Below are 70,565 nucleotides of genomic sequence, written 5' to 3'. Positions count from 1 at the left end.
TCAGGGTTATTTTTGGCATTAGAATCAGGGTTTTGGTTAAATTCATAATTAGGTTTACTTTTGTCATTAGTATCAGGGCTGAGGTTGTCAGTTAGGTACTTGTCGGGGTTATGATTAGAGTCAGGGTTAGGGTTGGAGTCAGGGTTGGGGTTAGAGTCAGGGTCATTTTTTAAGGTAGAGTCATCGGGAATTTTGGGGTATGAGTCGGTGTTTGGGTTGGAGTTAGTGTTGGGGTTACGTTTGTCACCAGTGTCTGGGTTTGGGTTGTCATGTGGGTTGGTGGAATTGCGGTTAGAGTCGGTGTCAGGGCTTTGGTTGGAATTGTGGTTCTTATCAGTGTGGGAATTAAAGTCAGTGTTAAGGTAAGAGTCAGAGTTAGGGTCAGAGTTGAGGTTTGAACCAGGGCTTTGGATAGAGTTACTGTTGGGGTTTGTTTTGAGTTTAAAGTCAGGATCAGGTTGGCCATTGGGGTTGGGGTAAATTTCAAGTTTAGGGTTGGAGTCAGTGTTGCGTTGAGCATTGGGGTCAGAGTCAGGGATGGGTTTGGAGTTAAAGTTAGGGATAGATTTGGTGTTAGAAACCGGGTCTTGGATGAATTCATAGCTTGGGTTACTGTTGGTGTCTGTGTCTGGGCGTGGGTTGTCAATTGGGTTAGTGGGGTTGTGGTTAGATTCATAGTTAGGGTAGGAGTCCGTGTTGGGCTTAGAGTCAGGGTTATTGTCGGGGTTTTGGTTGAAGTTAGTGTTGGGGTTACTTTTGTCATTAGTGTCAGGGCTTGAGTTGTCATTTGGGTTGGTGGGTTTGAGGTTAGAGTTTGTATCAGGGTTAGGGTTGGTATTGGGGTTCTTGTCAGTGTTGGAATTAGAGTCGGGTTTTGGGTTAGAGTCAGAGTTATGGTTAGACTTGAGGTTTGAACCAGGGCTTTGGTTGGAGTTAGTGTTACGACTTGTGTTGGGTTCAGAGTCAGGGTTAGCTTTGTCATTATGGTTGTCTTGGTTAGGGGTGGAGTTAGTGATAGAGTTGGGGTTGTAATCAGGAATTTGGTTGAAGTTAGTGTTGGGTTTACTTTTGTCATCAGTTCCTGGGCTTGGGTTGTCATTTGAGTTGGTGCTGTTGTGGTTAGAGTCAGGGTTATGGTTGGAGTCCGTGTTGGGCTTAGAGTTAGGGTTATTTTCGGGGTAAGAGTCGGGGTTTTTGTTGGAGTTATTTTTGGGGTTACTTTTGTCGTTAGTATCAGGGCTCAGGTTGTCACTTAGGTTTTTGTCAGGGTTATGGTTAGAGTAAGGATTAGGGATGGAGTCGGTGTTGTACTGAGCGTTGGGGATATAGTCAGGGAAAGCGTTTGAGATAAAGTGAGGGAAAGAGTTAGGGTTATAATCCGGGTTTTGGATGATTTCATTGTTAGGGTTACTTTTGTCGTCAGTGTCTGGCTTTGGGTTTTCATTTGGGTTGGTGGGGTTGCGGTTAGAGGCAGGGTTAGGGTTGGAATCCGTGTTGGGCTTAGAGTCAGGGTTATTTTTGGCATTAGAATCAGGGTTTTGGTTAAATTCATAATTAGGTTTACTTTTGTCATTAGTATCAGGGCTGAGGTTGTCAGTTAGGTACTTGTCGGGGTTATGATTAGAGTCAGGGTTAGGGTTGGAGTCAGGGTTGGGGTTAGAGTCAGGGTCATTTTTTAAGGTAGAGTCATCGGGAATTTTGGGGTATGAGTCGGTGTTTGGGTTGGAGTTAGTGTTGGGGTTACGTTTGTCACCAGTGTCTGGGTTTGGGTTGTCATGTGGGTTGGTGGAATTGCGGTTAGAGTCGGTGTCAGGGCTTTGGTTGGAATTGTGGTTCTTATCAGTGTGGGAATTAAAGTCAGTGTTAAGGTAAGAGTCAGAGTTAGGGTCAGAGTTGAGGTTTGAACCAGGGCTTTGGATAGAGTTACTGTTGGGGTTTGTTTTGAGTTTAAAGTCAGGATCAGGTTGGCCATTGGGGTTGGGGTAAATTTCAAGTTTAGGGTTGGAGTCAGTGTTGCGTTGAGCATTGGGGTCAGAGTCAGGGATGGGTTTGGAGTTAAAGTTAGGGATAGATTTGGTGTTAGAAACCGGGTCTTGGATGAATTCATAGCTTGGGTTACTGTTGGTGTCTGTGTCTGGGCGTGGGTTGTCAATTGGGTTGGTGGGGTTGTGGTTAGATTCATAGTTAGGGTAGGAGTCCGTGTTGGGCTTAGAGTCAGGGTTATTGTCGGGGTTTTGGTTGAAGTTAGTGTTGGGGTTACTTTTGTCATTAGTGTCAGGGCTTGAGTTGTCATTTGGGTTGGTGGGTTTGAGGTTAGAGTTTGTATCAGGGTTAGGGTTGGTATTTGGGTTCTTGTCAGTGTTGGAATTAGAGTCGGGTTTTGGGTTAGAGTCAGAGTTATGGTTAGACTTGAGGTTTGAACCAGGGCTTTGGTTGGAGTTAGTGTTACGACTTGTGTTGGGTTCAGAGTCAGGGTTAGCTTTGTCATTATGGTTGTCTTGGTTAGGGGTGGAGTTAGTGATAGAGTTGGGGTTGTAATCAGGAATTTGGTTGAAGTTAGTGTTGGGTTTACTTTTGTCATCAGTTCCTGGGCTTGGGTTGTCATTTGAGTTGGTGCTGTTGTGGTTAGAGTCAGGGTTATGGTTGGAGTCCGTGTTGGGCTTAGAGTTAGGGTTATTTTCGGGGTAAGAGTCGGGGTTTTTGTTGGAGTTATTTTTGGGGTTACTTTTGTCGTTAGTATCAGGGCTCAGGTTGTCACTTAGGTTTTTGTCAGGGTTATGGTTAGAGTAAGGATTAGGGATGGAGTCGGTGTTGTACTGAGCGTTGGGGATATAGTCAGGGAAAGCGTTTGAGATAAAGTGAGGGAAAGAGTTAGGGTTATAATCCGGGTTTTGGATGATTTCATTGTTAGGGTTACTTTTGTCGTCAGTTTCTGGCTTTGGGTTTTCATTTGGGTTGGTGGGGTTGCGGTTAGAGGCAGGGTTAGGGTTGGAATCCGTGTTGGGCTTAGAGTCAGGGTTATTTTTGGCATTAGAATCAGGGTTTTGGTTAAATTCATAATTAGGTTTACTTTTGTCATTAGTATCAGGGCTGAGGTTGTCAGTTAGGTACTTGTCGGGGTTATGATTAGAGTCAGGGTTAGGGTTGGAGTCAGGGTTGGGGTTAGAGTCAGGGTCATTTTTTAAGGTAGAGTCATCGGGAATTTTGGGGTATGAGTCGGTGTTTGGGTTGGAGTTAGTGTTGGGGTTACGTTTGTCACCAGTGTCTGGGTTTGGGTTGTCATGTGGGTTGGTGGAATTGCGGTTAGAGTCGGTGTCAGGGCTTTGGTTGGAATTGTGGTTCTTATCAGTGTGGGAATTAAAGTCAGTGTTAAGGTAAGAGTCAGAGTTAGGGTCAGAGTTGAGGTTTGAACCAGGGCTTTGGATAGAGTTACTGTTGGGGTTTGTTTTGAGTTTAAAGTCAGGATCAGGTTGGCCATTGGGGTTGGGGTAAATTTCAAGTTTAGGGTTGGAGTCAGTGTTGCGTTGAGCATTGGGGTCAGAGTCAGGGATGGGTTTGGAGTTAAAGTTAGGGATAGATTTGGTGTTAGAAACCGGGTCTTGGATGAATTCATAGCTTGGGTTACTGTTGGTGTCTGTGTCTGGGCGTGGGTTGTCAATTGGGTTGGTGGGGTTGTGGTTAGATTCATAGTTAGGGTAGGAGTCCGTGTTGGGCTTAGAGTCAGGGTTATTGTCGGGGTTTTGGTTGAAGTTAGTGTTGGGGTTACTTTTGTCATTAGTGTCAGGGCTTGAGTTGTCATTTGGGTTGGTGGGTTTGAGGTTAGAGTTTGTATCAGGGTTAGGGTTGGTATTTGGGTTCTTGTCAGTGTTGGAATTAGAGTCGGGTTTTGGGTTAGAGTCAGAGTTATGGTTAGACTTGAGGTTTGAACCAGGGCTTTGGTTGGAGTTAGTGTTACGACTTGTGTTGGGTTCAGAGTCAGGGTTAGCTTTGTCATTATGGTTGTCTTGGTTAGGGGTGGAGTTAGTGATAGAGTTGGGGTTGTAATCAGGAATTTGGTTGAAGTTAGTGTTGGGTTTACTTTTGTCATCAGTTCCTGGGCTTGGGTTGTCATTTGGGTTGGTGTGGTTATGGTAAGAGACGGTTTCAGGGCTTTGGGTGGAATATGGGTTCTTGTCATTGTGGGAATTAGAGTCAGGGTTAACTTTGTCATTAGGATTGGATTGAGGATTCGGGTAAGAGTCCTGCTGAGGGTTGGATTGAGTGCTGGGGATAAAATCAGAGTCGGTGTCAGGGATAGGGTTCGTGTTGAGGTTCTTGTCAGGGTTCCGATAAGAGTCTGGATTAGGGTTAGAGTCAGTGTTTGGGATAGCATTGTCATTTGAATCAGGGTTTTGGTTGGAGTAAGTTTTGGGGTTCGTGTTGGGTTCACAGGGAGGGATAAGTTTGCCATTATGCTTCTTTTCGGGGTTGGGGTAAGAATCAAGGTTATGGTTGGAGTCAGTACTTTGGTTAGCACTGGAGTTTGCGTCAGGGTTATTGTTGGCGTTAAAGTCAGGGTTAATGTTGGGGTAAGTCTCAGGGATTTGGTTGGAGTTAGTGTTGGGATTCGTGTTAGGTTTAAAGTCAGGCTCAGGTTTTTCATTGCGGTTGGGGTAAGAATCAAGATTAGGGTTGGAGTCAGTATGGCTTTGATCATTTGGGAAAAAGACAGTAATGGGTTTCAAGTTAAAGTTAGGGATAGAGATGGGGTTAGAATCCGAGTTTTGGATGAAGTTGGTGTTGGGGTTACTTTTGTTATCAGTGATTGGGCTTGAGTTGTCATTTGGGTTGGTGGTGTTGCGGTCAGAGTCACGGTAAAAATTGGAGTCGGTGTTGGGGCTCGAGTCAGGTTTAATGTTTGGGTAAAAGTCAGGGTTTTCGTGGGAGTTATTGTTGGGGTTACTTTTGTAGTTAGTGTCAGAGCTAGGGTTGACATTTGGGTTATTTTTGGGGTCACGGCTCGAGTCAAGGATAGGGTTGGAGTCAGGGTTGGGGTTAGTGTCAGGGTTATTTTTGTAGTTAGAGTCATCTTTAATGTTGGGGTAAGAGTCGGGGTTTTGGTTGAAGTTCGTATTGGGGTTACTTTTTTCATTAGTGTCAGGGCTGGAGTTGTTATTTGGGTTGATGGGTTTGAGGTTAGAGTTGATATCAGGGCTAGAGTTGGTATTGGGGTTTCTGTCAGTGTAGGAATTAGAGTCAGAATTTGGGGTAGAGTTAGCGTTAGGGTTAGAGTTGAGGTTAGGTTTGTCATTATGGTTGTCTTGGTTGTGGGTTGAGTTAGTGTTAAAGTTGGGGTTATAATCGGGGATGTCATTGAAGTTATAGTTGGGGTTACTTTTGTCGGCATTGTCTGAGCTTGGTTTGTTATTTAGGTTGGTGGAGTTACGGATAGAGTCAGGTTTAGGGTTGGAGTTAGTGTTGGGGATTGTCTTGGGTATAAAGTCAGGCTCAGGTTTGCCAGTGAGGTTGTGGTAAGAATCAAGGTTAGGGTTGGAATCAGTCCTGTGTTGAGCATTGGGTTCAGAGTCAGGGAGAGGTTTGGAGTTAAATTTAGGGTTAGAATTGGGGTTAGAATCCGGGTTTTGGATGGATTCATAGATGGGGTTACTGTTGGTGTCTTTGTCTGGGCTTGGGTTGTCATTTGGGTTGGTGGAGTTGCGGTTGGTGTCGGTGTCAGAGCTAGGCTTGGGATTGGGGTTCTTTTCAGTGTTGGAGTCAGGGTTATAGTCAGAATTAGGGTTAGAGTTGAGGTTTGAACCAGGGCTTTGGTTGGAGTTAGTGTTGGGTATTGTGTTGGGTTCAGAGTCAGGGTTAGCTTTATCATTAAGATTGTTTTGAGGATTGGGGTAAGTGTCCTGCTTAGGGTTGTAGTGAGTACTGGGGATAGAATCAGAGTTGGTGTCAGGGAAAATGTTGATTTTGGGGTTAGGGTCAGGATCCCGGTGAGAGTCGGGTTTAGGGTTGGAATCAGTGTTTTGGATAGCATTGTCGTTTGAGTAATGGTTATGGTTGGAGTTAGGGTTAAAGTTTGGGCTTGAATCAGTGTTTTGGTTAGAGTAAGTTACGGAGTTCGTGTTGGGTTCACAGTTAGGGAATAGTTTACCAATAGGGTCTTCTTTGGAGTTGGGGTATAAATCAGGGTTAATGTTGGAGTCAGAACTTGGGTTAGCACTGGAGTTTGCGTCAGGGTTATTGTGGGGGAAAGAATCAGAGTTTTGGTTGGATTTAGCGTTGTGGTTTGTGTTCTGTTCAGAGTCAGGGTTAGCTTTGTCATTAGGGTTGTCTTGGTTAGGGGTGGAGTTAGTGATAAAGTTGGGGTTATAATCAGGGATTTGGTTGAAGTTAGTGTTGGGGTTACTTTTGTCGCCAGTGTCTGGGCTTGGATTGTTATTTGGGTTGGTGGGGTTATGGATAGAGTCAGATATAGGGTTGGAGTCTGTGATGGGCTTAGAATCAGGGTTTATATAGGGGTAAGAGTCAGAGTTATGATTGGAGTTAGTGTTGGGGATTGTCTTGGGTATAAAGTCAGGCTCAGGTTTTCCAGTGAGATTGGGGTAAGAATCAAGGTTAGGGTTGAAATCAGTGGTGCGTTGAGCATTGGGGTCAGAGTCAGGGATGGGTTTGGAGTTAAAGTTAGGGATAGATTTGGGGTTAGAAACCGGGTTTTGTATGAATTCATAGATTGGGTTACTGTTGGTGTCTGTGTCTGGGTGTGGGTTGTCAATTGGGTTGTTGGGGTTACGGTCAGATTCAGGGTTAGGGTAGGAGTCAGTGTTGGGCTTAGAGTCAGGATTATTATCGGGGTAAGAGTCGGGGTTTTGTTTTGAGTTTTTGTTGGGTTTACTTTTTTCGTTAGAATCAGATCTGAGGTTGTGACTTAGGTACTTGTCAGAATTTTGGTTAGAATCAGTGTTAGCGTTGGAGTCAGGTTTGGAGATAGATTCAGGGTTATTTTTTAACGTAGAGTCATCGATAAAGTTGGGGTAAAAGTCGGTGTTTTGGTTAGCGTTATTGTTGAGGTTTATGTGGGGTTTAGAGTCAGGGATAGGATTTTCATTAGGGTTGTATTGGAAAGGGGTGGATTTAGTGATAGATTTGGGGTAAGAAGTAGGGTTTTGCCTGAAGTCAGTGTTGGGGTTACTTTTTTCGTCAGTGTCTAGGATTGGCTTGTCGTTTGCATTGGTAGGGTTGCTTTTAGAGTCAGATTTAGGGTTGGAGTCGGTGTTTGGCTTAGAATCAGGGCTAATATAGGGGTAAGAGTCAGGGTTATTGTTGTATGAAGTGTTGGGGTTCATGTTTGTTTTAAAGTCAAGCTCAGGTTTGCCATTGAGGATGGGGTAAGATTCATGGTTAGGGTTGGAGTTAAAGTTAGGAATAGAAATCTCGTTAGAATCAGGTATTTGGATGAATTCATAGTTGGGGTAACTTTTGGCTTCAGTTTCTGGGCTTGAGTTGTCATTTGGGTTGGTGGGTTTGAGGTTAGGGTTGGTATCAGGGCTACGGTTGGTATTGGGGTTCTTGTCAGTGTTGGAATTTGAGTCGGGGTTTGCGTTAGAGTCAAATTTAGGGTTAGAGTTGAGGTTTAAACCAGGGCTTTGGTTGGAGTTAGATTTGGGGTTACTTTTGTCGTCAGTGTCTGGGCTTGGGTTGTCATTTGAGTTGGTGGTGTTGTGGTTAGAGTCAGGGTTATGGTTGGAGTCCGTGTTGGGCTTAGAGTTAGGGTTATTTTCGGGGTAAGAGTCGGGGTTTTTGTTGGAGTTATTTTTGGGATTACTTTTGTCGTTAGTATCAGGGTTCAGGTTGTCACTTAGGTTCTTGTCGGGGTTATGGTTAGAGTAAGGATTAGGGATGGAGTCGGTGTTGTACTGAGCGTTGGGGATATAGTCAGGGAAAGCGTTTGAGTTAAAGTTAGGGAAAGAGTTAGGGTTATAATCCGGGTTTTGGATGATTTCATAGTTAGGGTTACTTTTGTCGTCAGTGTCTGGCTTTGGGTTTTCATTTGGGTTGGTGGGGTTGCGGTTAGAGGCAGGGTTAGGGTTGGAGTCCGTGTTGGGCTTAGAGTCAGGGTTATTTTTGGCATTAGAATCAGGGTTTTGGTTAAATTCATAATTAGGTTTACTTTTGTCATTAGTATCAGGGCTGAGGTTGTCAGTTAGGTACTTGTCGGGGTTATGATTAGAGTCAGGGTTAGGGTTGGAGTCAGGGTTGAGGTTAGAGTCAGGGTAATTTTTTAAGATAGAGTCATCGGGAATTTTGGGGTATGAGTCGGTGTTTTGGTTGGAGTTAGTGTTGGGGTTACGTTTGTCACCAGTGTCTGGGTTTGGGTTGTCATGTGGGTTGGTGGAATTGCGGTTAGAGTCGGTGTCAGGGCTTTGGTTTGAATTGTGGTTCTTATCAGTGTGGGAATTAAAGTCAGTGTTAAGGTAAGAGTCAGAGTTAGGGTCAGAGTTGAGGTTTGAACCAGGGCTTTGGATAGAGTTACTGTTGGGGTTTGTTTTGAGTTTAAAGTCAGGATCAGGTTGGCCATTGGGGTTGGGGTAAAATTCAAGGTTAGGGTTGGAGTCAGTGTTGCGTTGAGCATTGGGGTCAGAGTCAGGGATGGGTTTGGAGTTAAAGTTAGGGATAGATTTGGTGTTAGAAACCGGGTCTTGGATGAATTCATAGTTTGGGTTACTGTTGGTGTCTGTGTCTGGGCGTGGGTTGTCAATTGGGTTGGTGGGGTTGTGGTTAGATTCATCGTTAGGGTAGGAGTCCGTGTTGGGCTTAGAGTCAGGGTTATTGTCGGGGTTTTGGTTGAAGTTAGTGTTGGGGTTACTTTTGTCATTAGTGTCAGGGCTTGAGTTGTCATTTGGGTTGGTGGGTTTGAGGTTAGAGTATGTATCAGGGTTAGGGTTGGTATTCGGGTTCTTGTCAGTGTTGGAATTAGAGTCGGGTTTTGGGTTAGAGTCAGAGGTAGGGTTAGACTTGAGGTTTGAACCAGGGCTTTGGTTGGAGTTAGTGTTACGACTTGTGTTGGGTTCAGAGTCAGGGTTAGCTTTGTCATTATGGTTGTCTTGGTTAGGGGTGGAGTTAGTGATAGAGTTGGGGTTGTAATCAGGAATTTGGTTGAAGTTAGTGTTGGGTTTACTTTTGTCATCAGTTCCTGGGCTTGGGTTGTCATTTGAGTTGGTGCTGTTGTGGTTAGAGTCAGGGTTATGGTTGGAGTCCGTGTTGGGCTTAGAGTTAGGGTTATTTTCGGGGTAAGAGTCGGGGTTTTTGTTGGAGTTATTTTTGGGGTTACTTTTGTCGTTAGTATCAGGGCTCAGGTTGTCACTTAGGTTTTTGTCAGGGTTATGGTTAGAGTAAGGATTAGGGATGGAGTCGGTGTTGTACTGAGCATTGGGGATATAGTCAGGGAAAGCGTTTGAGATAAAGTGAGGGAAAGAGTTAGGGTTATAATCCGGGTTTTGGATGATTTCATTGTTAGGGTTACTTTTGTCGTCAGTGTCTGGCTTTGGGTTTTCATTTGGGTTGGTTGGGTTGCGGTTAGAGGCAGGGTTAGGGTTGGAATCCGTGTTGGGCTTAGAGTCAGGGTTATTTTTGGCATTAGAATCAGGGTTTTGGTTAAATTCATAATTAGGTTTACTTTTGTCATTAGTATCAGGGCTGAGGTTGTCAGTTAGGTACTTGTCGGGGTTATGATTAGAGTCAGGGTTAGGGTTGGAGTCAGGGTTGGGGTTAGAGTCAGGGTCATTTTTTAAGGTAGAGTCATCGGGAATTTTGGGGTATGAGTCGGTGTTTGGGTTGGAGTTAGTGTTAGGGTTACGTTTGTCACCAGTGTCTGGGTTTGGGTTGTCATGTGGGTTGGTGGAATTGCGGTTAGAGTCGGTGTCAGGGCTTTGGTTGGAATTGTGGTTCTTATCAGTGTGGGAATTAAAGTCAGTGTTAAGGTAAGAGTCAGAGTTAGGGTCAGAGTTGAGGTTTGAACCAGGGCTTTGGATAGAGTTACTGTTGGGGTTTGTTTTGAGTTTAAAGTCAGGATCAGGTTGGCCATTGGGGTTGGGGTAAAATTCAAGTTTAGGGTTGGAGTCAGTGTTGCGTTGAGCATTGGGGTCAGAGTCAGGGATGGGTTTGGAGTTAAAGTTAGGGATAGATTTGGTGTTAGAAACCGGGTCTTGGATGAATTCATAGCTTGGGTTACTGTTGGTGTCTGTGTCTGGGCGTGGGTTGTCAATTGGGTTGGTGGGGTTGTGGTTAGATTCATAGTTAGGGTAGGAGTCCGTGTTGGGCTTAGAGTCAGGGTTATTGTCGGGGTTTTGGTTGAAGTTAGTGTTGGGGTTACTTTTGTCATTAGTGTCAGGGCTTGAGTTGTCATTTGGGTTGGTGGGTTTGAGGTTAAAGTTTGTATCAGGGTTAGGGTTGGTATTGGGGTTCTTGTCAGTGTTGGAATTAGAGTCGGGTTTTGGGTTAGAGTCAGAGTTATGGTTAGACTTGAGGTTTGAACCAGGGCTTTGGTTGGAGTTAGTGTTACGACTTGTGTTGGGTTCAGAGTCAGGGTTAGCTTTGTCATTAGGGTTGTCTTGGTTAGGGGTGGAGTTAGTGATAGAGTTGGGGTTGTAATCAGGGATTTGGTTGAAGTTAGTGTTGGATTTACTTTTGTCGTCAGTTCCTGGGCTTGGGTTGTCATTTGGGTTGGTGTGGTTATGGTAAGAGACGGTTTCAGGGCTTTGGGTGGAATATGGGTTCTTGTCATTGTGGGAATTAGAGTCAGGGTTAACTTTGTCATTAGGATTGGATTGAGGATTCGGGTAAGAGTCCTGCTGAGGGTTGGATTGAGTGCTGGGGATAAAATCAGAGTCGGTGTCAGGGATAGGGTTCGTGTTGAGGTTCTTGTCAGGGTTCCGATAAGAGTCTGGATTAGGGTTAGAGTCAGTGTTTGGGATAGCATTGTCATTTGAATCAGGGTTTTGGTTGGAGTAAGTTTTGGGGTTCGTGTTGGGTTCACAGGGAGGGATAAGTTTGCCATTATGCTTCTTTTCGGGGTTGGGGTAAGAATCAAGGTTATGGTTGGAGTCAGTACTTTGGTTAGCACTGGAGTTTGCGTCAGGGTTATTGTTGGCGTTAAAGTCAGGGTTAATGTTGGGGTAAGTCTCAGGGATTTGGTTGGAGTTAGTGTTGGGATTCGTGTTAGGTTTAAAGTCAGGCTCAGGTTTTTCATTGCGGTTGGGGTAAGAATCAAGATTAGGGTTGGAGTCAGTATGGCTTTGATCATTTGGGAAAAAGACAGTAATGGGTTTCAAGTTAAAGTTAGGGATAGAGATGGGGTTAGAATCCGAGTTTTGGATGAAGTTGGTGTTGGGGTTACTTTTGTTATCAGTGATTGGGCTTGAGTTGTCATTTGGGTTGGTGGTGTTGCGGTCAGAGTCACGGTAAAAATTGGAGTCGGTGTTGGGGCTCGAGTCAGGTTTAATGTTTGGGTAAAAGTCAGGGTTTTCGTGGGAGTTATTGTTGGGGTTACTTTTGTAGTTAGTGTCAGAGCTAGGGTTGACATTTGGGTTATTTTTGGGGTCACGGCTCGAGTCAAGGATAGGGTTGGAGTCAGGGTTGGGGTTAGTGTCAGGGTTATTTTTGTAGTTAGAGTCATCTTTAATGTTGGGGTAAGAGTCGGGGTTTTGGTTGAAGTTCGTATTGGGGTTACTTTTTTCATTAGTGTCAGGGCTGGAGTTGTTATTTGGGTTGATGGGTTTGAGGTTAGAGTTGATATCAGGGCTAGAGTTGGTATTGGGGTTTCTGTCAGTGTAGGAATTAGAGTCAGAATTTGGGGTAGAGTTAGCGTTAGGGTTAGAGTTGAGGTTAGGTTTGTCATTATGGTTGTCTTGGTTGTGGGTTGAGTTAGTGTTAAAGTTGGGGTTATAATCGGGGATGTCATTGAAGTTATAGTTGGGGTTACTTTTGTCGGCATTGTCTGGGCTTGGTTTGTTATTTAGGTTGGTGGAGTTACGGATAGAGTCAGGTTTAGGGTTGGAGTCTGTGTTGGGCTTAGAATCAGGGTTAATGTAGGGGTAAGAGTCAGAGTTATGGTTGGAGTTAGTGTTGGGGATTGTCTTGGGTATAAAATCAGGCTCAGGTTTGCCAGCCGGGTTGGGGTATGAATCAAAGTTAGGGTTGAAATCAGTGTTGCGTTGAGCATTGGTGTCAGAGTCAGGGGTAAAGTTGGAGTTAAAGTTAGGGATAAAGGTGGGGTTAGAATCCAGGTTTTGGATTAATTCATAATTTGGGTTACTGTTGTTGTCCGTGTCTGGGATTGGGTCATCACTTGGGTTGGTGGGGTTGCGGTTAGATTCAGGGTTAGGGTTGGAGTCTGTGTTGGGCTGAGAGTCATGGTTATTTGCTGGGTAAGGGTCGGGATTTTGGTTGAAGTTCGTATTGGTGTTACTTTTTTCATTAGTGTCAGGGCTGGAGTTGTTATTTGGGTTGGTGGGTTTGAAGTTAGAGTTGGTATCAGGGCTAGAGTTGGTATTGGGATTCTTGTCAGTGTAGGAATTAGAGTCAGAATTTGGGGTAGAGTCAGAGTTAGGGTTAGAGTTGAGGTTAGGTTTGTCATTAGTGTTGTCTTGGTTAGGGGTGGAGTTAGTGATAGAGTTGGGATTGTAATCAGGGATTTGGTTGAAGTTAGTGTTGGGGTTACTTTTGTCGCCAGTGTCTTGGCTTGGATTGTTATTCGGGTTGGTGGGGTTATGGATAGAGTCAGGTTTAGGGTTGGAGTCTGTGTTGGGCTTAGAATCAGGGTTAATGTAGGGGTAAGAGTCAGAGTTATGGTTGGAGTTAGTGTTGGCGATTGTCTTGGGTTTAAAGTCAGGCTCAGGTTTGCCAGTCGAGTTGGGGTAAGAATCAAGGTTAGGGTTGGAATCAGTGTTGCGTTGAGCATTGGGGTCAGAGTCAGGGGAAAAGTTGGAGTTAAAGTTAGGGATAGATGTGGGGTTAGAATCCAGGTTTTGGATTAATTCATAATTTGGGTTACTGTTGTTGCCAGTGTCTGGGCTTGGATTGCTACTTGGGTTAGTGGGGTTACGGATATAGTCAGGTTTAGAGTCTGTGTTGGGCTTAGAGTCATGGTTATTTGCGGGGTAAGAGTCAGGGTTTTGGTTGAAGTTCGTATTGAGGTTACTTTTTTCATTAGTGTCAGGGCTGGAGATGTTATTTGGGTTGTGGGGTTTGAGGTTAGAGTTGGTATCAGGGCTAGAGTTGGTATTGGGGTTCTTGTCAGTGTAGGAATTAGAGTCAGAATTTGGGGTAGAGTCAGAGTTAGGGTCAGAGTTGAAGTTTGAACCTGGGCTTTGGATGTAGTTAGTGTTGGGGTTTGTCTTGGGTTTAAAGTCATGCTCAGGTTGGCCATTGGGGTTGGGGTAAAATTCAAGGTTAAGGTTGGAGTCAGTGTTGCGTTGAGCATTAGGGTAAGAGTTAGGAATAGGGTTGGAGTTTAAGGTAGGGATAGAAATCTGGTTAAAATCAGGATTTTGGATGAACTTCGAATTAGGGTTGCTTTTGTCGTCAGTGTCTGGGCTTGGGTTGTCATTTGAGTTGGTGGGGTTGTGGTTAGAGTCCGTGTTGGGCTTAGAGTTAGGGTTATTTTCGGGGAAAGAGTCTGGGTTTTTGTTAGAGTTATTTTCGGGGTTAATTGTTTCGTTAGTATCAGGGCTCAGGTTATCACTTAGGTTCTTGTCGGGGTTATGGTTAGAGTAAGGGTTAGGGATGGAGTCGGTGTTGTACTGAGCATTGGGGATATAGTCAGGGAAAGAGTTGGAGTTAAAGTTAGGGAAAGAGTTGGGGTTATAATCCGGGTTTTGGATTATTTCATAGTTAGGGTTATTTTTGTCGCCAGTGTCTGGCCTTGGGTTTTCATTTGGGTTGGTGGGGTTGCGGTTAGAGACAGGGTTAGGGTTGGAGTCCGTGTTGGGTTTAGAGTCATGGTTATTTGCGGGGTAAGGGTTGGAGTTTTGGTTGAAGTTCGTATTGGGGTTACTTTTTTCATTAGTGTCAGGGCTGGAGTTGTTATTTGGGTTGTTGGGTTTGAGGTTAGAGTTGTCATCAGGGCTAGAGTTGGTATCGGGTTTCTTGTCAGTGTAGGAATTAGAGTCAGAATTTGGGGTAGAGTCAGAGTTAGGGTTAGAGTTGAGGTTAGGTTTGTCATTAGGGTTGTCTTGGTTAGGGGTGGAGTTAGTGATAGAGTTGGGGTTGTAATCAGGAATTTGGTTGAAGTTAGTGTTGGGTTTACTTTTGTCATCAGTTCCTGGGCTTGGGTTGTCATTTGAGTTGGTGCTGTTGTGGTTAGAGTCAGGGTTATGGTTGGAGTCCGTGTTGGGCTTAGAGTTAGGGTTATTTTCGGGGTAAGAGTCGGGGTTTTTGTTGGAGTTATTTTTGGGGTTACTTTTGTCGTTAGTATCAGGGCTCAGGTTGTCACTTAGGTTTTTGTCAGGGTTATGGTTAGAGTAAGGATTAGGGATGGAGTCGGTGTTGTACTGAGCGTTGGGGATATAGTCAGGGAAAGCGTTTGAGATAAAGTGAGGGAAAGAGTTAGGGTTATAATCCGGGTTTTGGATGATTTCATTGTTAGGGTTACTTTTGTCGTCAGTGTCTGGCTTTGGGTTTTCATTTGGGTTGGTTGGGTTGCGGTTAGAGGCAGGGTTAGGGTTGGAATCCGTGTTGGGCTTAGAGTCAGGGTTATTTTTGGCATTAGAATCAGGGTTTTGGTTAAATTCATAATTAGGTTTACTTTTGTCATTAGTATCAGGGCTGAGGTTGTCAATTAGGTACTTGTCGGGGTTATGATTAGAGTCAGGGTTAGGGTTGGAGTCAGGGTTGGGGTTAGAGTCAGGGTCATTTTTTAAGGTAGAGTCATCGGGAATTTTGGGGTATGAGTCGGTGTTTGGGTTGGAGTTAGTGTTAGGGTTACGTTTGTCACCAGTGTCTGGGTTTGGGTTGTCATGTGGGTTGGTGGAATTGCGGTTAGAGTCGGTGTCAGGGCTTTGGTTGGAATTGTGGTTCTTATCAGTGTGGGAATTAAAGTCAGTGTTAAGGTAAGAGTCAGAGTTAGGGTCAGAGTTGAGGTTTGAACCAGGGCTTTGGATAGAGTTACTGTTGGGGTTTGTTTTGAGTTTAAAGTCAGGATCAGGTTGGCCATTGGGGTTGGGGTAAAATTCAAGTTTAGGGTTGGAGTCAGTGTTGCGTTGAGCATTGGGGTCAGAGTCAGGGATGGGTTTGGAGTTAAAGTTAGGGATAGATTTGGTGTTAGAAACCGGGTCTTGGATGAATTCATAGCTTGGGTTACTGTTGGTGTCTGTGTCTGGGCGTGGGTTGTCAATTGGGTTGGTGGGGTTGTGGTTAGATTCATAGTTAGGGTAGGAGTCCGTGTTGGGCTTAGAGTCAGGGTTATTGTCGGGGTTTTGGTTGAAGTTAGTGTTGGGGTTACTTTTGTCATTAGTGTCAGGGCTTGAGTTGTCATTTGGGTTGGTGGGTTTGAGGTTAAAGTTTGTATCAGGGTTAGGGTTGGTATTGGGGTTCTTGTCAGTGTTGGAATTAGAGTCGGGTTTTGGGTTAGAGTCAGAGTTATGGTTAGACTTGAGGTTTGAACCAGGGCTTTGGTTGGAGTTAGTGTTACGACTTGTGTTGGGTTCAGAGTCAGGGTTAGCTTTGTCATTAGGGTTGTCTTGGTTAGGGGTGGAGTTAGTGATAGAGTTGGGGTTGTAATCAGGGATTTGGTTGAAGTTAGTGTTGGATTTACTTTTGTCGTCAGTTCCTGGGCTTGGGTTGTCATTTGGGTTGGTGTGGTTATGGTAAGAGACGGTTTCAGGGCTTTGGGTGGAATATGGGTTCTTGTCATTGTGGGAATTAGAGTCAGGGTTAACTTTGTCATTAGGATTGGATTGAGGATTCGGGTAAGAGTCCTGCTGAGGGTTGGATTGAGTGCTGGGGATAAAATCAGAGTCGGTGTCAGGGATAGGGTTCGTGTTGAGGTTCTTGTCAGGGTTCCGATAAGAGTCTGGATTAGGGTTAGAGTCAGTGTTTGGGATAGCATTGTCATTTGAATCAGGGTTTTGGTTGGAGTAAGTTTTGGGGTTCGTGTTGGGTTCACAGGGAGGGATAAGTTTGCCATTATGCTTCTTTTCGGGGTTGGGGTAAGAATCAAGGTTATGGTTGGAGTCAGTAATTTGGTTAGCACTGGAGTTTGCGTCAGGGTTATTGTTGGCGTTAAAGTCAGGGTTAATGTTGGGGTAAGTCTCAGGGATTTGGTTGGAGTTAGTGTTGGGATTCGTGTTAGGTTTAAAGTCAGGCTCAGGTTTTTCATTGCGGTTGGGGTAAGAATCAAGATTAGGGTTGGAGTCAGTATGGCTTTGATCATTTGGGAAAAAGACAGTAATGGGTTTCAAGTTAAAGTTAGGGATAGAGATGGGGTTAGAATCCGAGTTTTGGATGAAGTTGGTGTTGGGGTTACTTTTGTTATCAGTGATTGGGCTTGAGTTGTCATTTGGGTTGGTGGTGTTGCGGTCAGAGTCACGGTAAAAATTGGAGTCGGTGTTGGGGCTCGAGTCAGGTTTAATGTTTGGGTAAAAGTCAGGGTTTTCGTGGGAGTTATTGTTGGGGTTACTTTTGTAGTTAGTGTCAGAGCTAGGGTTGACATTTGGGTTATTTTTGGGGTCACGGCTCGAGTCAAGGATAGGGTTGGAGTCAGGGTTGGGGTTAGTGTCAGGGTTATTTTTGTAGTTAGAGTCATCTTTAATGTTGGGGTAAGAGTCGGGGTTTTGGTTGAAGTTCGTATTGGGGTTACTTTTTTCATTAGTGTCAGGGCTGGAGTTGTTATTTGGGTTGATGGGTTTGAGGTTAGAGTTGATATCAGGGCTAGAGTTGGTATTGGGGTTTCTGTCAGTGTAGGAATTAGAGTCAGAATTTGGGGTAGAGTTAGCGTTAGGGTTAGAGTTGAGGTTAGGTTTGTCATTATGGTTGTCTTGGTTGTGGGTTGAGTTAGTGTTAAAGTTGGGGTTATAATCGGGGATGTCATTGAAGTTATAGTTGGGGTTACTTTTGTCGGCATTGTCTGGGCTTGGTTTGTTATTTAGGTTGGTGGAGTTACGGATAGAGTCAGGTTTAGGGTTGGAGTCTGTGTTGGGCTTAGAATCAGGGTTAATGTAGGGGTAAGAGTCAGAGTTATGGTTGGAGTTAGTGTTGGGGATTGTCTTGGGTATAAAATCAGGCTCAGGTTTGCCAGCCGGGTTGGGGTATGAATCAAAGTTAGGGTTGAAATCAGTGTTGCGTTGAGCATTGGTGTCAGAGTCAGGGGTAAAGTTGGAGTTAAAGTTAGGGATAAAGGTGGGGTTAGAATCCAGGTTTTGGATTAATTCATAATTTGGGTTACTGTTGTTGTCCGTGTCTGGGATTGGGTCATCACTTGGGTTGGTGGGGTTGCGGTTAGATTCAGGGTTAGGGTTGGAGTCTGTGTTGGGCTGAGAGTCATGGTTATTTGCTGGGTAAGGGTCGGGATTTTGGTTGAAGTTCGTATTGGTGTTACTTTTTTCATTAGTGTCAGGGCTGGAGTTGTTATTTGGGTTGGTGGGTTTGAAGTTAGAGTTGGTATCAGGGCTAGAGTTGGTATTGGGATTCTTGTCAGTGTAGGAATTAGAGTCAGAATTTGGGGTAGAGTCAGAGTTAGGGTTAGAGTTGAGGTTAGGTTTGTCATTAGTGTTGTCTTGGTTAGGGGTGGAGTTAGTGATAGAGTTGGGATTGTAATCAGGGATTTGGTTGAAGTTAGTGTTGGGGTTACTTTTGTCGCCAGTGTCTTGGCTTGGATTGTTATTCGGGTTGGTGGGGTTATGGATAGAGTCAGGTTTAGGGTTGGAGTCTGTGTTGGGCTTAGAATCAGGGTTAATGTAGGGGTAAGAGTCAGAGTTATGGTTGGAGTTAGTGTTGGCGATTGTCTTGGGTTTAAAGTCAGGCTCAGGTTTGCCAGTCGAGTTGGGGTAAGAATCAAGGTTAGGGTTGGAATCAGTGTTGCGTTGAGCATTGGGGTCAGAGTCAGGGGAAATGTTGGAGTTAAAGTTAGGGATAGATGTGGGGTTAGAATCCAGGTTTTGGATTAATTCATAATTTGGGTTACTGTTGTTGCCAGTGTCTGGGCTTGGATTGCTACTTGGGTTAGTGGGGTTACGGATATAGTCAGGTTTAGAGTCTGTGTTGGGCTTAGAGTCATGGTTATTTGCGGGGTAAGAGTCAGGGTTTTGGTTGAAGTTCGTATTGAGGTTACTTTTTTCATTAGTGTCAGGGCTGGAGATGTTATTTGGGTTGTGGGGTTTGAGGTTAGAGTTGGTATCAGGGCTAGAGTTGGTATTGGGGTTCTTGTCAGTGTAGGAATTAGAGTCAGAATTTGGGGTAGAGTCAGAGTTAGGGTCAGAGTTGAAGTTTGAACCTGGGCTTTGGATGTAGTTAGTGTTGGGGTTTGTCTTGGGTTTAAAGTCATGCTCAGGTTGGCCATTGGGGTTGGGGTAAAATTCAAGGTTAAGGTTGGAGTCAGTGTTGCGTTGAGCATTAGGGTAAGAGTTAGGAATAGGGTTGGAGTTTAAGGTAGGGATAGAAATCTGGTTAAAATCAGGATTTTGGATGAACTTCGAATTAGGGTTGCTTTTGTCGTCAGTGTCTGGGCTTGGGTTGTCATTTGAGTTGGTGGGGTTGTGGTTAGAGTCCGTGTTGGGCTTAGAGTTAGGGTTATTTTCGGGGAAAGAGTCTGGGTTTTTGTTAGAGTTATTTTCGGGGTTAATTGTTTCTTTAGTATCAGGGCTCAGGTTATCACTTAGATTCTTGTCGGGGTTATGGTTAGAGTAAGGGTTAGGGATGGAGTCGGTGTTGTACTGAGCATTGGGGATATAGTCAGGGAAAGAGTTGGAGTTAAAGTTAGGGAAAGAGTTGGGGTTATAATCCGGGTTTTGGATTATTTCATAGTTAGGGTTATTTTTGTCGCCAGTGTCTGGCCTTGGGTTTTCATTTGGGTTGGTGGGGTTGCGGTTAGAGACAGGGTTAGGGTTGGAGTCCGTGTTGGGTTTAGAGTCATGGTTATTTGCGGGGTAAGGGTTGGAGTTTTGGTTGAAGTTCGTATTGGGGTTACTTTTTTCATTAGTGTCAGGGCTGGAGTTGTTATTTGGGTTGTTGGGTTTGAGGTTAGAGTTGTCATCAGGGCTAGAGTTGGTATCGGGTTTCTTGTCAGTGTAGGAATTAGAGTCAGAATTTGGGGTAGAGTCAGAGTTAGGGTTAGAGTTGAGGTTAGGTTTGTCATTAGGGTTGTCTTGGTTAGGGGTGGAGTTAGTGATAGAGTTGGGGTTGTAATCAGGAATTTGGTTGAAGTTAGTGTTGGGGTTACTTTTGTCATCAGTTCCTGGGCTTGGGTTGTCATTTGAGTTGGTGCTGTTGTGGTTAGAGTCAGGGTTATGGTTGGAGTCCGTGTTAGGCTTAGAATCAGGGTTAATGTAGGGGTAAGAGTCAGAGTTATGGTTGGAGTTAGTGTTGGGGATTGTCTTGGGTATAAAATCAGGCTCAGGTTTGCCAGTCGGGTTGGGGTAAGAATCAAAGTTAAGATTGGAATCAGTGTTGCGTTGAGCATTGGTGTCAGAGTCAGGGGAAAAGTTGGAGTTAAAGTTAGGGATAGATGTGGGGTTAGAGTCCAGGTCTTTGATTAATTCATAATTGGGGTTACTTTTGTCGTTAGTTTCAGGGCTCAGGTTGTCACTCAGGTTCTTTTCGGGGATATAGTTAGAGTCAGGGTTAGGGTTGGAGTCAAGGTTGGGGTTAGGGTCAGTGTTTTTTTTTAAGGCAGAGTCAAATGTAATGTTGGGGTCAAAGTCGGTGTTTTGGTTGAAGTTAGTGTTGGGGTTTATGTTGGGTTTAGAGTCAGGGTTAGATTTGGCATCATGGTTGTCTTGGTTAGGGGTGTAGTTAGCGATCGAGTTGGGGTTAGAATCAGGGTTTTGGTTGAAGTTAGTGTTGGGGTTACTTTTGTCATCAGTGTCTGGGTTTGGGTTGTCATGTGGGTTGGTGGGATTGAGGTTAGAGTCGGTGTCAGGGCTTTGGTTGGAATTGTGGTTCTTATCAGTGTGGGAATTAAAGTCAGTGTTAAGGTAAGAGTCAGCGTTAGGGTCAGAGTTGAGGTTTGAACCAGGGCTTTGGATAGAGTTACTGTTGGGGTTTGTTTTGAGTTTAAAGTCAGGATCAGGTTGGCCATTGGGGTTGGGGTAAAATTCAAGGTTAGGGTTGGAGTCAGTATTGCGTTGAGCGTTGGGGTAAGAGTGAGGGGTAAGATTGGAGCTAAAGTTAGGTATAGACGTGGGGTTAAAATCCGGGTTTTGGATCAATTCATAATTGGGGTTACTTTTGTCGTTGGTTTCATGGCTCAGGTTGTCAATCGGGTTCTTTTCGGGATTATAGTTAAAGTCAGGGTTGCGGTTAGAATCAGGGTTATTTTTTAAGGTAAAGTCATTGGTAACGTTGGGATAAGAGTCGGTATTTTGGTTGGACTTAGTGTTGGGGTTTGTGTTGGGTTTAGAGTCAGGGCTATGTTTGTCATTATGCTTGTCTTGGTTAGGGGTGGAGTTAGCGATAGAGTTGGGGTTAGAATCAGGGTTTTGGTTGAAGTTATTGTTGGGGTTACTTTTGTCATCAGTGTCTGGGCTTGGGTTGTCATTTCGGTTGTTGGGATTGTGGTTAGAGTCCGTGTCAGGGCTTTGGTTGGAATTGGGGTTCTTGTCAGTGTTGGAGTTAGAATCAGGGTTAGGGTAAGAGTCAGAGTTAGGGTTAGAGTTGAGGTTTGAACCAGGGCTTTGGATGGAGTTAGTGTTGGGGTTTGTGTTGGGTTCAGAGTCAGGGCTAGCTTTGTCATTGTTTTGAGGATTAGGGTAAGAGTCCTGCTTAGGGTTGGAGTGAGTGCTGGGGTTAGAATCGGATTTGGTGTCTGGGATAGGGTTGGTTTTTGGGTTCTTGTCAGGGTTCCTGTAAGAGTCAGGTTTAGGGTTGGAGTCAGTGGTTGGGACAGCATTGGCATTTGAGTCAGGATTATGGTTGGAGTCAGAGTTACTATTGGGGTAAGAGTCCTGGTTATTGTGGGAAATAGTGTTGGAGTTATCATTTGGGCTCGAGTCAGGTTTTTGATCAGAGTTCGTTTTGGGTTTTGCGTTGGGATTATATTCAGCGTAAGGTTTGCTATTGGAGATGTTGTTGGGGCTAGCATCAAAGTTAGGTTCGATGTTGGTGTTAGTGTTGCGGTTAATATCAGGTCTAGGGTTGTCATTGGCATTGATTTTAAAGTCAGGGTTAGGGTTGGTGTAAGCCTTGGGATTTGATTCAGGGTTATTGTTGAAATTGGGTTTATTGTTGGGGTTGTGGGTAAATTTAGCGTCTCGGTAAGAGTCTCGATAATTGTTAGGGTCATTGTTGGTTTTATCATTAGGGCTATAGTCCGGGTGTTTGTTGGAGGTCGTTTTGGAGTTCGTGTTGGGAGTGGAGTCAGGGTATAATATGCCACTGGATATGTTGTTGGGGTCGGGGTTAGTTTTAAGATTGGAGTTTGTGTTAGGGTGAGTGTCGGATTTTTTATCTTTGCCTTTTAATTCATTTTCTAGTGCTGATGTGCTACCTTCAACTGACACATCTACAATATTTTCCTGTTGCCTCTGTTTTCCTCCAGATTTAGCTTCAGTCTCAGATGGCTGACATTTAACCTGCGATGGCCCTATTGCCTCTTTATCAGTTTTCTCCTCAATGGCCCGAGAATCATCTGATTTCCTGCGAACAATAACATTTACAAGTGCTGTGATCACTGCGGTCCATGAACTTTCTTGTGGATTTGACTTTTCCTCCGGTGCCTTCTGCCTTGGGGTATGCGATTCATCCTTTGGTTGCAAATTGCTTGTGCAAGAATATTCATTTTCTGCTCTTCCAATTTCTTGCTTCTTCAGAATATCATATGTTTCCAAACCACGGACCCCAGATTCAAGGTCAATAGTTGGGTCAGGCTTAACATCAGATACTGCTATGGTCCCTTCTTCTAGGGTCTGTCCTGGTTCAAAAACTATTTGCAGAAACTGGGAACTGTTCAATAGTGGTTGTACCATGGGAACAGACGCTTCCAGTTCCTGAATAGCCCATTGTCTGGCCGTTTTATTTGGATTCTGCTTCTCACTCTTAGACTGGGTGTCTTCTCTTTCTTCTGTAAATCGAGTGAATGTCCTATCTTTATTCATGCTTGTCGTCATTTCAATGTCCCCATTAAATGTCTCTGATGCTCTTTGTTTTGACAAAATCTCTGATTCCCAGTTGTACAGAAGAGAACGTTTTTCATCACCACCTAGAAGACCTGCATATTGATGATTATCAGGAACCTGGACTTCTTGTTTCGTGTATGGTACACTTAAATTTGTTTCAATTTGTCCAAATCTCCTTGAATATTTCCGACGATATTGGTATGTCTCATTTGAAGCACTTAGTCCCTCCATGGTCATCGAAGAGTTTTGGTCATAAAGCGTTGCATGAAGATTCTTGTAATCTTCCTGTGAGCTTGCTACATGCATGGGAAGAGTTGATCCTACCGTGTCATTAACCAGTTCTTGAATAATACTCGTTTCAAGGATTTGTATGACTTCTCCTCTTCTTACACTGTGTTCCTGACCTTCCTCAGTTGCTCGCACACTTACCAACTCTTCAGCTTGTTGCCTCGGTTCTTCTGGAGTGTTGAGAGTATTTCCTTGAGGGGATAGCATTAGGTTAGTGCCATTGGCACGGTCTTCATCGACTGTTAGTGATGTAGTTGAAGTATTTAAGATATCTTCATTACGGGTTAATGGTGGTTCGAGTGCTAATCTTCTGAAAGCAATGGGAATTGCAAACCAAGTTCTGCGTGGAGTTGTACCATGCACACACAGACATGAGCACACACGACACATACAAATAAACACAGAGAACTACAAATATAAATATATAAACAACGGTGTCCATGATAGCCTACAGATACTAGTGACACAAGTTATTTGGCAGATATTAAGAACTATTAAGAGGGGGTGGTGTGGCTAGCACCACGCCCATTTGATGTTTACATAATGCACTTGATACCACTTAAAATATATAAAATCGCAATTGATAAGCACAGAGTCAAAGGGCCAAACCGTCAAGTGGAAAGAAACAAGCTAATCATATTGAAGTTGTTATTGATAATTCATCTCTTTCTTTCATTGAGCATAGGTTATGAGAACTCGAAAAAGGAGATCATGGGAGGGAATTCCAAAACTATTCAGTGCAAGGAGTGAAAACATGTTTGGATCAGCAGCATGGTTGAACACGGTATGAATGAGAAAAAAAATATTCAGCCTGCAATAATCTGAGTCTTCAATATGGGTGGAGGAGTCAATGAATGAAAGCCACGGTAAGCATAACGTATTTGGAATAGGATTTTTTCAGGATGAGTCCACCTATGAGAGGACCAGAACTGGTTCTGATATCGCTCACCACCGATAGGCGTTTGTTCACTGGCTAGTTGCCGAGATGATCCAGAACCAAAGCTCAGGACCAAACAGAGCCATGCATGGGATTAATCATTTTACTGTCATACATTGCATTGTTCAGTGTGTGACATGAGCTATGGTTCTGCAATGGAAAAAAAAAACAACCTTGTTGTCTTGGCACGGCACTGGCATGGCTCAGTTGTACAGTGGAAATAGGTATAGGAGGACTCACCTGTTCTTCAGTTGTGGAGCCAGGGGATTTTGAGACGTAGTGGGTGTTGGGGTGAGCGGCGAGCAAGTGATCCCTGTGGTCCCGCATAGTAAGAGGATGCATGCAGCCATGGGAATGCTGCCGATCCAGACCTGACTGGGTCGCCTTGGCCTAAAAAAATTGGGGATTCAGACTCAAACTTTAATTCCAGCTGGCAAGGGCGCATTGAGCTCTAGACAGCTGTTAAAAGGACGACCACAGTCCAAGTCCGTCGGCAGCGGCAGCAGCTACAGGACATTGCGAGTGGAGGGAATCTACAAACGAACAATACCAACAATATTTTTCTCTCACAATCCCATGCCAGAACTTACTGCAACAGGATACACAATAATCCGTGCATAAACACAACTCAATAATGGTGTTAGAAAAATCACCATTACAGACATTAATTTAAATAAACCATCTTAGACATAACGGAGATTAGTTATAGCATTCACATTTGTAGGAGAGGTAATTCTGCAGCATGGCTTTAACACACATGGCTATATGAAGTGAATGTGGATTGTTAAGATTGGTTATGAGGATATTAAAAAGATAGGCATGATGCACGAGAGAAGGCCCTTGAAACACTTATTTCTCGGTCTGGAACAGTCAAGATGCAATTAGAGGTCATCCTAAAGTTTACAGATTTGTTTGTATGGATGTATGTCAGTTCAATATTGATCTGATCTGAATGTCGGACTTTGTAGATGAAGATCACCCAGTGTATATATTTGTATAGCTCCAGCAAGGTTAAATTATGATTCATAATTGAGTTTTTTTGGGGGGGTTAGGACATGTAAAAATATGTGTCGTAAACCCTCCTATACCCAACAGAATTGACTGTCTTCTTGGTTCTTTCGGTAAAGTCACGTAGAAGGGAAGTAATAAAATAATAAAAATAAAACATAATAAAACAATTCTCACAATCGAAAAAGAATTGACTGTATTAAATAACAACATAACGTACAGTTACTCACGAAACCTCAATCAACCATTATGATTACATCTTGTCCATGCTTAAATGAGAATCACAGTAGCATTAACATTTCAGCTTCGTTACCAATAATATACAGCATCATCATCACAATTTATGGGCAGATAGCTCATAAGTGTCGACTGCGCATTTAATCATTTGTTTCCATATTCCTCTGCCTTGCGCCAATATGCTCACGTTATGCACATCTTTCTGGCACCAATCTCTTATGTCGTCAAGCCATTCTCTGGTGGGTATCCCGCTCTTTCTGGTTCCTTCCATTTTTCCGAATAACAACACACTTTTCAGTTTCCTGTTGTTGTCCATCCTACATACGTGTCCAAATAGTGTCAGTTTCCTTCTCATCACTACCTGCATCAGGTTTCTTCTATGTGCAGCCTTTTACTTACTTCTATGTTGGTCACTCCTACGTTGGTCAGTGTCAATACTGTACACCTTCAAATAATTAAGCATAGCCTATTTTCACTAATCGCTAAATATTTTCACCTTATTACACCCACCTAATCTTCCACTCACAACCAATCAACTGGGAATCAACTCATTATTCGCTCACGTGCATAACTCTACCGATGACGTCATGATATCTACTTAAAGTTCCAGATCAGGAAGCGCTATCCAGATGTTGCAGGCTGCTCCATCACGGCTCATCACTTTGGTCTTGTCCACATTGATGAGGAGGTTTAACTTGCGACTAACCTGATCTAAGCGATCTGTCAATTCCTGCAGCTCAACCTCGGAACCAGCAAGCAAAATGTCATCGGCATACAAAAAATGTGTGACTCGTCACCCTCTGATCAAGATTCCTTCGAAGAAACCATTAAGTATCTTTCTCAGTACCATTTCAGCCAGGATGTTAAATAAGTATGAAGAAAGGACACAACCCTCTCCGACTCTCTTTCTGACACAGAACCATTTTTACAGTGTCCCCGCCACTTTGACTCGAGCAAATTGTTTGTTATTAAGTTTGGCCAGTAAGTCAATCAGATGTCGTGGGAATCCCATGTCCATCGTGGTCTGCCAGAGCTTATGATGCGAGACCGAGTCAAACGTTTTCCTGAAGTAGACAAAGCACATAGTATAGAATAGCTGATGTTTTCTTGCCGTGTGTATAAGGATTCTGAGATCGGTTAAATGGTGTCTTGTCCATCTCCCTTGCCGTAATCCAGCTTGCTCGTCCGCTCTCTCATATTCTGTTTTTAAGCAGATCCATTCCAGGATGATCCTAAGAAGGACTGTACTAGCATGAGAAACTAGTGCTATTGTTCTGTAATTTGTGCACTGTTTAAAAATCACCCTTCTTCGGAAGAGAGATAAACGTAGAGTATATCCAATAATCTGGCCATTTACCAGTTTCCCAGATTGCCACACATATTATCTGCATCTTCTCAAATACCGTCTCTCCTCCTTCTTTAAACAATTCCACGGCGATGTCATTTGGACCCGTAGACTTGTGACTTGCTGTCTGTTGAATGGCTCGAGCAACTTCTGAACAAAGGGGAGGAGGCTCGCACTCCTGGTAATCTCGTTCCAGACTTCCCCCTCCCCCGCCCCCGTTGTCATCATATAGGTCTTCAAAATACTCTCACAACTGCTTAGCAAATTGTGAAGCTTCTGTGACACTTTCCCCAGTCGCATTTTGGATGCATTACAGTCGAGGTTGAAACTACATTGTGATTGATCTGCCTGCTTTAAAACATTTCCTTGCGTATCCTTTTCGGTTTGCTGCTTTCAGTTCCACACAATACTATCCAACTGCTTCTGCTTATCCATTCATAGCTTCCTCTGTACTTCGGCCTTCAACTCCTGATATCGTTTGAGGTATTTGCTCTTCACTTCCCTTTCCTCTTTGATTAAGGTCTCATTATAAATCCACGTTTTCCGTTTTCTAAGCTTGATGAATCCAAGTGTTTACTTTGCAACATCCAAGATAATTATATTCTTTGGGTCTTTCGGTAAAGCCACGTAGATAGAAAAATAATAAAAATATCACGACGTTTCGATCGCAACACAAGCAATCGTCATCAGGTGAAAAAATATAGCGGGAGAGCTGCTGAGGCAGGAAGAAATATAGCTAGCAGGAAAACTGCTGAGGCAGGATGTTATAAAGGTTTGAGATGGGTGTAGCCCAAGGGTCATACGCGAAAACCACGTGGTGCTTGGTTTTGCGTGTGATGTGTGTGGCATGTAGTGTTGTGTGTAGTGTGATGTGGCTGTGACTGTGGTGTGTGCAATGTGATGTGGGTGTGAGTGTAGTGTGTGTTGTGTGTAATGTGATGTGCGGTTGTGAGGCGTGTGTAGTGTGATGTGTGTGCAGCATGGTGTGGCTGTTCCAGCCAGTGGCGGCTCGTCAATAGAGGGCGCAGGGGCGCCGCCCCCATCAATATTCCAGAAATATACATATACAAAATTTATATAAAAATACATAAATAAAATATTTTTTTCATACGATGTGCCGGCTGGTAGTAAGAAAAGCATCAGCATTTAATAAAAACTGGCTTTAATCGGTCAACTATTTTCTATGTTTTTCAATGTGTTTTATGCGGGGCGCCGGACAAATGGATGTCTATGTGAGACTTTACATTTTCGGACAGCATGTGACCTGAAGCTGGTCTCTAATTGGTTTCTTAAAGATTCTCCTCGGGGCGCAAGTCGTTGCGTCCCTGGCCAATCAGAATTGGATACATGTTATTTTATCCAATCTGATTGGTTCTCGTCACCTGTCATTCAAATTTACGCTGTAGGCCACTACTGCGAGTGCGAAGGCGACACCACTTTGACACTTGCTAGGCTGATCAAATTTTTTGTGTAAACAATGGCAGCAGTTCATCCAAATTCTGTAATTTATTTACAAAAAAAACCCTTTCACAAGGCTTTCGCTGGAAGAAATAAAAAAGATAAAGGATCTCGGACCGGACCAACCCGATTTACAAATCCAGCAGCAGGCCAGTGACAGAGGACGAAGCTACACACGAAGCTTCACCCGCGCTTGTTATGAGAAACGGAGGTGGCTGGCTGGATGTGATGTTAGCAATTCTCTTTTTTGTTTTCCCTGCCTTTTATTTCAAAGTGTCGGCACTGAAGTTTTGTGGACAACGACGGGGGTAAGAGACCTCAAACATCTCTCTGACAAATGCAAACGTCATGAAAGTAGCCGCAGCCATATTGATAATAGCATGAAACTAACGTTTTTATGTTCAAGTAGGAAACATGCTTTTTGGTACTTTGGTCTGAAATGTATATAAAAGAGAAACATTTATGTTCAAGTAGGAAACATGCTTTTTGGTACTTTGGTCTGAAATGTATATAAAAGAGAAACATTTATGTTCAAGTAGGAAACATGCTTTTTGGTACTTCTTTTGGTCTGAAATGTAAATAAAGATCATCAAAATTTATATTCAAGTAGTCAAAATGGCTTTTGGTACTGCTTTATATTTATTTGCCCCCCTCAATAAAATTTAAAAAATGCGCCCCCCCAAAAATAAATATCACCAGCCGCCACTGGTTCCAGCCTAATAGGTATTGGCTAACAGCACGAGCCCCAACAGTCTGTTAGAGGCTATACATTTTAATGCATGTGCGTTGTATAACTTTGTCTTTGAATGTATATGCATGCATGCGCACATGCACGCCTATAAGTGTTTGTGTCTGTATATATTTGTATGTGTGTGCACGCGCTTATCTATATATATAAAAGGGAAATTTGTGATTACGTGTGTCTGTTCAAAATGTTTAGCGTACTTCCCGACATGCAACAAACTTGAAATTTGCCATGTGGGTACTTTCCAGACTGTACACCATGCAAAAATTATAACAAGTAAACCCATAAAAACAAAGTTTTTCACTATAAATCCTTTATATGCGTGGCGGCTAGAGTCCTCTCGTCTTCTGGCTTGAGATGGCTGCCACCTATGAGTCAGATGATTGTCTGCCACCATTAAGCAATTGGTAATTAAATATTAAATTTGTTTTCCCTAAACAGTGTAAAATTTTGGATTTTTTTTCACGAAATTTAATTGTCACACAACGAGTCTGTGTGGAAAATGTCAGCTCGATTGGATCACGGGAAGTGGGTTAAAAAACGAGCGAAAGATTTGCACGGTCCTAAGCAAGCAAGCGAACTTAATATAAAGGATTTAAAAATACGTTCGCCTGTGGAGGACGCGGGGATCGATCCTGCGACCTTTGGCATGGGAAGCGAGGGCGCTACCAACTGCGCTACTCCGCCACGGCCTGTGGAGGGGTTACGCTCTGGGCTCTTACACTCTGACGTTCAGCCAAAGCCATGAATGAGTTCTATTTGAATATATGTAAAATATTTTTTTTTGCCTAAAAAGTGTAAAATTTTGGGAATTTTTTTTTCACGAACAATAATTGTCTGGCATAACGAGTCTGTGTGGAAAATGTCAGCTCGATTGGATCACGGGAAGTGGGTTAAAAAACGACCAAAAGATTTGCACGGTCCTAAGCAAGCAAGCAAGCACGCAAGCAAGCAAGCACGCAAGCAAGCAAGCGAACTTAATATAAGTATAACCCGTAAAAATAAAGTTTTTCACTCTAAATCCTTTATATGCGTGGCGGCTAGAGTCCTCTCGTCCTCTGGCTTGAGATGGCTGCCACCTATGGGTCAGATGATTGTCTGCCAGTATTAAGCAATTGGTAATTAAATATTTAATTTGTTTTCCCTAAACAGTGTAAAATTTAGGAATTTTTTTTTCACGAACATTAATTGTCTCGCACAACGAGTCTGTGTGCAAAATGTCAGCTCGATTGGATCACGGGAAGTGGGTTCAAAAACGACCGAAAGGTTTGCATGGTCGTAAGCAAGCAAGCAAGCACGCAAGCACGCAAGCAAGCAAGCAAGCGAACTTAATATAAAGGATTTAATAAAGGATTTAAAAATAGACTTTGGTATTTTGGGGGGGGGGGGTTGGGGGCACAATAATTGATATATTTTGCACGGAAAGTGAGCGGTGACGTCACATCTGTGATGTCACCCGCATGCGGCAGGGTCACACAGTGTGCCTGCTGACGTCACCCCCCCCCCCCCCCCCCAAACCGCGTAGGCCGTGTATTAATCCAAAACAAGAATCCTAGTCCCGGGCGAAGCCGGGTAGTAAAGCTAGTGTTATCCAAGCTGTACCCGGCGAAACATACTGCGATCTAGTAAATCTTAAATAAAGATTCACGCATTGTTTTACTTATATTTTCAAATAAAAGATGCATATAAAATATATAGAAGATATAGATTGAAGATATAGATAGAAGATAGACAGATAAAAAAGAAAGATATAAAATTAAAAGACATAAGATAGATATAAAAGAAAAAATGTCACTTAAATACATCATGGATATCGCCTCCATAGTGTCTTGCTGAGGTACGTAATAGTTGAAAAATTTAACATTTCGTAAAAATGAAATCTGAAAGAGATTAAACCCCTTTAAAATTCGACAGAAGGTTATTCGAATACAGTAGACATTGATAATTATCCAGCTGCTTCGGGGGAAATGGGGCGCCGGATTTGCAAAAAACACGGGATAATCACTAATCATTTTAAATAGCTTATTTTTGCACATTCTTGCACAATATGTGTGTATGTGTTGTGTTTTTTTAATAGATGAAATGGGAATTAAACATACAAATAGGCACAAATATATTTTGAAAAAGAAACTGTATTTACTGTATCGTACTTTCCACTGCAATCTCGAAGACTCTGCATGGGGTGATGTACGTACTACTAACGCTCTTGTTAAAATAACATGTGTTTGATGGTCGCCGGACTGATGCCAACGTCGAATTACACGCACTGCATATTTTCTCTTGATTTGAAGCTTTCGTGAATGCATGAATCCATACTCTTTTGGTTCTTTCGGTAAAGTCACGTATTTTATTGTATACCTACGCGACTTTACCGAAAGAAACAGACTATATATATTTTCAGTTTTTATTACTCTATTTATTCGTCATGAAAAATGTATACACGCGCAGTATTTGCATTGTTAAAGTTGTATGCATTGTGTAATGTACTATATAATATTAAAACACTGAAATCAAGGATATCTAAAAAAAATTTGTCATGCACATGCTGCCGAAATGGTTAGGACAGGGGTCTCCAACCCCCGGGCTGCGGACCGGTACCGGCCCGTGGCCTGTTAGGAACCGGGCCGTACAGCAGCAGGTGAGCGGTGAGTCCGCACGTGGCCCGCCCCCATTATTTTATTTTTTAGCACTTCCGTCCGCGCCTCTTTCCCGCAATGCGCACTTGTCTCAGTCACAGTTTTGGTGAGCCCACAAGCTGCTAATCCCTAGCCAACATGAGTAAAAAACAAACGTCGCTGGAGAGCTTCTTTGAAAAGGGGGAATGACCCAATGATGACCCCCCCCCCCGGTCCGTGAAAAATTTGTCTTCCACGAAACCGGTTCCTGGTGCCAAAAAGGTTGGGGACCGCTGGGTTAGAGCACGTGGAGCGGTTTTGGTAGTTTTGCCGGACAGCCGGATAATGGTGGAAGCCGGATGATGATCAACTGTATCGCTAAAATGTCACTATTCAAGGAAATACATCACGGATAGTTCTTCCATCGTGTCTCGTCTCCGGAGGCAAAGCAGACGATTCCAGAAGCACCGTCTTGGGAGCAGAAGCTTATCTATCCAGAAGCACCGTCTGAGGAGCCTAAGTAGACTATCCAGAAATACCGTCCCAGAATCAGAGCAGACGATCCAGGTACAGGAAGCCAGCTGAGGTGTTGTAGACATCCTTAGACTTATATATATTAACATACACACACTTACCGAACAGAAGACTTTATCTCGTCACCATCGCCAGCATCATCAGCACCACGACCACCACCATCACCACCGCCAGCAGAACCAGCATCGCCCAACGCTAAAACACTAATCTTCATGGTGTATTAAATTGGACGGAGGCACACGCGCTATTGAAGGGACACCACCAATGATAAACTATCTTTTATCCAGAGAAGCCCTCGCTGAGTCTTCAGGACTGCTTCTCAGGATGATCTTGATTTGAAAAAAAATTAATTTCTCTATGCATCAAGTGGCGTTTTGGCTACACGTTGGGAGGAAACCCACCACGCATACAAACGAGGGGAGGGAACAACGCTCAGCATTGACATCTGTCAAACGAAACTCTTTGAGAACGGGTCAGCAACCCAGGATCTGTGCAGCCATCTGCATGGAATACAGCCCGGAGATTCCTCACGTGGATTCTACAGTCCTGGGCACCCAGCCTCCGGACTGAAATACACTCTGCTCCGGGCGTCCTTATAAAGGCAGGGACTGTCTGGCTTAATTATACGGACCGATTAGGTATTGTGACTACGCGCTCATTGTTGTTGACGAGACAATGATAATAATGACGTCTTGTAATTAATGAGATTCCGCTATTTGGCTTATTGGAATTGTTTTAGGTCGCAGTCACCAGGGCCGTGCATAAGGTGGGGGGGGGAGCAAATAACGCAGTGTGGGCCCCTTGAGGCCTTCAAACTAAACCGGGAGTATTACATCTGACATGGTGACGTCGAGGCCCCCCCCCCACCCCCTCCCAAAGCGCGGAACCTGGGGCGGTCACCCCGAATCGCTGAACCCATGAACGGCTCTGGTGGTCACTGTTCTGCAGGCTACAGACTGCTGACCCATTTGTCCATGACGCGACAACTTTATTTTTTTGTCTGTGGCGGAGAGCGATTCGTTCTCATTGGTATTATACCAACACAATATGACCCAAGACATTAGGAATTAGACTATGTGGTTTGCGCAATATCACGTTTTCACGATGCGATACGATATTACATTTCACGATGTGGCGATTGTCGTATAACGCAATTTTATATTTTTCCGATTTTAATGCATTTCGATATGCTACACTTCTGATTATGAATAAGGATTGCTCTTGGGGTGGTGTCGCTATGGTCCGGCAAGGCCGCCTTGATTAATACCACGGGTGTATCAACCCTAAAATACTACACTGTGGAACCTTTTTTTCCCCAATATCATACTTTAATACTGGCAAAAAAAGGTCCTATAGACAGAACTGCTCAAAGTCAGCTATACATGTGTAGAGGAGTATGTCATGCGCGCTGGGCGGGGCGATGATGTCATGTCTCACCAGGGTACTTAAGGGGGACCCCGTGACGAAAGCGGGGTCGTTGTTGGAGCCCGGGATAGAGAGCGGTGGAAGAGGCAGCCAAGGGTAGAGTTCACTGAGTCTGGAGAGAAGCCAGCTGTAGTCATAGAAGGTGCTGCTCTCCCCAGTCGGTCGGTGTTGGCTGAACCCCCGATCCAACTCGAGGGAGAGAGCCCTGGAGCTAGCCGAGCTAGTAACAGACAGAGTGAAGGTCCAGGTAAAGGACATAGTGTAGGACCCCTACCCCTGGGGAAGTTATCCGAAACCCTTAATAAATAACTGGCGCTAGCCCTTAACTGAAGACCTGCCTCCGCGTTGTCATTTGCACCTCAACACATGCTCTGATACTTGCATTATCTGTGTCCTGTTCACTTTTGGCGTTCTCTGGTCTGACACTGGTGAGACTAGGCCATAATGAAGGCTGTCTGGTGTAGGCCATTCAGTGTCAAAAACGATGCATATATTATCAGAACATGTTTGTTTATATGTTTTTGCTGCAAGTACTTGTGGTTAGTGCGGACTTGCTTCCTTGCAAAAGGTATCTATTTTGGTGTTTGATCATCTTAACACCTGTTTCATTGGCAGAAAGTAAAACCAATTCTTATTTTTGCATACTACAGTCCGTCTGCTTCACATGGGACTTTAAAGATCCCGTGACGTCATTTGAAGCGAGTAGGCCATTGTGTGCTGGGAAAATTTGCCCAATTTCCTGCCGACGACTAAATTGGGATTACACACAGCAGCAACATCGCCCCCCTACTACTTTGAAACGTATTTCAGACTGCCTGTGAAACGTAACAGCACGTTCCTTTGTGATGATAGCCCAGTGCTACAAGAATGATAACATGACATGTCCATACTAAATTATTATTCCTGCAATAGTTATTCAATTGCATATCATTAATAAGCCTGCCATTACACTTTGTAATCATTGTAACTCTATAATCTATAGCACGTTAAAAACGCACATGCTGCCAGGAAATGATTCCGTTGTATAATCCCCCTGCTGACAATTACTCAGAATGATTTTCACAAACACTGAATTAATGGCAAATAGCAATTTTCTGAACTATTAATATTTCGGCAGGAAAATAAATCCGAAAAATAAACAAATATGCAATCGGGATAAGCCAACAATCACCGCAGAACGACGATACGATTATCGTGGATCGTGTATATCGTATGCTCACACACAGGGCCTGCTCTATTTGGAATAACTTCGTGTGATATTTAACATTCGCCGTTACCAAAGGGGGCTATCGAGACATCAACATGCTGTGCTTCAAACTCTTTACATAGTTGCAAGAAAGACGATCTCGGCGAATTGGAAAGATCATGAACCCCTTGCTTGTGGTATTTTGGCGCATAGCTCTCCCTTGCCTTAACAGGGTTGGAAAACCTGATCGATAAGCTGAAAGGGAAGGAATTGGGAGTACGAGGCGACATGGTACCCATTTTCTATTGAACCCGACGTGAGTGTTCGGAGCAATGGGGGCTGGGGAGAGACGTGGGAACTCGGACGCGGAAACATTAACGTGAGAGCTGAGTGATCGTTACTCCTAGGGGAGGAACAAGAATAGTAAATCTGGACATGGCGTTTATATTATTTTATTACGTTATTCCCCTTCCTCCCGATCTTCCCTTCCCCATTAATCTGCTGCTCCTGATCGTTGTCCCTGCTGTGGTCAGGTGACGAACCCAAGTTGTTAACCGATCTTCATTTGGAGTTTTGTACTGGTTTTCGTTATACGTGCGTGAACTGTTACGTTTGGTTTTTGAACTTCATAAAAAAAAAACATCCACTTTTAAAGTGGAAGGGACGTCAATGGTTGATATGCATACCCGCGGTATTATCGATGTTTAATACGCACACCTGTGGTATTATTGATGGTTCATACATATGTAGTGGCGGTACGCGCTGGCAGGGGGGGGTCGTGTGAGAGCGTGTCGGGTGTGGCTACATCGCGGTCCGCAGGCAGATGTCCACATCGCGGTCCGCATAGGCCCCGCCTCCTGGAGTGGAGGACTATATAGGGCGATGTGCAGCAGCACTCGGGGAGTTGGTAACCAGTGAAGACAGAAGACGGAGGAGGAAGAGATAGGGCCCTGAGACCCCTAGCCCCGCTGTCCTTGTAAGGGCCGGGACCCTGTGTGGCTCAGAGGCGAGACCTTGGGACCCGCGGCCGGACGTCCTTGTGAGGGCCGGGCTGTGGGACCCAGTGGTCGGGATCCATACCCCAGCCGGGGTGGGTCTGTGAGTTCCCCTGGAAGCTACGGGGCCGGAGAGCCCGTGTGTGTGTAGCCGGGTGGAACGCGTAGCGTAGGCTGTAGTTGGCTACACGTGTTATTGTGGCTAAGGGAGTGTTACTAAAAGTGTGCTACCCGTCAAGTGGTCTCCCGCCGTAATTACTATATTACACATACACCAGCGGTATTATCAATGGTTAAAATGTATACCCACGGTATTAATCAGGGTGGCCGCTGATTCTCGAACCGAAAAGCTCTGCAAAAATAAACTTACAACACTCACAATACACCACTCTTGGCAAAGCACTGCATTGTATTTATTTGCATCATGTAACAGCAACTCCCTGTTGTAAAGGCACAAACCTGGTCTAAAACAAAACCTCGTCATCAACATATTGATAAATCGCATCTCGGCCTACGAATTTGAGCAAATACATGCTTTTGGCTCTGTCAATCCACTGCTATAAGGTGACGGGACAGCTGTCAGGGACATATGCATTGGCGTTTTTCAATAGAAACACATTCTCATACTTAGCTGTGGCTCATATTGGATCACGTTTACATGAGTTGTTGTACCGCCCTACTCACTTCCCCTATTGTGGTTTGACAGAGCCAATGTGTAAACGTTTTCAACCTTAGTCGGGAAGCTTAAAAAAGTGGATTATTCCCCCATTCATCTCATCATCGACGTGCAAAACAAAGTCACTCACCAAGGCACGTCAAATCATGGCCCACAACACCGCCACGGTCACTGCACGGTCAACCTCAACGCTCAGGCAGGTTTTTTTATGAACGTTCATCTCCGTGTCCATGTGTGTTTAAAATGTACTCACTAACAGCCCTTGCCCCGACAGCCTGTCAAAAGCTGTACGGGTTACCTTGTCTTTAAAAGGTGCAGCCCTGCAAATTATGGCTCGAGACACTGCTTGAGGAAAGAGCCTCCACAGGAGGGAAATCTAGAGCCCCGATAGAGGTCACTTTGGCCTACTCTTCCGCAATGGCCAAATATCTTGCCCACAATTTACCCAACTGACACGAGGCCTACTGATGGTGGTATACCCATTCGTACTGCTGGGTCAGTCAGAGGTTAAAGGATTCTAAGAAACTTGCCCAATGTGACAACTACCACGCTGCGGGAGTAGGAGTGGAGTAGGAGAAGAGGGAGGAGAGAATAGACTATGAAATGGGGCGAGGAGGTAGTAGGAGGAAATGGGGGAGTAGGAGATGCAGGAACAGCATATATGTCTGCTGAACTTCTTTCGGACTGTACATAGCCAACCATGCTAATCGGAGGTGCGGGGGAAGGACAACATACTAAACACAAAAAGCAGTTCTAAAGATGTGAGTTTTCAATTTATATTTAAAAGTGCATAGCTGCAGTGGCTTCCTAATATCGGAAGCAAGAGCGTTCTAGACAGCCACAGAAGTGTATCTGAAAGCGTGTAATGCTGTGACCGTCTTTGTTCTATGGCTAGCCAAAAGCCGCTGCGAGGATGTGAACAACATTGGTCAGCAAGACCCCCTGAGGCAGACGGCCTGAAAATCCATGTTAATTTCCATAAAAAGATGGACTTATTTTGTAAATTCGTAACATATACTCTATGAACATTAATTTTAAAAAGTTGAAAATAAAGCCTTAGCACCGAGTTGGCACCGCTCAGAACCTAGGTTCGAATCTCAATCCGGTTTTCAGCCGCCTGTGATTATCCAGGTTCTCTAGTGGAGTGAGTGGAAGGCCTCAGCGCGGTCACCAATGAATACATTTTATAAAAACCCATTTTTTATAAAAACCCATCGTATTAAACTTGGTTCTGCACCTAATTTGGTGACATTCAAGTTCAGGGAATTTTAAATACCTGTAACGTTACTCTGTGGCGGCTTCGGTGAGAAAGTTCTGCCCCTTACTGTGTGCACCAGAGGTCACCTGAAGGGATATCTCAAGTAGCTCTGTAATGTCCGCTTCCGCGGGCCGTTCTCTGACACGAGAGGGGCGTGATAGTTGATCTCTCAATTGGGATAAAACTCGGGGGGAAAAGACAAAAAAATAATATTTGGAAGAAAAAAAACACTCAGTTCCATCTCTCTACAACGTCCTCCTCTGTCTCCCTAGCAGCGGTGGCTAGTGCTAATCCATCAGTCATTTCGAAGCCAAAGAGTAGGTAGTCCAACTTGTAGCGGTCCATGAGCTCTCCCAGCATGCCCTGCGGCAGTGTGGACAGGAAGTAGGCATGGAGTTGCGGCGTAACGGGGCGGTACCAACTCTGCCGCTGGGGGAAGGAGAAGCCACGGGGAGCGCCAACCATGGCCAGCACGGCACGGGCGTCTGCGTGCAGGCTGTTGTAGGAGCCTGTATGCACATACACACATGCGTACACGTGGACGTGTACACACAGGCAGAGAGGTGTACAAACACAGGGGTGCATCCTCACAATTGCACACGTATGTATACATAACCCACAAACACCTGCACACTCACACAAAAGACAAAGGATCCCACGTATAACCTTATTAGACTGTTAAGGCAAGTGCTTTTAGCGAGTACGTATGAAGGCTGGCACGACGCACAAGGGGGTGGGGGACCAACACCACGCATCCTTTATGTCCCCAGTGCCAATGTTTACACTATCACACTGACACACATACTCGCGTACATGCTCTTTCACACTCACCAAAATGTTACATTTTTGTTTTACATTACGACGCTTTGCACATGTCAATTCATCATCTCTGCACACCCCCCCATGCCCCCGACCACAACCCCACACTGCCATCCCCGCTTTTGATCGTACCAACACGGTCGTATCCCATGATGCATGGCTGGCAGAGCGAGGTGGCGGGCGCCCAGTGCTCGTCCACGCGCCAGGGGTCAGAGGTCTCCAAGGTGTCGACGATGAAGTTCGCAAACTCCGTGAATGTGACATCATCGGCCGGGCCACCCTGCCAGTTCTACACATATGTCACCAGTTTAGCCTGATCAAACTGTTGGGGAAAGTGCTGTTAGCGAGCATCTATGAAGGCTGGCAAGGCAAACGAGGTGGGTGGACACACCACACTCGGCCGCCTTTGTCTCCCTAGTGACATGTTTACACATTTCACCAGGTACTCATTTGAGGCTGAGTCAACCTAGGGGAAGCCCAGAACCGGTTCAGATAATCGTCACTGGTGTTGGCTTTGAGCGGGAATCGAACTCGATCCGCGAGGTTCGCAGCGCAGCGCGCTAACCGCTACACTACCGCTCCCCACTGTACCAGGTACACTTTCGCACACACTACCACACACACACATGGACAATGACACAAAAAAAACCAAGGAATAAAAAACATACCATGGGTTCTATAGGTGTACTGTCAACATATATTTCAAGCCGCACAACAAGATGGCGTCACACCATGCTGAACATGTGATGCAATGAAATTACTTCACATGTAATATATGAGCGCCGCAGTGGCGATATATTATCTCCCTCGCCTGGTATGGAGGAGGTTGTGGGTTCGATCCCGACTCTGGTGCCTGCATGTTCTTCCCCATAGTCGCATAGATTTTTCTCCAGGTCCTCTGGTTTTTCCCTCCACATTTAGAAACATGCGTTTAATAGTATTTGGCTGCTATAAATTTCAACGTAATAAGCCACTTCGTTGAGCTATAATTTGTGGCCGGGTCGCTTCTGAATAATAGCTAAACATATATAGGGGTTAGTCTCAAATAGCAGCACAACTTTATACGAATGTTTTGAATCATCTTCAGAAGATTATCGTGCCCTCATATTACGGACAAACGGGGCTAATGCAATAACGCCTCCAATCTTCACCATTAAACGTGAAAACATCCATTACTGGTTTTCCGAGAATGTAACTCATCTCATCAGAGCTAGGAAGCAAAGGAGGGCTGAGGCTGGATAGTGCTGGGATGGGTGATCACCAGGGCCTTAATTTCAGCTGCGCATGTCGAGGATAGCCGTCCAGAAAATATTTCGGTACCCCGCACACGACAAGTAAACCTCCTCATTATAGCCATGGCTACTACTAGCCAGGTGGTGCTAACTCGAGTCTACCAGCGAACAAGAAAACATTTCAGTGAGATGTTAAGACCCCGCTGAACGGCATGTACAACGGGTTATTATAGGTTCCTGTGGGGCTGTGTGGTGGTCAGAAAGAGTGCAGCAAAATCTCCATTGTTGTATTTTACATCTGTGCTCCTGCAGCTCCGCTACCCAGCTTGACCGACCTGCACTGACCAGCATGGTGAGCTACGGACAGGACACCCCCTTATGGTGGGGAGGCCCTCATCCAGCAGTGGATTGATAAAAATGGAAGTACATGAGCACTGCACTGCATAGAATCACCATGATACGGCGATACTGCGATACATCGTACGATGTAAGGTCCATGATATCGTAGCTTCTTTAATACTACTTGAATGTTTATAAATTTGACGCCAAAACATATACGATATTGCTCACTCTAATTAAAAGTTCCATATAAATAACTATTGTCCAATTAAATGATTGTTTTGCAAACTGTGTTGTTTGCTTTACAAATAATTGTGGCAACATGTCAATTAATTACATGACGTAATCATGGTGATCGCATTACTTTTAAAACACTTAAACATGGATAAGTTGATTGCACTAATGCCAACAATGCGAGGGACGTGGTAATTATTGCTACCAGAGCACTCTGCACTGTTGGAATCGTAATGTCCACGACTGTTGATCAACTTCCCCACGTTATGGCTGATCCAACTTCTGAGATACAGGATGTCTGAGCAGGCACAGTCCCAGGGGTTGTCAGATCACAGCAACTCTAATTATAATCCGTGGTAAGCTATCTGGATATCGGATCCTTAAAACAATAAAATAAGGAATAATGTGGATTTACATAGCAGTTGAACTGTCACCGAGTCCAAAGACACAGTAAAAAAAAACAGCGGGAATATTTATTTCATAGTAGCAGTCATTTGTCTCTATGTGAGTGTATAGGTCTGTATATATGTTAACATTTAAAGTTCCCGGTTACTGATTGTGTTTGCATTGTTAAGTTTAAATGTAATTCCTTCCTTTATTTTTGCTTTTAACAGAATGTGCCAGAAGTAATTTTTTTTGTTTACGTTTTCGACTAGTTCCTTAATCCTGTAACGTAAAGCACGAACCAATACTCGGTGCTTGCAGCACGACCTGTGTAACTTAGACATCGCACTGTACAGCATCTGTAATGTCACAGGACTCCCATGAAACAAAGCTCATTGGGCCCTTCCTGCTGAAATAAAATCTACAATATAAAAAAATCTAATCGGTTTCTGTGTATATGATAGCTATGTTAGTCTATGAAATACAATACAATGTAGGTTTATCTTATCTTCTATATATATATAAAAAAAGGAAATGTGTGAATGTGTGTCTGTTCAAAATGTTTAGCATACTTCCCGACATGCAACAAACTTGAAATTTGGCATGCGGGTAGCTTCCAGACTGTAAACAATGCAAAAAATATAAACATTGGCTTTTGTATTTTGGGGGGGGGGGGGCGCAATAATGGATATATTTTGCACGGCAAGTGAGCGGTGACGTCATATCTGTGATGTCACCCGCATGCGGCAGCGTTACGCAGTTGCCTGCTGACGTCACGCATCCCACCCCCACCCTCCACGTAGGCCGTGTATTGATCCAAGACAAGAATCCAAGTCTTGGGCGAAGCCGGGTAGTAAAGCTATTTTCATATAAAGGCACTCACTCATAGGTGTCTATCTGAATATATTGATCTCTATGGGATTTTACAGGTCTCTCTGTGGAGATCTAAACATTACAATAACATTTTATGTTGCGTCTAAATTCGACCGCATCTCAAGATGCTGTGCGTAGTGGGATGGAGTTAGCGCCCTCATGCAGGCTTTCAAACTAAGTTGGAAAGTATTAACAAGTGGAAATATTGATACTTACCGGGCGGTATTTACGAAGGATCTGTGAGCCGATGCGGCGCTGATATTCCACCGTCTCTCCCAGTTTGTTGCGGTAGGCAGAGAGAAGCCTCTCTAGTGGGTCCCGCACGAACATGAACTTGAAATAGTGCTGTGTTTGACACAAAATAACTAAGATGAAGATCCCCCATATAGACTTGAACAGACTGTTAGGGAAAGTGTTGTTAGTGAGTACCTATGAAGGCCGGCACCTCACACGAGGGCGTGGGTGGCCAACACCACGCCCGGCCTACTCTCTCCAGTTGCGATGTTTACACATGGCACCAATTACTAATTTTAGGCTGAATCAACCTAGGAGGCTCAGCACCAGTTTAAATAATTGTCACAGGTGTTGGCCGTGAGCAGGAATCGAACTCGGGTCACTGGGTTTGTAGTGCTGTGCATTAATCGCAACACTACTGCTTCCCCATATGTAAATACAGATACATACACACAGATAGCTCCCAAAGAGTAAAGAGAGACATATAAACATTCCTAGAAGACCCTCTTGTTAAGAAAGTATTGAGACTCAGTGAGGCTTTCCTGGAATATTAAATTACACTGATAACACAACATAACTAGTCGTACATTGGCATAGCACAGAAATGAAACGCTAAAATAGCCTAACAGCGAGCGATGTTGCAAATTGCTCATCATGACCCAGGTCAAATGCATAAAATGGAAATCTTTAAAACAAACACATTTTGGCGATGACCCAACATTGCAGATTATGCGGTGATACTACGTACAGAGTGGTGCACGAGCACAAATGACAAAAACCTCAACACATTTGTCAATGACACTGTGGCCTTAAAATAAAAAAATATGGAAGAGACGACGTTTTGGGCAATGACCAGAAATGTTGGATATTAATATATTTTCTATTTAAAGCTACAGTGTCATTGACAAATGTGTTTAGGTTGTGTCTGTAATAGCAGAATTTTGCGACTGCCAGCATACAGGGTAGCAAATGGCTGAATGATTGCACGGTGAAACGCCGCAGACCAGTGAACCTCAAACTTGATAATTGCAAAAGGCGCCTTTAGGCGTCATCTGGTCCAACCCATGTGAGACTAGGCTCTAAGGAAAGCTGTCTCGGGTGTGGACCAATCAACTTTAAGGACAGTGCACATTATCAGAGTTATGTTTATTGTTTGCATTATGACTGCAGGAATTGTGGTCTATGTAAACATGACTCCTTGTAAAAAAGGTGTCAGTTTTGTTGCCAGATAGAAGGGTAAAAAACCAATAATCATATTTTTACTGGCAAATGAGGTTCCAATGGTGAACCTCAAACTTTTTACGGCCATTATGAACATCAACCCTCAGCCACCTGTGCCTCTCTCACCTTTAGTCGATAGTCAATCTCCTCAGCAGTAAAGTCTGACAGGAACAGGAGGTCGCGCTTGTGATCCATCTTGCCTGCTTGGTTCAGCGAATCCATCGCTCCACTTAGCACTACAAAGACAAAGATCCCCTGTGTAGCCTACACAGACTGCTGGGGCAAGTGCTGCCAGCGAGCACCTATGAAGGCCGCCACGGTACAGGAGGGGATGGGGGTGTGGTCAACGCTGTGTCCGGCCACCTTTGTCTCCAGGACCAATGCTGTTTACACACCGCACCAGGTACTCAATGCTTGCTTGACCCAAGGGAGGCCAAGGACCAGTTCTGATGTCACAAATATCTTATCACAGCTATTATGAACTCTGTGAACGAAAGAGCGGGACGTCCATACCGATTTTCCATAGGCATATCCGCGCCAAGCCAGTGCCAGGTGCTCATGGTACTAGTTTTCCACCGGCTATTTGCAGAGCCGAGCCAGAACCAAACCGCTAGCCTCACAAGCATCTGTATCTGACTCGGGGCCAAGCAGAGCCAGGGGCCGGGCTAATGGCACGTTCATTTTGTGTGACATCATCATGGCTTGACTTTTTGCAGTTGAAAGACTGCGAGTCTCCCGAGCTGTATCTAGCTGGTTCGGCACAACCCCAACTCAGCTCCGTTGGCCACTTTGAAAGCAGTAATAGGGAGACACCTAGACCCAGGGCACAAACCCGGGACCTCAGCAGTGGGAGCTTAAAGTGCCTCCCGACATGGCCATTACGAATCTACCCCCTCCACGTCCGGGGAAACACTCACCCTTGATGACGCGCTTCCAGTTGGAGCAGGCAACCTTGGGCACGTAGCAGTAGAGGAAGCGGTACTCGTCGTTTAGGGCACAAACCCGGGACCTCAGCAGTGGGAGCTTAAAGTGCCTCCCGACATGGCCATTACGAATCTACCCCCTCCACGTCCGGGGAAACACTCACCCTTGATGACGCGCTTCCAGTTGGAGCAGGCAACCTTGGGCACGTAGCAGTAGAGGAAGCGGTACTCGTCGTTTACGAGCACGTGACGCAACAGTAGGGAGCGAGCGCCCGGCGGGAGGGAGGAGAGCGAGCGGGGCAGGGCGTCGCGCGCACAGCCCGCAGCTATAGACGCGTTACGGGCTCGCCATGCAACCTACACGACGAAACACACATAGCAGACAATAACGCCTCCTTCATACGTCCGTCTCTCCGCAAGTAAATTTAAAGTATTCTTTACAACAGCCCATCGGCCCCATGGCCTTGTGGGAGTGAATCATGTCAGCAGCATTGATTCAGTGCAAGCAAACTCCACAGCCGTTTTCGACACACAGTATCTTAGCAGCAGTCAGGCTTTCCGATGCTGGTGAACTGTCAGATGTGTTAACACGATGACTACAAGACAAAGATCCCCCGTACAGCCTTAACAGACCATTGGGGCAAGTTCTGTTAGTAAGCACCTACAAAGCGCAATTCAGAACACGAGTAGGTGGTGTGGTCAGAACCATACCCAGCTGCATTTGTCTCCTCAGTGCCAATGTCCACACACCCCATCAGGTATTAATTTTAAGGCTGAGTTGACCTAGTAGGAGGCCTACGAATACTTAAGATCTTCGTCACTTATCGATTTAAAGCTTTCGTGACTGCAGGGATTCATCTTCTAGGTTATTTTGGTAAAGGGTAAAGTCACGTAGAAGGGAAATAATAAAATAATAAAAATAAAACATAATAAAAAAATTCTCACGACGTTTCGGCCACAACGCAAGCAGCTGTCCTCAGGTGAAGAACAGGTCTGTCGGAAAGACAGCGTCTGAATGGGCACCACCAGGCTTGGCAGCGTATATTTAAGCTGGGTTGGAGGGGGAAAGGGCGCCTTGACAAAGGAATTTGCATATCAAGAGGAATTTAACATATTTATGGGAAATGCAGATATGGGATTAGTCACTACTTGTGGAATGCGTAGGTGGGGGGGGGGGTTCAAAGTCATATTATGCCCGTGCATTATGCAGTATGCAGGATTAGCAGCATCAAAGGGAGGGAGTAGAGTTAGCAGTAATAGAGGGAAGGAATTTTAATAGTAAGGAGCTGCAGCAACTAAACCACCACGTAAAAAAACAAAAATATAAAATACATCAGTATCATCAATATACTAAATATACTCTCCAATAAGCTGAGCTACTAACAGTAAGTCATACATTACAATTCTATGTCGCAAAAAATATAATATGCCTCCAGCTAAACTTTTTTCTCTTACATCACATGGGTCTACCCCGTACTATATACTGCCATAGACAAACCAAACATTAAATTATATACTGCATTACTATACACCACCCTATACCTTAGACCAGGGGTCTCAAACTCGCGGCCCGCGGGCCAATTGCGGCCCTCGGGACGATATTTTGTGGCCCCCACCTTAATATGAAAGTTTAATGTTAGTGCGGCACGCGAGTTTTATATTGTAGCAACCCCGCTGTTAGCTGCTGTGTGGGACAATGTTATGATGCTCTGGTTTCCTACTGTGTGCCTGTCCAGTGAATGCGGCATGCATGTGAGTGACATGGAGGGCGGGGTCATGTGTGTGTGTGTGTACGTGTGAGAGTGAGTGAGAGAGAGAGAGCCGGGAGAGAAAAGAGTGGCTTTGGATGTGCGGAGAGCAGGAGGGTGAAATTCATAGTTTTCCGCCCTCTTTCGCGCAGGTCATGATGTATCCAGTGCTTCATTTGTAAATCACAAGGTGCCGGAACGCTAAGTACATATGACAGCGCAGGTACGACGAGCACAGGTACCGGAACGCACATAAAACGACGCTTAAAACAGCACACACATGCCACTTACAATGCAGTGGGACTTATTTAGGCTATACTGCAGTGACGGTATCAATCTTTGTGTCAGTGATTAATAAAGTGGCATCTTGAGCAAAGGCGACTTCTGTGTCCAGCGGAGAAAACGAACGGAAGGCAAATTCAAGGGACACCACGGCTCCTTTATGCACACGCTGCGCTGTGAGGTTTTGGGAGCTTCTTTACGCAGACGGATTATTCTAAACCGCAGCAGTTTAAAACACGTCATTGAGATAATATCTACATTTTACAGTCTGGGCTGTTTTACATTATTATTTACACCTGATATGTGTGGATGAATTTTAATGATTTAAATTCCCTCATCCTCTGGTGGTGACATTTACACACCGAGCCACAGACTGTACATGACGATGTGCATAATTATTTTGGTTCATCTTAGAAGTCTGCATTTGTTATTATTTTATGAAATTGTGATGCTGTTGTTAAAAAAGCTTCATATATAACTTATTCGATTATCTTGTTATTGCGTGGCCACAAATTAGTAATTCATCCACCGATGTCATCAGGGGCTCCGTAATTTTCGAGTGATTACATTATATTGTTATATTTTATTTTAATCATTTCTTAAAAAACTTTTTTTAATATTCATATTTTTTTCGATACGAGAGGTACCGGATCTGCTCAAATAAGTCCCGGAACGCAGGCAAGCCAACACGCCAGCACAAAGTAAGCACAAAAATGTATAGAAAAATGTGATGATGTGACTGAAGGCAGCGAAAGCCCCGACAGTGGCCAGCAGCATTTGAACCCCGTGGTCACACAATGACGCTGCCTCATATAGTCCTCTCCTCTCCCTCTTTCGGCTCTCCACTGTGCGCGCACCGGAGCACGTCAGAGCATAAATCCACAGCTCATCCCGGCTCAGATCCCCGTGCTTTGAACAGAGAAGCGTGTATAGTAGCAGCCGCTACAGCTGTGTCTGCCTGTGACTGGGGTGTGGGGACGAAATCTGATGGGAACGCATTACCCCCCCCCCCCCATAATCTACGCACCTGTTGTTACCGGAAAAAGTGGAAATGACGTGCATTTGCGGAAATTACGTCTCCGTGCGTCGCTGGTTGGCTAAACACTTGACTGAAACTTTATTGCGTGAGCGACAGCAAGTGGAATGAATATATATCTTGTCACACAGCACCAATCATGTCTTTTTCAAAGCCTGCAGTGAAGAGAAGAGGTTGGTGACGAGCACAGACAATTTCAGGAAAAGTGGGAGATGCAATATTTCTTTGTTGAGCACATGAGCACCCCGACGTGTCTAATTTGTACAGAAAAAGTTGCGGTGCACAAGGAATACAACCTCAAACGTCATTACTCAACTAGACATGCTGAGGAGTATGCAAAATACCAGAGAGATGAGAGAGCCAACTGGGTTACCAATCTTAAAACATGTCTACTGAGGCAACAAAATGTCTTCAAGAAAGCAACCAAAGAGAATAATGCAGCAGTCGAAGTAAGCTACGTGTTTAGTGAGATGATTGCTAAGGCAGGAAAGCCATTCACAGAAGGCGAGTTGATCAAAAAGCGCATCTTACAGGCTGCAAGTATAGTCTGTCCGGAAAAGAAAGGTCAGTTTAGCAACATCAGCCTTTCTGCTAACACCGTGGCAGAGCGCATTTCTGACCTGTCAAGTGACATTTATGATCAACTGCGTGAGAAAGCCAAATTTTTCAATGCATACTCAGTCGCTCTTGACGAGAGTTCAGACATCACTGACACTGCCCAGCTCACAATATATGTCCGTGGTGTTGATGACAATTTTGAAGTGATGGATGAGTTGCTCACAGTAATTCCAATGCATGGCCACACCACCGCTCAGGAGATATTTTGCCAGCTGTGTGATGCCATTGTGAATGCCGTTTTGCCATGGAAGAAGTTTGTTGGAATAACAACAGATGGAGCGCCATCAATGACAGGGAGGAAAAATGGACTGGTGGCACTTGTTCAAAGAAAACTAGAAGAGGAGGGTGTGGAGGAGGCCATTGCTCTGCACTGCATTATCCATCAGCAGGCCCTTTGCAGCAAATGCCTGAAGTTTGACAATGTGATGTCTGTTGTTGGGAAATGCATCAACCAAATCAGATCCAGGGGCTTAAAGCACCGGATGTTCCGTACTTTTTTAGAGGAAATGGAGTCAGAATATGAGGATGTGCTCTACTTCACCGAGGTACGTTGACTCAGCAGGGGAAACGTCTTGAAGAGATTTTTTGAGTTGAGAGCAGAAGTGAAAGCCTTCATGGAGAAGGAGGGGGTGGCTGTTCCTGTGCTAAGTGATCCCAAATGGCTCATGGACTTAGCTTTTCTTGTTGACATCACGCATGAGCTGAATGTACTGAACAAGAAGTTACAAGGCCAGGGGCAGCTCGTCAGTGCTGCCTATGACAACGTGAGAGCATTCTCCACAAAACTTGTGTTATGGAAAGCCCAGCTCTCTCAGACAAACCTTTGCCATTTCCCAGCATGCAAGGCACTCCTGAATGCAGGCACACCATTCAGTGGTGAGAAGTATGTTGATGCCATTTTGAGGCTACAGGAGGAATTTGATCACAGATTTGCAGACTTCAAGACGCACAGAGCCACTTTTCACATTTTTGCGGATCCCTTCTCCTTTGATGTGCAAGATGCCCCTCCTGTGCTTCAAATAGAGCTCATTGACCTGCAGTGCAACTCTGACCTCAAAGCCAAGTTCAGGGAGGTGAGTGGAAAAGAAGACAAGCTTGGGCAATTTTTGCAAGAATTGAATCCCAGCTTCCCTGAGCTTTCCCGAACGTTCAAGCGGACCATGTGCCTTTTTGGGAGCACATATTTGTGTGAAAAGCTCTTCTCCACCTTGAACTTCAATAAGTCCAAGTACAGGTCCAGACTTACTGATGATCATCTTCAAGCCATACTGAGGGTCTCAATTGCTTCCTCCCTCAAGCCAAATGTGGCTCAGCTATGTGAGAGGAAGCGCTGCCAGGTCTCTGGCAGCAAAAAGTAGGCAAGAGAAGCCATGTTCAGAAGAACCGTTCATGTTCTTCAATATTCTATTCATGTTCAGAAGAACCCATTGAAGTTAAATAACTGTTAGTAATGACATTTGAGAAGTTTGGATTTTTTTAGCAAAGTTTTTTTTGTGGAATACCTGATGCGGCCCAGCCTCACCCAGATACTGCCTCCAGCGGCCCCCAGGTAATTTGAGTTTGAGACCCCTGCCTTAGACTATACATTGTAATATTACACTATGTATTAGTCTACCCACCCTACTGTATACCACACTGCTGTATATTCACTATACAATTACGATACCTTATACATATTAAACATTACACTTTTATACTATTTATTATTATACAATCTGCTACACACTACACCATTGACCGTCGCGTGAAAGGTACTAAGAGGAAGCAACGAAATATGTCAATGGGAGAGTGGTGATAGGAAACTTGCAGCGGAGCAAAGAATCCATTCCCTGCGGAGAATAAAAGATATATAGTCAATGCTAGTGAGTGGACTGCGGTCTGAAAGTCACCGTAAACGTGAACACAATCAGTTAAGATCCGAAATGGTTTATTACGTCCTTCCAATGATTGCTGAGCCAGAATCCATCTTCTCGGTTGAAATTGTCTCTGTGTTTGTATATGTGGATCACCTCATGAACGAATCTCTCATGGTAGCCAGATGGCTTGCAGAGAACCTCTGTCTTGGAGAAGTCAATGTCATGTGAGCCCACTGAATTGTAACAGTGATCTGCCATGGCTGAGGTGTTTGTTCTACCGTGTTTCAGGTCTGCTTTATGTTCACGGATGCGGTCCGAGACATGTCATTTGGTTTTTCCAATGTAACTGCTACCATAGAGGAAACTTAGTTTGTCTGTAAAATATGTGGTTCCAGACATACAGTAACATGAAAATAAAAATATACGTTTTATTTTGACTTAACTTGAGTACTGATACTGGCTTGCTTGTCAGAAGGGTATTCATAAGTATGACCGAACGTTCTCAAGTTAAATGACAAAAAATAATATGTTATGGTGTTTCGTTCGTAAATGTGAATGTTCGTAGGTAGGACGTGCGCATCTCGGGGACATCATGTATCGAGTTGTCATTTAAACGTGCCATTTAAAAACTTGCTACCTCCATCATGATAGTTGTGTTCCAGGTCACCTGAACCCACCCTATATACAGCCCTTTTGTCAGCCCAATGCTAGATGAGGGCGTCGTGCACGTCATGGGGATTATTTGACCATACTTCACCATTCTGGGTGAATGCTGAAGGCGTAATTACTGTCCTGGAGTGCACCCGTGGATTTTGCTTTGCAATGCTCTCCCTTGCTCACAACGTGGCTTTGCATCAGCCTATAACAATCCTGTTGTGCAGGATGGTCGCCCATCCAAGCATTAAACTAAACACATTTTTTATTTGCCAGGTATTGCCCACTGAGCTATAAAGCTCTTTTTCAGAAGCGACCTGGCCATTAACGTGGACATTTATAGCAGCCAAATACTCTGAACCAGGGGTGGGGAACGTCCGGCCCGTGGGCCGTATAGGGCCCGCGAAATCATTTGGTCTGGCCTTGCCAAGGCTACCGCAAGTGGGACTCTAAATTCAATAAATCTAGGAGCAAACCTGGAAAAGCAGTTGCAAGTAGCAACATCATCAACACCAGCTAACGTCACAGGCCTCACTAAAGAGAAGCAGCTCCAGCCATCACATTAGGGGCGAGTTAATTAAATGTTTGACCAAATATAACAGGCTAATTGTTAATTTGATCATTTTGTATGGCCCACGAATGATGTTATAACTATTCAAATGGCCCTTGGCAGAAAAAAAGGTTCCCCGCCCCTGCTCTAAACGCATGTTTATAAACGTGGAGAGAAAACCCTGAGAATAAAATCCACGCGACCACGGGAAGATCATGCAAACTCCAAGTATACAACAGGGATCAGTGTCAGTCCCACGACCTCTCGCCACCAAGACGTTAACTACCTCTCCAGGCCTCACCCTGCTTAGCTTCACCGGCCCAACTAAGCCACATGTACACGGCCAACTCCAGTCTTAATTAGAAATAACAATTATGATCCTAATTGTTGTGTCGTACTGCTAATTCGAATTTCATTTCAGAATTCGCTCACGTCAAAGAGAAACAACTTGCTCACATCAGTGAAGAGAATGGGACAAACTCGCTGGCCCGCATAACATCACACGGAGCACAGGACCCTGCCTAACCCGCAAACGCCAAGCGGCCAGCAACTAACGGCACCAGTGAAGGTGGTATTAGCTAATCGTGAGTTGCGAGTGAACTTAACGGGTAGTTAACGGTATAAGGAGGCGGCGGTATGGGCGCCGTTGAACGAGTGACTGTGATGGCTTATGCCGCAGTTTCACAGCTACACAAATCAGAATGCAGCCGCAGAAGTGTGGCTTTGTGAACGAAACATGTCTGTATTCACCAAACAATCGAAAGCAATAAACGTAACATGAATATATATTTTTAATATCACCACCTCTGCCAACGCGTCCGCTTCAGGGCCTACGTCGCCTTCGGGCCCCCCTAGCTCGCCTGGCCGCTCTACCGGCGAGGGCGCGCCTTCCTTGGTCGCCCTCGACAGCCACTGGCGCTCCAACACCACGAGCAGGAGGGCAGAGGCGGCGACCAGCGCGAAGGTGAAGACGCTTGGAGCCAGGGCTCGCCTCCCGGCCATCTCTCGTCTCCGGCAGCAGGTAAACGCCGCTTAAAAATCTACCCCCTTGGCTCCCTGTAGGTCGGGGTCCACTGGGATCTTGGGCGTTTAACGGGAGAGTTAAAAGGGATAACAGCTTCGGAGAGCTGATAAAAGTTAACGGCTTTGTTTGTTAAAAAGTGATGGCGCAAAACGCATAAACAGTCGCTAGATGTCGCCAGATAGATATTCGGGTCTTAATCTCAGGCATCCAACAATCATCTCAGTGTCGTGGATTTGTTCATCTTGTTATTTTAATAAGTGAATACTGTACCTGAAAATAATGTAGTTTTATTTGCAAATTTTAAGTGATTTGTTTACATTTCCTATGCTTTGCACTCCTATCGTATGTTTGTATTGTTTGTTGTAACGTTCTGACCCGCCTCGACTGAAACAGCTGTGAAAAAAGAGCTTGATAGCTCATTGGATTCCTCAAGTCTAAATACATATTCACCTATCCCTTTGCGGTTCAAGGTGAACGGAGCACTGGTCTGCCAGTCGACATTACATCTGTAAACTACTCTTTGGTTCTTTCGGTAAAGTCACGTAGGTAAAACATTTAAATACATTACATCACGATGTTTCGGGCACAACACAAGCGTCCATCTTAAGGTGGGGACAACTTGGCGAAAGCACACCGCTTAAGTGTGGACACACTTACAACTTCCACACTTAAGCGGTGTGCTTTCGCTAAGTTGTCCCCACCTGAAGAAGGACGCTTGTGTTGCGCCCGAAACGTCGTGATTTAATTTATTTAAATTTTTTACCTACGTGACTTTACCGAAAGAACCAAAGAGTATGAATCCTTGCGGTCACGGAAACTTCAAATCTAGAATATGTAAACTAGAAAAGTTGTATGTATGTTGAACTTCTTTCGCATCGTACATTGCCAACAGTGATAATCGAAGGTGCAGGGGAAGGACAAAAAGTGAAACACAAAAAGCAGTTATAAATAAATTAGTTTTCAATCTAGATTTAAATTGCACCACACCATGCACCTCCGATTAGCACGGTTGGCTACGTACGGCGCAAAATAAATTAAACATACAGCACATACACAATAGTAATGCAGGGAGGAAACTCACAAGTTTAAATACACAATTAAGGAACATTAGTATGTTAGTACTACTACAGTATTTTATTTTACCAGCTACAGCCCACTGAGCTATTGGCTTTTTTTCAGAAGCGGCTGAGCTTATTATATGTGACAATTTATAGCAGCAGCCAAATAATATAAACTCGTGTTTGTAAATGCAAAGGGCAAAAACCGGAAGAACCCGGAGAAAATCCACGCCGCCAACACCACCAGCACGGGGAGAGAGATCATGCGGAATCCAAATAAACTGCAGGCATCGTCAGAGTCCGGGATCGAATCAACGACCTCCTGTGTACCAAGTAAAGGAGATAACATCTCGCAACCTCTGCTACTCTTCCGCGCTGACCAGACATCTTGGAAGAGGTGGAAGGTCCCACACTTTACCTCACTACACGTGACCTGCCAATGGACTAACTGTGGTGTACCCATTTAAGCTGCTGAGTGGACAGGTATTACAGAAACTATCCTCATTGTTTCAACTGACGCGCCTGAAGATCAATTGAACCAGGGACCTCTGGATTGCAAGTCCATGTCGGTCATAGTGTCTGTTGACCATACTTCACCACGCTGGTCAGTACGGATCGATGAAGTCGCTTCAGATACCACTCGTGATTGATGTTAGCCATGGCCAGGAGTCGAACTTGGGTGACTAGGTTCAGAATGCAGCTTCCTAGCTGTTACAGCCACTATTCCACCGAGGTACTGTGTTGGAATTATATGTGAAACCACAAGGTGGTGATACAGGATCGCGATGTGCGCGTGCTTACAATTACCCTAAACTCCAGATTAAGAGATGCAATTATTTCCTTAGCATTAAATACAACAGTTGGAGGTGTGTCTTATAATCCTGTGTGTGTGAAAACAGATTCGTATAACTTTAATAATACCGGCCAGATGTTTAGGGTGTGTCTTACTTTCCGGGACATCTTATAGTCCGGAGCATGGGGTTTTTGTAATATATTTGGTGAATCTTCTCGTGTGACATTTGGTCGACTCTAGAAAGATGTGTTTAACTCCATAATTCAGATTGTTCAGAAATACTATAATTGGCATGAATAGATTTTAAAAAATCGTGCCTATGCGTGTATTCGGTAATAATTTCTGAGCCTAAGTGTTTAATTATTCATTTTATTTACCAGCTATAGCCCACTCAGCTCTTAGCTCTATTTCAGAAGTGACCTGGCCACAAACGATAGCTCAACGAAGCGCCTTATCATGTGGAAATGTATAGTAACCAAAAAATCTAACCACATGTATCAAAAAGCACTCTCGAAGTGCACCGATAGCTATTGGGACAAAATGCATTTGCAATTTTTAAATACAAGTCTGTTTCTACGCTGAAAGTTTTGGGAAACTCCTTGATTGATGTAGTTGGGTTTCTCTAGTCCCTTATAGCAACACAACTTCATACTCAAGGTTCGTTCATATTGGATAATGTATACAATAGTTATCACGACCCCCCGTTACAGACAGACAGACAGTGCGAATGCATTTGCCCTCTGATCATTGTCACTGGTTTCCCATAGGGTCAGCCCCCACTTGGAAGACAACTTAATTCCTCAAGTTTAATTCAAATTGGATCTTCTTTTGGAGAGTTATCATGATCCCCACGTTACGAACAGCTCGACGGACGGCATTAAAGCAAAAACGCTGTCAATATTAATTGAGAAGCGTTAAGCAATGAAAAGTGATGCAACACATCAGTGAAATTTCACGTTAAACCTCAGAATTTGTGCCCTTCCCCCATCTGGGGCTTTGGCCAAGGCAACATGTGGTGACCACGTGTTGCTGATGGAGAACATTGGATGTGGATTTTTTTTGACAGATAGACTGGAGAGCTGACCACGCAAAGCCTCAGCTATTTTTGTCATCACCAGCTGCAGCATCATCAGCTACAGCCATGATCTATCCACTGCTGAATGAAGGCATATTCAAGCTATCGCCGTCTTTCACGGTCCTGCGACACCACAATCCATCTAGCTCCTGCACACAATCTGATTTGGACATCATTTTGGATGCCCCCTCTCCTTTGACTGACACTCTGCTGTTGATCCCGAACACTGGTCAACATCACTTCTTTCAAGGACGTGTCCTACCAAAGCCCATTTAACAGTCAATACGTCTCTAACTTGGGTAATTTCTCTAAGTCTGCGAGTTCCTCTTTCTGTCTCTCAGTGCTATTCTAAGTGTAGTAACATATACTGTCTCTATACTTTAGCGCCGGGTACTAGAGGGACACGTGACCAGGGGCCGAGAGCCCTGCCCTCATACAGTAGGGGGCAGGGCCGGGGGCGGGGCTAAGTCATGGCCAGGGGGATAAAGGGGAAGCCCTGACAGGGATCAGGGCTAGTTATGTGGGGATCAACTGAAAGCCTTCACTCTTCACTCCTCGTTCGTCGTATAGTTTGAACCAGGGATTCGTAGGTCAAGCAGCAGGTGTACTGCTGACCCGTTCGTTAGTTAACTCACACGCACATAGCGATAGATAGCCACACTTAGCAAGCGGACTCAGAGTGTTCAGAATGTTATTAATGATGGCAGTTATACCAAAATCAACAGAGATCCCATCAACCTTCTAGCTACAAAAAAATAAAATTTAATCACCAATTTCAACTTCTCTTATCGATTCGAACAAACAGCGTTCTCTAAAACCTCCGGCTGCTCGACAACCCAGATTTTATGGCCTTCCAAAGATCCACAAAGAAGGTACCCCACTCCGTCCTATCGTCTCCACCATTAACTCACCCACCTACAAACTGGCCCGATTTCTGTCTGAGACCCTGCTTCCTTTCACGGGCAAGACCACCTCAGCTGTACTTAACTCAGCTCACTTGGTTTCTCTAATTAAGGATATCTCACTGTTTCCAGATGATTTACTTGTCAGTTTCAGTGTAGTCTCCCTGTTCACCAAGGTACCTGTACGTGATACCATTGCAATAATTAAAGACTTGGTCCAACAAGGAATGAATCCAGATGTACAAACTTTGGTAAGACACTGCCGAACTAACACTTACTTCACCTGGAATGGTACATTCTACAAACAAAATGAGGGTACCCCAATGGGTTCTCCCTTATCGCCAGTGGTAGCGAACGTTTTCATGGAGAAATTTGAGACATGTCATCCAGAGATCCACCCCTTGTGGAAGAGATGCGTAGATGACACGTTCGTCATCTGGCCACATGGCCTGCCAGCACTGAACCAATTTCTCAACCACATCAATTCCATACACCCATCTATTAAATTCACCATGGAAGTGGAAAAGGATGGCAAGCTGCCATTCCTGGATGTTTTGATCGAGAAGAGACTTGATGGCTCATTGGGACACTGTCTACAGGAAAGCCACCCACACGGATGCCTATCTAAAACCTGACTCCCACCACCATCTAGCCTAGAAGAATTCCCTAATCAAAACACTACACCATAGGGCCCATTGCATCGCCGACCAGCATCACCTAGCCAGTGAGCTGGAGCACGTACACCAAGCCCTCAGGATGAACGGATATTCTGACCATAGCATCCACAAAGCTGTCTCCCCAGCCATGGGGAGACAACATTCTGAGGATCCAACCAATACCATCACTTTGCTATACATAGCAGGGGTGGGTTACCACAAATATTTCCAAAATCTTAAACAAACATAAGATCCAGGTCCGTTTCAACACAATACACAAAATCCGTGATTTTATACCATCTGTAAAGGATGTGATTCCTGATATGCAATACCCGGGTGTCTACAAACTTAGTTGTGGCTGCGGCAGCAGTTACATTGTGGAAACTAAACGACCGCGTTCGCGTACACAAGGCAGATCTGAAACACTGTAGGAAAAATGCCGTTGCTGATCATTGTTTTAACGCAGTGGGCTCACACGAAATTGACTTTTCCAAGATGAATGTACCCTGCAAACTCACCGGCTATTATCAGAGATTTGTTCATGAAGCCATCCAGATATATAAACACAGACACAACTTCAATGGGTACAAACTGAGCAATCATTGGAAGGACATTATTAACCAGGTAAAGTCTTAATTTACTGTGATGTCTCCATCCTACCTGCCTATGTCAGCTGTTATTTCTGACTCTCTGTGTGTCTTTCTCTCGCTCATCCTGGACAAAATGCTGCTCTTGGCTCAGGATCTTCAGGTCGTCTTGCCAGCCACGGATGATGATGACCTGACGTCTCTTCAAGTTGCGCGATGCCTCAAAGCCCATATTAACACCCCTCGGCGTGCTGGCATGGTCGCGAGCATGGGACCGGCCATGGAGGAGGGAGCACACACAGGAGAGCGGCTTCTACAGGCCGCTGTTTCCTATCCCAGGGCACAGCGGAAGGGGTCGGAGGAGCTCCACCTGTGCGTATGAGACCGGCCGAGGGGGGCCTTCCCTCGCCCGATGGACGGCCCGATCGTGTGCTTCAAGTGCGGGCTGCCAGGACATGTGTCCATGGGGTGCCGCGCTCGACGGGGAGGACCCTCCACGCCGACGCCGTCTGCGGATCGTCACCCCTTCTCTCCGCTGGGTCCTCAGGCGAGTCGCGGCGCACCTCACACGCAGCCCTTTGTCTCACCTCAGGCATCTATTTTAGAGTCGCGGGTCGCGGATTTCTGTCGGGATGCATCGCGGGCCGATCGGGGTTTTGCGGGCGAGGGTTGGCCGCAACACCCCGCGCTATTGACAGCCCTGGCACGCCGTATTGTCGCAACGGCGGCAGGTTCATTCGCGGTTGTCGGGACCGTCGAGGGAGTTGAGGTACGGGTCCTTGTCGACACCGGCGCATCGGCGACTATCATTTCAGAATTGATTTTAGAGTGCTTGCCTCCAAAATCGTGCGCCATTTTGCCCGTTTTTACTCTCTGTTTTGCCGCGAACGGACAGTCATTAGGAATTATTGGACAGATTTCGGCTACAATTTGCATCGGTGAGATTAGTTTGATGGGGCCGGTGCTCGTTTCAAAATCCCTCACCAAATCTGCCTGTTAGGAACAGATTTTTTAGGTAAAATGCCGCTCAAGATCCTTGTGGATCAGGGCTTCATTGAGTTACCATCGGGCCGCTGAATTGCATTCTCATCATCGCCGACTCTTCCACACAGCTAATGTTTCGGTCTCTGCGATGGCTAACCAAACGGTAAAAATTCCACCCGGTGCACAGATGCTAATTCCATTGCATCTAAGGAAACATCTTGATCTCCAAACGGTTCCGCAGGGGTTGTTGTTGGTCCCCTCCACCTGGGCAGTTCGCGCCCAATATTTGGTCTACGCGCAGACATTGGTGGCAAGCAATCGACAACCTTTCATTCAGGTTCTGAACGTCGGTCTGGGTGCATTGGTGAGCAAGGAGGGCACTGTCTTGGCTCATGCGTCGGCCGCATGTTGCGAGGGGAAAACCGGCGGGAATATGGGTGTTGCAGCGGCTGCGGGGCAGGGTGAGGACTGTGACGAGGCATGGTTGGATATGCTCTGTTCCGAGAGCAAAGATTGTCAACGGCACAGAGGCTCGATCTGCGTGCTCTCTTAATGGAATTCTCCGATGTCTTTAGCAGATCCAAATTCGATATTGGCTGCACGCCTCTATTGTACCATCACATTGATGCGGGAGATTCTGCCCCCATTCGTCAAAACCCTTATTGCCTAAGTCCCAAGGAGAAGGACCATGTGCGCCACGTGGTTGATGAGATGTTGGCTGCCGACATTATCTCTCCTTCCAACAGTCCATGGGGCGCCCATCATCCTTGTTTCCGTGGCCGATGCATACCCGCTCCCACGGATGGATGACTCGTTGGACGCTTTGTCGGGGGCGCGGTTCTTCTCCACGCTTGATTTACTGTCGGGATTTTGGAAGTTGCCTTTAGAGGACAGCTCTAGGCCAAACACTGCATTCCACATGCCTCAGGGCCTTTTTGAGTTCAACCGACTTCCGATGGGACTTCACTCAGCCCCGGCCACATTCCAACGGCTGATGGAGCTGGTGTTAGCAAACCTACAATGGGACGCGTGCTTAATTTATCTTGACGACGTCATTGTGTTCGGACGTACGTTCGAGGAGCACCTGCAGAGGTTGCGGGCTGTTTTCCTAAAAATGTGGGCTGCAAAATTGAAGTTTAAGCCGCAGAAGTGCCACCGGACCCTGACAAAACTCTGTGCGTGCGCACATGGCCAACCCCCAAGTCAGTGGGTGAAGTACTTCGTTTTGTCGGGTTTGCCTCTTATTATCGACGTTTCGTCCCCGGGTTCGCCACGATCGCTAAACTGCTCCAAGTCCTCACGGCCAAGGGTCAGAAATTTCAATGGGGGGAGGAGGAGGAGGCTGCGTTTGCCGCGCTAAGGGATGGCCTGGTCAACGCGCCTCCCCTTTGGTACCCAGATTTTTCTTTGCCTTTCATCCTTGATACAGACTCTAGCAACACGAGTATTGGCACCATTTTGTCCCAGGTTGAGGACGGAGTAGAGCGGTTGACTGTGTACAGGTGCTGTTTCTGGCAGAACGCTATTGCGTTACACGTCGTGAGTTGCTGTTTATTTCGTCCAGCAGTACCGGACGTACCTCTAAGGACGCAAGTTCAAGCTGCGCTCGGATCACGTGGCCCTGCAGTATGTGCTGCGTGTTGAGCAGCCATCTGGCCTGCTGTCCCGTTGGCTTGAGGGCCTTCAGGACTATGCGTTTGTAGTTTCTTATAGAAAGGGTGTCCGCCACACCAACGCTGACGAATTGTCACGTTTACCACCCGGTGACAAGTGCGCGTGCATTTCGGGCGCGGGACGGTGTAGGCCCGTATGGTTGTCGTTGCAGCCGATGTCGCACACACGGACGCAACGGACATGCGTGACGACACGCTCGGTCTCACCAACACTGAGTGGGGGTGACTACAGGTGGAGGACACCTGCTTGCTCACCATTAGGCGCCGTGTTTGTGACTCCGTGGAGGGCAAGAGCCGACAAGTGTTATCCACAATGATCCTGTGAAGGGGCCTCCTGATGCGATGGGACGCTCAATTACAAAAGGACAATGTGGTCGTTTTCACCATCCTGCGGGGAAAGTTTATTTGGGCAACGCACGAACGCATTATGCATTTGCGGGTCAAAAAGACCCTGTCCACCCTTCACCTTAACTTTTTCTGGTCCGGCATGGCTGCTGACGTTCAGAATGTGCTGCGAATGAGCTGGCTGCGGTTGATATGCTTGGTCCCTTCCCCACCACCTCACGGGGAAACAAGTATTTGCTGGTGGGTGTGGAGTACCTTTCTCGGTGGCTGATGGCCTGGCCGGTGCTGGACCAGTCGGCTGCGACAATCATGGACGCTTTTCTCCATGGGTACATTTTGGATAAGGGAGCCCCAGAATGCCTGCTCACGGATCAGGGCAGAAATTTTTCATCTAAGCCACGCAAGGAGGTGTGTGACTTGTTGGGCACCAAAAAGATCCACACCTCGCCCTATCACCCGCAGACCGACGGCATGGTGGAGCGCCTACATAGGACCCTGACATCCATGCTATGTCAGCAGGTCAATGAGGAACAAACCGACTGGGACCTGCATGTCCTGGGTGTTCTTGCCGCTTATAGATTGCCCCCTCATGCGTCCACCGGCTACTCACCGTTTTTTCTCATGTACGGGAGGGAGCAAGATCCGCCTATTGATGTCCAGATGAATCCGGATCTGGCTCATAAGAAAATGCCCGACCCTGTACGTTTTAGGGAGGCCTCCCAAGGTAATTCGGCTTTAAAACAGGCTGTTAACGAGCGGCGGGTGGGGACCTGGGTAACGGGGACCAAATGGGTAGTAGGGGATAGGGCGTGGCTTCACTGCCCCCAGGTCCCTGTGGGGACATCCCCTAAGCCAGGCATGTCCAAAGTCTGGCCTGTGGGCCAAACACGGCCCGTGGTCAGATTTCATACGGCCCGCAGCTTCGGTCTCATAATGTGTTATTTATGGCTCGCTAGCTCTGTCAGAATAAATAAATCATAAAATTTTAAAGATGTAATTCCTCCTTTCACCACACGGTGGCAGCACCATTCTAATTTCTGCCATGGCGACTGCAAAAAAAAAGAGAAAAGTTGACAGTGAGGGCCGCCGCTTTCAGGAGCGGTGGGAATTACAATACTTCTTCACTGAAAATCGAGGCAATTGTGTTTTTCTAATTTGTAAAGAGACGGTTGCCTTGTTTAAGGATTTCAACGTAAAGAGACACTACGAGATTAAACATGCTACAACATACGACAAGCTAACAGGGAGTAACCGTGCTGAAAAAGTGAAGCAACTCCAAGCTGCTCTGGCATTGCAACAACGATTCTTCACGCGGGTCTGTGAGTCAAAGGAAAACATCACCAAAGCCAGCTACGAAGTGGCCATGTTAATAGCTAAACATGGCAAACATTTTACTGAAGGTGCGTTTATCAAAGACTGTGTCATCAAAATGGTGGAGAACATTTGCCCCGAGAAGAAGCAAGAATTTATTAATGTTTGCCTGGCACGCCACACTGTGGCACGGAGAGTTGAGGACATATCGTCAGATATTCAGAGACAACTGGGGGACAGGGGAGTGGCTTTTGATTATTTCTCATTAGCCTGCGATGAAAGCACCGATGCATCTGACACTGCACAACTACTTATTTTTTTAAGATGAGTTGATGACAACATGAACGTGACAGAGGAGCTGCTTGACCTCAAAAGCCTTAAAGGGAAAACCAGAGGAACAGATTTATTCGTTTCTGTTTGTGAAGCTGTTGATGATATGAAACTACCATGGAGTAAAGTTTCTGGGATCATTACCGATGGTGCGCCTGCCATGGCTGGTGAGTGAAGTGGATTGTCCACACTGATCTGCAATAAAGTCAGCGAAGAAGCAGGTAACGCTATTAAACTTCACTGTATCATTCACCAGCAGGCTCTCTGCGCCAAACATCTCAAATTTGACGATGTTATGAAACCAGTGGCAAAGGCAATCAATTCTATTCGTTCTAAAGCTCTATACCACCGACAGTTTCAGCAGTTCTTGCGTGACATCCAGGCTGAATACGGTGACATAATATATCACGATGTGAGGTGGCTAAGTCGGGGGTCCGCACTGCAGCAATTTTTCTCTCTCAAAGAGGAAATTGGAAATTTTTTGGGTGAGAAGGGACAACCAATGGAAGAACTGTCCGATCCTGTATGGCTGGCAAATCTGGCTTTTTTGGTTGACATAACGAAGCATCTGAATTCGCTGCATGTTAATCTTCAAGGGAAAGATGCAGTGGTGAGCCAGCTATATGCTCACACCAAGGCCTTTGGAACCAAACTGCAACTTTTCCAAAGACACTTGTCCCAAACAGAGCCCTGCACCGCGCACTTCCCAGCTTTGAAAGAGGTCATTGACAGTTTCCCACAGGACAACATCGGTGTGCAAATGAAGAGTTATGCAACAGCTATCGCATCTCTTTCTGTGGAATTTAACAAACGCTTTCGGGACTTTGCAGTTATTGAAAAGGACATGTTGCTTTTCTCTTCTCCCTTCTCCGTGGACCCTGATGATGCTCCTCCACAGCTGCAGCTGGAGCTCATTGAGCTGCAGTGTGACGATGAGTGCCGCGGAAAACACCAGCAGTGTTCTCTTGTTGACTTTTACCGGCAGCTGGACAAAAGCAGGTTTCCAAAAATGCGGTCATTCGCTAAGAAAATGCTGAGCTTATTCGGCTCCACATATTTGTGTGAGCAAACATTCTCAGTCATGAACTTAAACAAGAACCAATTGAGATCAAGGATGAGTGACTCCCACTTGCGAGACATTTTACGCATCTCAACCACTGCCCTTAAGCCAGACCGGGTCTCTTTAATGAAATCTATATCTCTGTATCACCCTTCTCATTAGTGTCAGAAAGTTATCTGTTCCTTGATCAATCTGAAATTGAGTGTTTTGAACGGTAACATCTGTCACTATTAACAGTGAAAAGCCTAAAGCACACTAATACACTTGGACTTATGGCACTTGTTTTACTAAACTCTTGAATAAGATTTGGTTATAACTGTTGATGTTATGTACCTGTAAATATGACACAAACTATTGCTTTCTGAAAGATCTTGTAAAAGACAAGGGCAAAATTCACTTGTTTTAAAGTTTAATGATAACAGACCACTTTGCATTACTTATAACTCCTGTTTAAAATGTTCATGAGGCAAAGATATTTAACTCATGGAAATTTAAGGTATTCTATACAGTTTGTTCAATGTTATCTGACTGAATGAAAGGCAGAATTGTGTTTTTAGAGTTGTTCACGTCTGCCTGAGTGGCTTATATTTGGTTACATTGTCATTTGAAAAATAAAGGTAATTGTGACAATGAAAATTGTTTTATAACAGTGTGTATTTTCATGTAACTTGGTTAAAAAAATGTCAGAAGGAACTATTGGCCCCCGGGCATCTTCACTTTATCAAATTTGGCCCACTTTGCAAAAAGTTTGGACACCCCTGCCCGCAGCTATATAAACCCTGGCGGGGTTCCGTGGAAATTGTTGAGGTAAAGACCCCACAAAGTGTTCGCATCCAATTTAGTCGCAGGCGCTGGTTCGTGCACTCGTCACGTCTTAAAACTTTTTGTCTTTCGGTAAAGTCATGTAACGTGATTTTACCGAAAGACCCAAAGAATAAGTGTTCATAGTTGTTTATTTAACGTGTTGTCTCCAACTTATAATGTGCGCCTCCGTGTATGTCACACTACACAAGCATGCATTTCTCAATAATAGTAATAACTCACAGCCCATTTCCAATCGACTGTTGGATGAAGGCTTCACCATGCCATGTTGGAAATTGGGGATGGGGTGTTTGTTTGACCATACTTCACCACGCTGGTAAAGGGTGAAGGACTGGTTCAGATATAGTTCGCTCCTCAATAATGACTTAGATCGTGACCGGGAATCGAACTCATCTAGCCTGGTCCATAGGGAAGTGCGTAAACCACTGCGCCACCGCTACCCCCACTCTCTAGTTATGTTTTTTAAATATTTTTTTCATCTATTGGGTAATTTGGGAAGTTCTGCTTTTTGCGGTTTTGGAGCCGTGCAGATGTGATGAGCACACGTGTTGTGTGGGCTCAGATAAAATGTTTATTTACCAGCAAAAAAGTTAAATTTTGAACATGTCTTTGTCTTTGTGCGCGCCATCTGAGGAACGGTGGCGCAGTGGTTAGCACACTGGACAACAAACCCCGCAACCTGAGTTCGATTCCCACTCAACGGCTATCAGTGAAGAATGTCTGAACTTGTGCTGGCCACACCATCCCCTCGCATGCCGTGCCGGCCCTCATAGGTGCTCACTTATGACTTGCCTCAACAGCCTGTTTAAGGCTATACGGGGGATCTGTGTATATGGTGAACGTTTTTCCTACCGTATTTGGTACCAAACAATTGCTACCTTATTCGATACCAATTTCCACTCTGGCCCATGGACTAAGAGAATACATAAATGGCGACACGAGTAAGTCGACTGGCAGCAGGTGGTGGGGTAAAAGTGTGTGGGTATTTACTACTTCTTTAGGACCAGCGTGGAAGAGTAGGCCAAATACCCTTCAGAGGGGTCATCTATAGCTCTCGCTAGTGGAGGCCTTTCTGCCAACAGTGGCGTGAGCCAAATGTTGCAGAGTTGCCTGTTTTTTGTTTATCTGTGTCGCAAGAACAGTTGATTATTTTTCTTTATTAATATTTAACCACAGTCTGGCTGCCATACATTTGTTTTATTTTATTATTATTCTGTATTGTTGAGAACATTACGACGCACACATTGCCTAACAACCGTGCAGTCCAGTTTGTTCACAATGGCTTACTCCTCTATTCCGATACTACCTTCTGTGTCCATCATCAACACAATTATCTTCATCATCTTCATCGCATTCCACGCATCCGTTGTATCTCATCCTCCCCGCTCACTCACCTCTTCCTCCTTCTCTCCCAACTCTTCCTCTCCCTTCTCATCTTCCTCCGTTTTCCCGATGCCACGTGACTTGGCTCACTTCAGGCGATCCAAACGCCAGGTGTGGCCGTTTAAATTCGACGTTCTCGGGCTGGCGAGGACGGTCGTTGGCTACGCCATCAAGTTCGCGTACGAAGACCCGCGGGCCGACCGGTGGCAGCAGGAATGGCGCAATTTCGCGCAAGAGATGAGAGGTTCCGCAGGTACGTGTGACATCATTCATCGTGTTCACCAGATTAATAAGACGTGCCAAAAAGTAAAGACGCACCCATAAACGGATACCCGGCGGGTCAATAAAGTTCTACAAATATGGTCTCATAATATATACAGTGGGTAGGTGAGTCCTCGCTTAACGTGTGTTCACACGCGTTTTCACTACATGTGGTTCTTCCATTAGGGAACGCTTTTCACACAATGTGGAATGCGCACCGTTATAAACACAGTTTCTTAGTAGACAAATAACTACTTTTTTAGCTGCGCGGCTGAACGGTACGATACAATATGCGCTAATGATAAAGAACGTGGCGGCATACCCTCAGTTATTTGTCTCGCCATCTCCTTGTGTGTGCGTACATCGCTTCTCGCCAGTACCCTTCTTCATAGAGATATCTGTATCAATTAGGGCTGCCGCGATATGGTGACGCTACCATATGATATACATGGTCCACGGTAAGCATACTGTTGCTCATTTTATACTTAAATGCTTATTTCCTGCACTAAATTATATTTAAAATATCACCAAAAAGTTATAAATAGATATTGAACCCACTAAACATACTAATTTTCCTGCACCACTTCAGGCAAGCTTATTTAGTATAGAGAGACTAAGAGATGTTCCGAGGTCACAAAATTCAGCCAGAATCTCATTTAGACTGCAAAGCCAAATGATAAAACCGGGTAGAGACGTCAAACTGTGTTGTTGTTATAGCCCGATCCTCAATATGTGCTGATGCTGGCAGTGTAATGGTTGTCACGCTAATCAGGAGGTCGCTGGATAGATTAGATCTCCTGGTGCGATGTTTGAGAATTAATTTTGTATGTTGAACTTCTTTTGCACCGTAAATAGCCAACCGTGCTGGTTGCCTCTGTCCTCGACGGCAGGTCCTATGTGGTTAGGGTGAAGTGCTGGTACTGCCATCTATTCCAGAGGATCTTTACCTTGAGTGGAGGAGACCCTTGCAGCAGCAGTGGCATGAGCAAGGAATTGCAGGGCCGCACCTTTACCTAAATTAAAAACTCATTTCCAGATTGAAAACTAATTTCTTTAGAACAGTTTTTTGTGTTTAGTTTGTTCTCCCCCCGCACCTCCTATTAGCATGGTTGGCGATGTAAAGTGCCAAATAAGTTGATCATACATACCTGTTTATCAGTAATTTGTATGATTACAACATATACGTGATGTTGAAAACAATTGCAAGCTAGTTCTTGAAAGGTGGGTTTCCTTGATGCTATATCGTCCACGTGATGGAGTACAAACCTCACACCTTTGCGTTCATAACGGCCTCGCATCGATTGTCGACAGGCTTCATACGGCACTCCCTGCTGTCCCTGCCATCGCTGCTGGAGCGCGTGGAGGCGCACGGGGAGTGGCTCCACGTGCGCGCCACGCTGCGCTCTCTGCTCTCCCGCCTGCGTGTGTTCCACCACCCTCTCGCGGAGCTGCAGGGTGCTGGTGGCGCCCTGCACCCCCGCTCCGCCGAGACCTGGGCAACCAACGCGATCGACCCCACGTCGGGCATCTTCGCAGCCCTTCTGGATCTCAACGCACTCATTCTGGACAGCGATGCCGGCGGCGGCGGCGATGCCGGCGGCCGTGCGCTGTACGCGGCGTACGCGCACTCCCTCATGGCGCATGGAAACGAAGGGATCCTGTGCCACGCGGGGACGTCGCGACTGGGTGCCGTGGCCTCCCTGCATATGCTTGTCCAGGGTGCCCGCCTGCAGGCACTCGAGGCACTCATGGCGGCCTACAACCTCGCGGGGGCGGCTTCGGCGGCCAACTTTACGGCAGAAATGTTGAGAAAGCTCGAGCTGTTCGAGGGACACACTGCTCAGCAGGAGACGGCCCTGCGCAGCGCCGCCCGCTCGGCCGACGACCGGGTCCTTGCGTGCGGTGACGGTAGTGGTCGTGGTGGTGGTGTTGATAGTAGCGGTAATGGAAATAGCGGTAAGACACACACGCTGTTCACAGTCTTCCAAGGCATCCAGTTGAGCGAGGCACGGCTCGGAGACGGCTCTTGCATGGGCACGTGTGAGACTTCACACAGGCAAGTGCTACCCCCTGCCCAGCCACGCGCGCGACACTGCGAAGGAATTCTGCTCGAGTGCCAGGATTCCTGGGACTACGTTGGTCTCAACCTGGCCCCCAGTGGGGACTGGCGGCGAATACTGGCCATGGGGAACATCAGGGGTCCAAAGGAGTCTGCGGCCGAGAGGTGGGGTCAGAAGATGGTGCGGCTACCTACGTGGGAAGAAGTGAGTGGCGGTGGCAGCTTTGCCGGTGACTATGCCTACACGAGGTGGTTCTGGCGATGCCGTCCCTGCTTCTGCATCTGCGAGGATCCGTGGAGGAATACGGCCGAGTTCGACCTTGGGGAGGTGCGAAGCGACACAGCACGAGGGATGGTGGTGACCGGGGTGGCCATGCAGGCCTCCACCTTGATGGATGAGCGAGGAAGCAGGACACGAGTCCGGCTGGAGGTCAGACAGGGCCGATCTCGACCTTTCGGACATGCTGAACCTTCAGAGCCACGATGGAGACGGGCAACTGGCAGTCGTGGAACTAATTTTGAAACCAGGAGCCGATCCGATGATGCGAATGAGCACACACAATGGAATGGAACCGAAGCGACCTTGGCGCAAACTTATTCCATCTCTCGCGAGCAAAGGAGAGCGACCATCGACCTCCAGGATGTGAGAGTCGACCCGGGCTGCGTCCTTACGGGAGTGGCCTTCTTCGAGAGGGGCAAACACCTCGCCCTCAAAGTCCACCAGACCCCGATCGAGCCGGACACGGGCCGTCTACGCGCACATGAGGGCCGCTGGAAGGAGCCGCCGCCCACCGTCTGCAGCTTCCCATCCACACAGGGACTCGAGCTACCACCTTCCTGGTCAGATGGCCACGTGGAGCGGGGCCCATGCGCCGAAGCCAACATGGAATTCGCTTGGTCATCCAAGGAGCAGGACGTGGCGCAGAGCACGCTGCCGGCAATTGACACGAGGCTCGTGGCGCCAGACGAAGACGTGTGGCGATACGGGGCAGGGTTGCACTATGTAGCACGGCAGGGGTTCGCGGGGTCCATTGGGGTCAGTTTGCTCGATCGGCCAGACTGTGGCGGGGTCAATGTGGGGTCAGAATGGACAGATAGGTTCTCGAGAGGTCACGGAAAGGACCACATTGAGTAGAAAAGTGTAGAGGGTGTGAAGAGGTTTTAGGGTTGTTGGGGGGGGGGGGGGGGTATGGGTGAGCATAGAGAAAAGGGTTGGTGGATCATGCAGAGATTGCTGTCGTTATGATGTTGGAATAAAACAATTATTGTCAGTCACGCTTTGTCATCATCCTTTCACCATACTCCTAAAACCAATCGCTGAGACTCAACCACCACCAGTTCACCAATAGGAACGCTAAACTAACCACACAGCTCACCAACACCACACTTACCATCATTAGCAATGTTTCTGGAACGTTTTCCAACGACTATTAGTAAATAGCATTTTTTTCAGTAGTTACCCCAAGGAAACAGTATATATCTAATAGGAAATGAGTCCAAACGCACGTGGAGAAGCGTGAGACTCCACGCACACGCATGTTTTTCTTGTCAATCTGTATGTTGAACTTCTTTTGCACGGTACGTAGCCAACCGTGCTAATCTAAAACAACGTAGCATTATGATGTGCATCAGTGCGCTTAGCACGCGTGGGTGTTATAGCACGCGTGTTGTCATGTGTGTGCACGTTTGCACATTTCTGTGCGTAGACTTTAATGTGTACTCAAACTCCATAACAAAAACGTGAAACTCGTTCAATAGTCTGCTATAAAAACAACGGTTGTATTAACAACTTCGTTTAACTCACGGTCGAGAAGTACGTCAATGGCGCCTGAGACACGCGGCGCCTGCTTTTTGTGCTAGTCGATTCCACAGTTTAGAGACCACGGCGTTTTTGACCTACACAAATATATATAAATAATAAGGCGTCCATACAAAATGTAAATTGCTTTCAAGTAGCGAATTAATTGATGCCGATTTTGACAAGGCATGCATTGTCATCGGATCTGAGTACGTGTGCAAAATGTGGAATTGATTGGACAACGGGAAGTGGACGAAATTTAGATTACAAGATTTGACCACGACAAAGAGGAATCAGGTGAAGTAAAACTCGTTGAAAAGAGTTCCATAGCTCGTCGGATTGTTTAAGGATAAATGATTCTGCTTATACTCTTTGGTTCTTTCGGTAAAGTCACGTAGGTAGAAAAAATAAATACATTTCATATCACGTTTCGATCTCAACACAAGCACTCACTGTATTTCTTCCTGGCTCAGCAGTTCCGCTGCTGGATATTTTTTTCCGCCTGAGGACGACCGCTTGTGTTGCGATCGAAACGCTGTGATATATAATTTTTTATTTTACTTTTCTACCTACGTGACTTTACCGAAAGAACCAAAGAGTATGGATTCCTGCAGTCACGAAAGCTTCAAATCAAGATTCTTATTCTTCCACGTGAACCGCTCTGGCTGGATGTAATTCGAAGGCAACGGTGCAACCCTGCAATTCCTTGCTTATGGCACTGCTTGCAAAAAGGCCTCAACGACAAAAAGCCCGATAGTTCCTCTCGACTATAGAGGGTCTTTGGCCAGGCGTTTTAGTAGATGTGGGGGTACACTTTACCCCACCACACGTGACTTGCCGATCGACTGCGGTTTACCCATTGAGTTAGACTGCTGGGTGAAATGATGGGTGGACAGAGGCGAGTGGGTGGGAGGGGATTTCATAAACTTGTACCATCGTTTCAACCACCGCGCCACAAATCGAACCAGTGACCTCTGGGTTGCAAGTCCAGTGTGCTAACCGTCATACCACAGATGCTTCATGGCTAAATATTAATAAACTAATAAAACCACCCAGAGTTATCAGTGTTTAACAGTTATTCAAACAGAAAAAGGGTGAATTGGGATTCAACTATGAAAAGGAGGCAAATTATCCCAGATATACTGTCGATAGCTTACAGCTCGTGTCGATCCACTACTGGATGAGGGCCTTTCAGCACCACGTCAATCATAGGGGTTTGTGACCATACTTCACCACGCTCGTCAATGTGCCGATTGAAGGGGTGGATGCCCTCAAACCGGTTCAGATATCCCTCGCCCACTGCATGGTGTTAGTTGTGGCTAGGACTCGAACTCGGGTAGCTCGATTCATCCACAATGCACTATCCGCTGATCCCGTAATATCGGCATCTTCCCCCCCCCCCCCCCAAACTAATAACTGATGGCACAATCTGGGAAGGAAAGGGATAAAGAAATTCTCAAACAAAACTAACGAACAAAATCTCACCAGCCACTTAAAAATATAAAACACCACATTTATTATCAAACGTGAGGAAACAACACCCAGCTTCGTATCTCGATCCCATCTGGTCTCTTAAGCACAGGCAGACGGACAGACACGCGCTGTGATCATTTAGTTACAAGTTACTCAACCTCAGCAGGCAAATGTGGGCCAGAGCACCATTGAATACATGAGCAGAGCGGCCATAATGAAGCCACGACTCCCCACGGTTGTGACGATGCCGTCAGTGCAGGGGGTTTTTTGTCCCTAAATCCATTCCGCGCGTCACCAACAGCAGCAGGACAGCGCCACCCTTTTTCAGGCGTACCAAATCTTCCCCGTTCTAATGCAAAGTTTCGGACTTCACGCGCGCCTTTTGCTTGCTAAACACATACGTGGCGTAGAGCGCGTCCATTTAAATTCAGTTGTCGATCTCTGAACGTCATGTGGGGCACACGCAATGTGTGCACAAGGTTTCTAAGTTTAAATCAAGAGCTGGCGGCGGTGACGTGGCGTCGAGATAGCGCGTCAGTCGCCTGTTGCATAGGTTCACAGTTGCAATCCAGCGGACGCCCTGGTGATTATTATTGCGTGTGTAATAAAAAGAAATATACGCGCCGTCCGCTTCACCGTGCGCGTTAACGACTCCGTGACGTCATTCGCAAGTGTCGACGAGCTATTGTGTGCCGACGTCAGTCCAAATTTGCAACGACAAAATAAGACCGCAAATTACTAAATTAGGATTATACATAAGCAATCATCTCCCCCCCCTACTGCGAAAACTTGGCAGGACCCTCCTGAACAAGAGTCGCGAGAGGGCTTCCTGGGTAAACAAGCGTGATACGAATAACAAGAGCTATGTACTGTGGGACATGTACACAATCTCTATTTTTTTTATCGGAATTCTCTACGTCACGTGGGACACAAGATCTCACGCACGCA

At 45.5% G+C, this 70,565-nt stretch overlaps 3 protein-coding genes and 1 long non-coding RNA gene across 6 annotated transcripts in view; 2 read left to right on the top strand and 2 right to left on the bottom strand.

Annotated features, from left to right (window-relative positions):
- Positions 1-35,481: 35,481 nt before the first annotated feature.
- CHST14 (carbohydrate sulfotransferase 14) lies at positions 35,482-51,025 on the bottom strand. The gene is made up of 6 exons (XM_061548811.1): positions 50,828-51,025; positions 43,444-43,636; positions 42,483-42,592; positions 41,118-41,246; positions 37,972-38,128; positions 35,482-37,529 (listed from the first exon to the last, which is right to left on the bottom strand). The coding sequence occupies exons 1-6, from the start codon at positions 51,023-51,025 to the stop codon at positions 37,252-37,254; spliced, it is 1,065 nt and encodes a 354-aa protein (XP_061404795.1). The 3' UTR covers positions 35,482-37,251.
- Positions 50,906-56,487, top strand: LOC133340517 (uncharacterized). 2 transcript variants are annotated; one of them, XR_009754911.1, is made up of 3 exons: positions 50,906-51,044; positions 52,303-52,502; positions 56,273-56,487. It is a non-coding gene; the product is annotated as an uncharacterized LOC133340517 (long non-coding RNA). The 2 variants fall into 2 exon arrangements; XR_009754910.1 differs by having other exon boundaries at positions 52,303-52,588.
- Positions 56,488-62,967: 6,480 nt separating this feature from the next.
- On the top strand, positions 62,968-68,536 carry LOC133340486 (uncharacterized). Its single transcript, XM_061548780.1, has 2 exons — positions 62,968-64,279; positions 65,599-68,536. The coding sequence occupies exons 1-2, from the start codon at positions 63,922-63,924 to the stop codon at positions 67,479-67,481; spliced, it is 2,241 nt and encodes a 746-aa protein (XP_061404764.1). The 5' UTR covers positions 62,968-63,921; the 3' UTR covers positions 67,482-68,536.
- Positions 68,537-69,639: 1,103 nt separating this feature from the next.
- The window catches only part of KMT5A (lysine methyltransferase 5A), a 16,051-nt gene continuing 15,125 nt past the window's right edge, over positions 69,640-70,565 (bottom strand). For both annotated transcript variants that reach the window (XM_061548792.1, XM_061548801.1), the window contains exon 7: positions 69,640-70,565. This exon is cut by the window's right edge and continues 6,901 nt beyond it. The gene's annotated coding sequence lies outside the window, so the exon portion shown is untranslated.

Source organism: Lethenteron reissneri, chromosome 2 (assembly GCF_015708825.2).
Source record: "Lethenteron reissneri isolate LAM-NWPU_2019-01 chromosome 2, ASM1570882v1, whole genome shotgun sequence".
In the NCBI taxonomy this organism is placed as follows: domain Eukaryota; kingdom Metazoa; phylum Chordata; class Hyperoartia; order Petromyzontiformes; family Petromyzontidae; genus Lethenteron; species Lethenteron reissneri.
Note: the sequence above shows the minus strand (reverse complement) of the source record. Positions and strands in the feature narration are given on the sequence as shown.

What these genes read in the sequence shown, in the direction of transcription:
- CHST14 (XM_061548811.1), bottom strand. Translation starts at nt 51,025, where the DNA reads ATGGCCGGGAGGCGAGCCCTGGCTCCAAGCGTCTTCACCTTCGCGCTG. An exon ending in CTGGAAGCGCGTCATCAAGG is followed by an intron (nt 42,593 to 43,443) that starts GTGAGTGTTTCC and finishes TTGTCTTTGTAG; the next exon opens with TGCTAAGTGGAGCGATGGAT. An exon ending in TCCTTCGTAAATACCGCCCG is followed by an intron (nt 38,129 to 41,117) that starts GTAAGTATCAAT and finishes ACATATGTGTAG; the next exon opens with AACTGGCAGGGTGGCCCGGC.
- LOC133340486 (XM_061548780.1), top strand. Translation starts at nt 63,922, where the DNA reads ATGGCTTACTCCTCTATTCCGATACTACCTTCTGTGTCCATCATCAAC. An exon ending in AGAGATGAGAGGTTCCGCAG is followed by an intron (nt 64,280 to 65,598) that starts GTACGTGTGACA and finishes GATTGTCGACAG; the next exon opens with GCTTCATACGGCACTCCCTG.